A 72,089-nucleotide genomic window follows, 5' to 3' on the forward strand; every position below is an offset into this window, starting at 1 on the left:
CTCGTCTTAGTTTAGGGAATAACATAGTTTAATATGAAAAAACGGTGGAGTATCCCTTTAAGGCCACATCATTAAAAGGTCACTTGTACCTTAGTCCACAGAACTCCTCTAGGGAGTGATCGCCTTGACGGAGGCGAAGGAGACAGACTTCTGGGTTCATGGCTGGTCATATATTCTGTAACGCTGCCTGGAAAAGGAGCAGATGAGGACGATGGCGTAGAAGCCCAAGTGTAGTTTATTTACATTTTATATGATCCAAAAATGTGAAACATAAACCATGAACTAAACCCAAAACATAAATCAAATTATAAACATGACGTTGTACTATACACTTGACTATAAATGACTTTCCACATGGAACAGCTAAACATACTTCAATACATGGCCAACCAAAGTGGCAAACACAAGGGCTTAAATACAGGACAATAGGACAAACACATGACAAAATCAACCGATGACAACACAGAACTACTAATCAAGATAACAGGACCAGGAATCTTTAGGCTGTGTTCGACTTGATGCAGTGCTGTCTAGATGGATCTGCGTATGCCATCAGAGTATGCGAAAGTGATTCAAGAGATGACGGCTGGCTCATTCTGAGCAGCTTCTCTCTGATGACGACACAGCTGTTCCACGATTGGCCGAATCCACCGCATGACAGCGATCACTTATGTTGTGCTTATGTTGAACAGTATTCTTGTACATACAGGCGCTGTATTAGCAGTGCATAAAGTATCGAATGAAAGTGTTTCTGTTGCTTCATGAAAACTTCTGTGAATTTGCCACATATTGCATTTAATCGACTTCATCAGTAATAAAGTACGCAAACACCGCATGAGCGTCACAATGGGTTTCAACTCTCCGACTGCAATTAGCAAATCTCACCCATCGATAACATCCTGGCAAAGTCGAACACACCTAATGAGAACATGACACAAAGATCACATGAGGGTGACAGGGAATCACATGACATGAACCAAACACCAAAAGAAAAGACATTAAAACACATGAAACAAAACCTAAAACAGATGTGACATTACTCAACTTGTTCATCTTTGGACTATAGATTTACTGCGGATGAACTGTAATGTACTGCATTTGTACTGTGTTTATACTGTATTTCCTTATATTCTACAGTTCTTAATTTTACTTCAGTTATCCTTCAGAATATGATAATGTTTTACCCATAATTGATTAATATTAACATTTGGGAAATTAATTAACAATCACACATTTACCAAACATCACATACTTAAGCTATTCAGTAGTTACACAATGACATGAACACTGAGTGACTGATAAATGATAGTGAAACATCTGAGTTCTCTTGGGAGGGGGATCACGCCCCTCTGTCTTAAGTGTACCATCTTCAGGCCCATTTGTCTTGGGTTGACTGCGTTGGAGGAGGCCTGATTGATACAATCACCAATGGAAGATGACTAGTTAGCTCAGTCTTACTGGTGCCACATGGACAGAGTCTCTGGTTTTAATGGTCCTAGAGTGCTGATTCCACTTGAATTCTGCTTCTTTCTCTGTTCTGTACAGTTTTGATGTCATCTCCGCCTGTTTTGCTCTAATGTCCTACATTTGTTTTCAAAATACATTATTTTCAATAAAATAAGCATTTCCACTGATACATCTAAAAAAGCTGTCATAAGTGCATATTAGACAATGAATAAACATTGTACGTAGAAAGCGCTTTCTTTATATATTAAGTGTTCTTTTAAATTGTTAAATAATGAATACCAGACCACATCCAATAACCACTTACTGGGGGTTCAGATATCATAATTATGAAATGCATTTTGAAAAAATGTAATATCCCAAGTATATGTTTCTACCTGCAAATATATTCCCATAATTCTTGAAATGTATTTTAATCTAAGTCATGCACAAGATCTACAGAGCAGAATATTTGTCTTAATACTGGAATGTAGTACATAGGAATCTCTAATTATTATTAATACTATTTTGAAGAAAAGCTTTCTTCTCTTTTCTTTTCTTTTTGAAATCTGCTTCTGCTTCTTCATTTTCATTCGCTCTACCCAAGTTTGTCTGAACCATTACAGCATTGCAGTTCACTCTCCTCCACAGGCGGGGAGCTTCGGAGAACATGCCGGTCTCGCTGATTTATAGACATGTTTGTAGAAGCCCTGCGGAAGGTGGAGAGGCGGTTACGAAAGTTCTCTCCAGAGAAGAAGTAGAGCATTGGGTCAAAGCATGAGTTGGCAGCAGCCAGGCAGAGGGTGATGACCACAGACTTCTGCATATAGTTAACCTCCTCGCAGGTAGCGTCTTTGCGGGATTTAAAGTGGAGATGCAGCGTGCGTTGTATATGATAGGGCATAAAACTGACCAGGAAAGCCAGCATCACCACAACGATCATCCGAATGGCCTTGTTCCGCGTGTAACGCTGCTTGTTCACACCGTTACTGTTTCTAAGTAGAGTGCGCAAGATGCCTGCATAACACATCAAGATAACCAGGAAAGGTATAATAAAACCCACCACCAGGGAAAAGTAATTCAGCATGACTAGTTTATCTAGGCTGCCTGACGTTTCTGGTGGTTCGAAACACTTGGTTTTGTTTGTCCTTGGATCAGTATGCTGACCAGAGAGCAGGAAGGGTGAACTGGTGGTGCAAATGAAGATCCAAATGCCCACGCAAACTATCCATGCCTTCTTCTCAGTGGCTAGCCTGAGGTTCTGCACCGGGAACACGATTGCTAGGAAGCGGGTAAAACTCATAGCCATCATGAAGAAGACACTGCAGTAGAGGTTCACGTACAGCGCATAGGAGCTCAGCCGGCAGAGAAAGTCCCCCAGGTTCCACTGGCCTTTGTTGATGTAGTAGAGCACCCGCAGGGGCAGAGTGCTGACACACAGCAGGTCTGACGCGGCCAGGTTCAGCATGTAGATGTGGAAGGCGGAGGTCTGCCGGTAGGTGCGCAGGAGCACATAAAGTGCAAAGCCATTGCCCATCAGCCCAAAGACAGTAATGACAGAGTATACTGTAGAATAGATTTGGTTACGGAAGTCATCAATTGATGGACATTCTGAATTATTAAATGTAGGAGATGTTATGTTCTGGGTAGCCATTCTTGTACTGGTGTCTGAAATAAGAAAGAGAGAAAGAAAGAAAGAAAGATTTTTCAAAATATAAATATTCAATTCATATAACATTGATAAGTGGTCAACGCTTTTTTCTCAATGCCAACCAGGGCCAGTGGTTCAAATTTTCACTGGCCAATCAGAGCAGAGTAGACCAATCACAACAGACTGGGCCATTTGACCAATCAGGGCAGTGTAGACCAATCACAACAGACTGGGCCATTTGACCAATATGAGCAGAGTAGACCAATTACAACACACTGGCCCATCTGACCAATCAGAGCAGAGCAAGTTGTTTGAGAATGAGAAAATGGTGAAAATGAAACAGTGTTTTGAACTTTGATGCATGTAAACCTGTAGTAGGAGACTCCACAACAAATTAGGGGCCTTTAAAATATCATAAAGGGGCATTTTAAACAAATACATTCTATATTAAAGTAAAATGATGTATATGTGTGTGTTCGTGTATATGATTGTGACACTTTACAATAAAGTTGTATTTGTTAGGATAGGTTACTGCATACACTAACATGAACAAACAATGAACAATATAGTTTTTCAGCATTTATTAATCTTTGTCAATTCCGATACAGTTGTTCCTTTCACTCATGTTACTTCACTGTACACTAACTAACAGCAGAGGTTGCGTTAACCAAAAATGTTCCATCATTGACAGAATTTTTTTAGCAGTGACGTAAATATCTGAAAGCCGTCCCTCATTTTGCCAGATTACTCTGAGAGTGATGTACTGTAACCTGTAACTGCAGTTCTCACTCCTGTCCTCTTGGTGGCGAGTGCAATCTCTTGCTGAAGTTAATGGTCAACGAATGGCTTTTCTGTTAACAAGTGGGGTTTTTTACATCTTGAAACATGGATTGAGTGATTACGTGAGAGACATGACACGGATTTTGGTCAATTGTTCTGTATCTTTCAACATATCTTCTGATGTTCATTCATGTTAATTTCCTTCTGTAACGTAGTAAAGAGTTTTCTCCACTTGAACTCAGGCGCTACAGGGATCTTTCACGTCACATTAAAGAGCGCCAAAACGGTATTTATTGTTTGAATTTTGTGATAAAATTGACCGAATTTCAAACCTGAGACTTTGTTTCATATCTAAACTAACAAAGCTTATTGCGATTTATTGGACAAACATTCATGATGAAACCTGGAAAGGGACCCACAATCTCTGTTCAACTTTCTCTTCTTATATTAATAAATGCATAATCTAGCCTATCTGCTTGTGCTGTAAATTCATGAATAAAAATGAAAATGTGAGCAAACACAGAGCCTATTAAATGGCGTATTATCATTAAAACAGGAAAATTATTATGACAGTAAATAATAGATTTTTTTTACGAGAATAGATCATTTTTACGACCCGGTCCGTAAAAATGACGGACAATGCGGAAGTCTAGAGTCTAGTGACCTCTGGCTAACAGTTACAGATTTTGATTTTAAACATGTATTATTAAATACTGAAGTTAATATTGAGATTAATTTATTATTATATAAAAATATTTGCATATATGCAACTCCAACTCCAAAATTTCTTGTCAGCAGATAAAGACAACATAAAAAAAATATCATTCAAAGTGGTGAGTTTTTACCACAACCTTTTATTGTCTGTGAAGAGAATGCTGGAGAGGATCTCAAGGGCTGGTAATACAGGAATGAGGTAAGAGGATAATCACAGGAGGCAGTTAATCACAGGAGGCAGTTAATCACAGGAGGCAGTTAATCACAGGAGGCAGTTAATCACAGGAGGCAGTTAATCACAGGAGGCAGTTAATCACAGGAGGCAGTTAATCACAGTCCAAGCGCATGGGAAGATACCTGAAGTCCAAGTTGAGACTAGACAGTGAGTGCAACTGAAGTGTGTGCTTTTACACTGAGTGATTGACGAGGTAATGAGCTGCAGGTGCGGGTGATTAGTACTCTGGTGATTGGGATCGTAGTTAGGGAGTAACGTTGGAGCCTGGCAAATCCATGACAGTATCCCCCTCTCCATGGCCCACTCCGAGGACCGGGAACCCTGATGTCGAGGTGGTTGACCTCTGCTGTGTGGTGCTGGGCGATCAGGATGTTTCTCGTGGAAGGAGGGGAGTAACATTGGATCAAGTATGTCGTCTCTTGGTACCCAGGAACTTTCTTCGGGTCCATACTCCTCCCAGTCCACGAGGTACTCCAAGGGTCTCATTTATAAACGTTACGTACACACAAAACTGGCCTGGAAACGTGCGTACACCACTTCCCACGCAAAGATTGTGATCTATTAAAAACAAACTTGACGGGAGAATGTGCGCACCTGTAAGTAAACTCTGAGCCATGCATACGCACATTTTGAACCCACTTTAAATCGTCATTATGAGTCCTAATAAAAAATACAGTGCATGTTCACAATAAAAGTTTAAATAAATAAAAAATTATTTAAACTATGTTTTTCATCTGATATACACATTTAGATTAAATATGTCTCTCATTAATGGAGTTAAGTTCTTAATTTACATGAAATCATTACCAAGAAAGAAAAATTATATTCTAATAAATAGAAATATTTGTAGTGGATGAGATGCTTTTGAACACTTTTCCTGTGGCATTCTGTGTTTTAATGTTTTAACTACAGCGAGGATTGCTTAGCACATGATAATAGCAGAACTCATGGTCTGAGTAATATGCATATGCAAATTAAATGCAGATGACGATATATACATAGTAAAACTAGGCGTTGTAAGCTCCATATATGGTTATTTCAGGGAGGAGACAGGGTGGAGACGCATGTACGCACAATCTTCCTCTGACTTGGTTTTATTGAGGGAATTTTGCGCAGATTCTTGCATACGCACGGTTTTATAAGTCTCAATTTCTTTTGGCGAACGCCATTTTTGGCTTTCGGGGCGCACATACACTTTGGACTAAGGATCCTTAAAATGAGACCCCAGGTGAATCCAGGATCTCACATACAGAATAAATGGCTCCATCCTCCATGACTAGAGGCAGGGGAGATCCTCCACAGGACCAGGATCTGTGGGAGAAGAAGAGAATGGGGAATGGTGAGGTTTCAGATGAGATACATGGAATGTGGGATGTGTGGGTAAATGATGGTGTGCAGAATCCCAAACCCTCTCACTCTCTCGGAACCTGTGATCCACTGCTGGGACGTTGGATGGTTCCCCGGATCACGGGAACAACAGTGGCTGGTAACCGAGCACACACTGGAAAGGGGTGAGATGACAGGCTTACGTTCACACCTAGGAGAGAGAAGAATGCCTTCCATATTCTAGAAAAAAAATTCTAGAATTTTTTTTTAATAGGGACTAGTCGGCAAGCCTTGGAGAAGCAATCCTATGACTAGGACACAGGTAAAACCATCTGAAGGGGTTAAGTCTGTGATTTGTCCACTCCTTGGTGTGACCAGGGACATCTTGGAATAGGCGGAGGAAGAAGTTTGCCAGATGGTAGGTGGCGTGAAGTTTTTGTGATGGCACAATTGGAGCATCCCTGCACAAACTGTCTGCCAAACCTTGAGGTCATTAGAGGGGTACACTGAGTGTGTGGAATATACTGGCGACCTGGTGGACACCCCGGCGCAGGATTCTCAGAGACATTGGCTTGTCTCAGTTGTTCCTCTATGGACCATTAAATTGGTCTTCCAATGGAAAAAATTTCTTGGTCAGGATATTAATTTGTATTATCATGAGCATGGATACGAGATAGGAAACATGAATATCGAAGTGGGTGAAAATCAAAGCCCATTTGGCTTGACAGGAGTTGAGTGTCCTGGCCTCACGCAGATATTCAAGATGCTTGTGATCAGTCAAAAGAGTAAATAGATGATGGGCGCCTTCAAACCAATGCCTCCATTCTTCAAGAGCCAATTTTATGGCAAGTAACTCTCTACTGCCAATGTCGTAGTTCCTCTCCACCGGGGTAAGCTTTCGGGAGAAGGCACATGGATGGAGTTTAGGAGATGTCTCCTGCTGCTGAGAAAGCCCTGCTCCTATGCCTGTAGTAGAGGCGTCTGCCATCACGATGAAGGGCTTGTTGAGGTCTGGATGGAAAGCTTGCGTGACAGATGGATTCCTGCACTGGTTAACCCTCTGAGGTCGGCAAACGCGCCGGTGCGTTTTGCTGGATTTCTTTCACATAGCAGCAACATAGACTTACAATACTCCATCATTTATGGTCATATAAATAAAATCAATACATGATTATAAACTATAGAGGGACTTCTTTTATTTGTGTACACTCACATTAACATCAAAACCTAGTGTTTTTGTAAAATAATTAAAATAAACAGGGTGCGCTTTCAGATCACTGTCTCCGCAAAAATCTTTCAGAAACAAGTCTGGAAAATGAACTGAAACTCAGCTAATACTTATCACACAAACATGAAACATATGTCTAAAGAGAGCTTTAAATGTCTACTTTTAAATAAAACAATTCACATTTAAAACAAATATTCTTCTGCAATGTAATCTGTATGAAACTAAAGAGAAGTACAGTTTCTCCTGTCTCAGCTAATTATCTTTAATGTGTTCACACCCACTCGCAGAGCGCGCTATTCATAAGATAATGTGCTGAGAACATCTATGCAAAATAGATAAACGCCCCCAGCCAAATGCCTTAAAACCAGCAAGTTTCACAAGTTGACAAGCTATTTTATATAAACATGTACATATTTTACTGGTTGGACTATTTCCAGACTTGCCATCCAGTATTCACAGTATTGAAATTTTAAATCTGCCTATTAAGATACAATTTTAGTTACATTTATATGGTCTATACAGGCTATATGCTGTATGATATGTAAAATGATATTTAAAAAAAATGATGTATGTATAGATTATATTTTGACTATAGTGTGTAAGGCTGCCTCATTATCATCAACGAAGGATGTGCTCGCAAATGTCTGTTGTAAAAGTGTGTAAATGTGCTGAACTGTGTAAATATGGTTGATGAAGTGTGCAAATATCTTGATGTTTGCGGTGTGCTAGCTCCGGTAATGGCCCACTGACACACATATACAGCACGCGTCTACCGATATTCACATCAGTTATTCATATAGGCTAATGGTACTATACTTTGAAATATTTATGTAATAATAGTTTTCAACTTTTATTTAAAGGAATGTAGCTGCATCACCTTCACCTGCAACTCGGGGGGCGCGCCGCAACACAGTCGGAAATCAGAAAGAGTAAGTACATATTTACCCACTATTTTACAGATGTTAGTTCAATTTTGTTTATATACTTAGTGATGATACAATATATATATATGTGCCTGTGTAGCTTTGCAAAAATTGTGTTGTTGTTGTTATGCATGCCCAATATTACAATTAGTGATTGGTAATGTTAAACCAATAATGTTAATATAAAAGAGCTTATTTTTTGTTGTTTTATCAACATGCTGATTGCCCATCAGTTATGCATGTGCTGGCATAGTACTTTGTTCAATCTTTATTAATATTATTATTTTAGCACCACTCTCACCTTCACCTCGCACTGGGAGGTGCGACTCCCAAAACTGAACGTGTCGTTCAGTTTTTGAGAACAATTGAACATGATACTAAGTACACTTATTCCCTTTCTTTCAGATATTAGTATAATTCTGTTTACATATTCCAGTTTTACATAGTCCATACAAACATTATGTGTCTGTATGGCTTTTCAAAAATATTGTAATTTTGTCAGTGTCTGGGCAATATTACATTTAGTGATGTAATTCTAGGCCTAGTTGTTTGTTTGTTTTACAGCTATAAAGATGATGGTGATCATCAGACACCTGTTGCAAAGAGGGCCAAGACAAACATTCAGACAAGCAACAGGGACTGACATGGATATGGTTCCACAGACTCTGAGCTTCCTGCCTGCACAGGAACCTGGGCCACAGCTGAGTCCTGCTGACACACACACTCCCCAGAGTCTCTTCAAAATGTTTTTTTTCTGAGAATGCAGTTTCAACTCTGCAAATGCAATTGCAAAGGGACCGTAAATATAAATGGACTGATGTCAGCATCAGTGAGATGTACCGCTACATTGGGCTGCTGTTTACATGGCCATGGTGAAGGTCAGCTCCATCAAGGACTACTGGTGGCAAGACAGTTTATCTTTGCCTTTTCCTGCCACAATCATGTCCCGGGACAGATACCGCACCATTTAATGGAATGTGCACATGAGTCACCCAGATGCAAATAAGGAGAATGACAGAAAGAGGGGCACACCTGAACATGGCTGGGGAACATCTTTTCAGGGTCAAACCTCTCATGGACACTATCCGTTATGCTTGTAAATCAATCTATTATCCAAAAAGAAACTTAGCTGTGGATGAAAGAATGGTGGCATGCAAAGCACACACAGATATGACACAGTTCATGAAAGCTAAGCCAATAAGGTGGGGTTTCAAGTTGTTTGTTCTTGCAGACTCATCAAATGGATACACTTTGGACTTTTCTGTGTACACAGGAAAGAACAACTTTCCCACAGGCCATGGACTGTCATATGATGCTGTAACATAAAGTTTTAGGCTCTGGGTACCATGTGTACATGGACAGTTTCTACACAAGCCCAAAGCTCCTAAAAGACTTGTTTGCAATGAAGTTTGGTGCATGTGGGACTTACAGGAACAACAGGAAGGACTGCCCTCGTGATGCAACTAATTCACTCTCTAAAAAATCTGCCAGGGGATCCATCAGGTGGATTCGGGATGGACCTCTTGTATTGGTGAAGTGGATGGACACACGAGAGGTATCTGTCTGTTCTACCATCCATCCTGCTTATACAGGAGACACTGCGCAGAGGAGGGTGAAAACACAAGATACATGGACAAAGACATTTCCATGTCCTGCACCTGTGACTGCCTACAACAACACATGGGGGGGGTGGACCTGTCCGATCAGCTGATACTGGACTACACTGCACAACACAAAACAATGAAGTGGTACAGAAAGATCTTTCTACACTTCTTGGACATTGCTGCCACCAATGCTTTCCTTATCCACAAAGAGCTATGTGGTAACATGACCCATAAAGAGTTCATGGAACGGCTTATTGCGGAGCTCTGTGGTGTGTCACAGAAAGTAGCACCAAAACAAACCAGCAGTGACCATTTACCCGTTCCAGGAGCTGAGCTGACCTCTGAAGCAAAGAATATTTCCACAGCTGGTCGCAAGAGCTGTGTGCAAAGTACAGCTTGGTAAAAGGCAGGACACACCTTGGAAATGGCAGGCATGTAATGTTCACTTTTGTCTTCAGTTGAACAGGAACTGTTTTCAAAAATGGCACAAAGACATGTAACCGTATTCTCAAAACTGTGTGCTGCAGTGAACTGTTCTCTTCAAAGTTTACAAAGCTTATGTGCAATACTATGTGAGCAAGTAGGCTATACGCATAGGTGGATGAGTAGGCTCATAAAAAACATCCATCTTCAGAAAGACTCTCATCTCTCTCTGTGTGCATTGAACACTTTAATTATTTTTATTTCATCTTGCACTGTCTCTGTTTGCACTTTTGGCCCGAATGTTTCTTTTGAACTGTCTTTTGTAAATAAATGCAGCCTTGGTGTGCAGAAGAGACTTCTTCTTTTTTTAATTTTTATGTACAGACCTAAAACTTTTGAACGGTAGTGTAGGTCTAAAGTCTTTAAGTAAAGTTTTTATGTAAAGAAAATGTATTACTACTTTTAACTTAAACTTGATTTTGTGAATAAACTACAAACAATATATTAAATCATCAAGTCTCCTCACATTCATTCTCTATAGTTCCCTCTGTCACGTTCCTCATGATATTCCCAGGGGGGAGGGTCTTTGTCTCTTCAGGTGTGAATCACAGCATTATTCATGATGATTCAAACCCCAATAAGTGTCTTACAAAAGTTAAAAGACTATATTGTTTTGTACGAGTGAGTGCTCAGGATAATTTTCACATAATTTTGAAGAAAAAACAAGATGCAGTTCTGAAAAGTCTTGTGAACAAATGTTTACTATGTGTTATATGGTGTTATTTCAGTGACTTAACATTTAGTTTTTTTTTTCAAAAAACACGCATAAACATTATTTTCTCATAAATACAAACATGTGCATACATACTGCTCATATATTATTGTAGCCCTGTTTGTGCTGAATAAAATGTAATCAGACATTAGCCATGAATATGTTTTAAAGCAACTGAAAAAAGCAGAAATGTCAAGGCATGTCAGAACTTCTCCAGGGCCCCAAAACACCCTCAGACCCCAGAGGGTTAACCCAGAAAGAGGTCGACTGCACAGTCCCATGGCCTGCGAGGTGGTAAATTGGGTGGCTCGTCTTGGGCAAAAAACATCATTGAAGGGGGCATAGCAGTCAGGATTTTCCACTGATTGGAATTTGATCAGGCTTTCATTGAAGGTGGAATTCACTTGAAGAGGTTGAAAAGAAATGGGAGACCCTGCTGAACTTTTCCTACGACAACTTTGAGTAGTGTTGGGGAGTCAGAGTGAACTAAAGAGACATGATGAGTTTAGTGCGTTTGGCTTTGAGAGGCTGGAATGGGAAGAGACATTTTCCTTCCACCTTTCCTGGGGTTTGAATTGGTTTACTCTAGCCCAGTAATCTCTTTTTGAATCAAAGTACCGTTCAACCATGGATTCTACCTTTACCAGCTGTACGAAGGTATACCCCGCCCCTTGAAGAGGTTAACCCTGCCAGAGAGGGGTTTGCTATTGTTTAAAATTCTCATTACTTCCTTACTTCCTTCCACCGGGCCGATTCCGATTTCAATATTTGTCACTTGCTCACTCATTTAAACTTTTGTCATTAAAATAGATTACTGTTTTGATCACGTTTTAAATGTGCAACGTTTAAAAATACATGCATTAAGGTATATGTAACGCAGGGTGTTTCAGGGAATAGGCAGATCAAATGCAGTGAAAGACATTTGTTAAAACAAACAAGACAAAAAGTAATCCAGGTACAATGACGACATGACAGCGTCCTTGTTGTACATCATTACTACTGGTATTTATGACCAACAGCAGAACTGTTCATGGAGCAGACATCCTGTCGAGGCAGGGACTGAAGCCCGGGGAGTGGAGACTCCACTCTGAGGTGGTGGAGCTCATCTGGAGGGAGCTATTTTACGTCTCAAGAAACGGCACACTGTCCGCTGTAGCTCTCCCTCCTGCATCCAGCTGGAGTTGGATGCCATGGTACAGACATGACTCTTCACGTCATGCCTGCTGAGCCAGCTCCGGATGATGCAATGCTGATCATCATGGCCACGACTATTTTGTGTGTGTGTCCACATAAATACCAGATTGATACCAAATTGGTATCAAGGTGCCCACTGGGAGGTCTGGCTTACACACACACACAGGAGCATTTGAAAGCAGGTGTCTATCAGCGGATCCGTCTATCAATGGATATATTAGGGATCTGCTGATAGACGCCTGTGTTCAAATGCTCCCGTGTGTATCTGTGTAAATGATCGGTGACATGTTTTTGAAGCGTTGATCGTTGTAGCCAATCACAGACAAAACATGTTGAACGCGATTCAGAGGTGTTTCAGAATCTGTTCAACAGCACTCAAAATACTAGAGAGAAATGCTGGTATCGTTATATTTGTACAATTTCAGTACCGACTTGGTACGGAAATCGGTACTTTTGACAACACACTCCACAGTGGAAGTTGTTTAAACATTAGTGTACATTAGTGCAAAAGGGCCGGAGCCAATGCTCACAGTTAGAAAGAGAGTTGTGTGTTAAAGTAACACATATGTGTTAAAACGATGATCCAGCCTCTCTTGTATCACAACTAATAGTTGAATGTGAATCTATGTATGCATTACAGTCTAAATGTTCAGTGTCCATGTTGTAAATTACATGGTTGTAATTACTGTGATTTTTATTGTATTGTCATTCTATTGTAATTATTTTTCACCCTAATATTTTGATCTCTTATTTGCAATTTCCAGAGAGGAGTGTCCAAAACGGAACCTGAATTTTTCGGGCCACAGAAGTGTGCAAGAAGATAATTAGCACATTTTTTTTTACAGCTGGAGAAAACAGAAGGCCCTGATGAGAGGACAGATTGACAGAGGCCTGTGCCTCTTTCACACAAGCTCATCACAGAATCCCCAATAAGGTGGGGATGTCGTTTGCAGATTATTGAAAGAGTCCTGGAGCAGGAGAAAGCAATCACACAAGTCCTAGCAGCAGACAAAAAGACACGGCACGTGGCAAGACATCATGGTCTTGGTGTCAGTCACAGCAGCACTGAAGCCACTCCAGGATTTTACAGATGCCCTGTCAGGAAAAGCATACGTGAGCTTGTCCTATTTGAAGCCTGTAATCTGTTAAATACAGAGGTTCTGAATCCAAAAGAGGGAACTGACCCAGAATATCAGAGACTAAGGTTCTCAATTATTTGAACGACAAGTATACTGACCCTGCAACAGATAAGCTACTCACCATGGCTACCTTTTTGGACCCAAGATTCAAGACCATGTACATGTCCACTGAGAAGCTGGAGGACATTAAGGTGAGAGCTGCCTCTGAGACTGAAGCCCTCCTGGTGGAGAACACTGCCCAGGCAGAGAATCAACCTGAAAGGAGAGAGAAGTAGCCACTGCTCCACTACCATCAGCCAAGAAGAGCCTTGGAAGCTTCTTTAAGAAGACCAGGAGTGCCTCTCTGCCTCTGCATCATGTTCACATAAGCAGATCATTGAGCAAGAGCTAAACAGCTACATACTGGCAATGGCACCAGACAGTGAGAATGATCCTTTGGAGTGGTGGCAATTTCATGGATCTAATTTCCCACGTGTGAGTTGTCCCTCTGAGAGGGCATTCAGCTCTGGGGGCAATGTCGTCACATGTGGCAGGGCGGCGCTGAAGCCAGAAATGGTCAACAGGCTGGTGTTCCTGGCACAGAACTTGTGAAGAAGTTGATGCAATGTGAAGTTCAGGCTTGAAAAGTTTACTTTGAAAAGCTTACAGTGTTTAACTAACTTACTTTAAGTTTGTATTAATTACCTTATTTTCCATGTAGTAATCTTCCTTATCTCCTATGTACTTGAAATACAGTATTTTATTTAATTTTATATATTTAATTTAGGCCTACCTTATGTTGCAGGTTTGCACTGTTTGGAAAAAAAAAATTGCACAATTTAAAAAAAGAGAGAAGAAAGTTGATGTGAGAATCCAGAGAGCCAAAATAGGAATGTCTAAGAATTTACCTTAAAAAGTACATATTTCTCCCAACTGGATATGAATATAAAAAAGTTAGATCAGATGTTTTAACAGGATATTTTTATTTATATATTTTATTTGACTTTTAGACACCTACATGTATGGCACATAGAAGGCCTTGGTACCGAGAGACACATTAGAGACACACTGGAGGTGCAGGTTTACCTCTTAAGAAAACTGGAACATTTTGATATTTTACTCAAAGCAATAAACTACTAAAAACAAACAATGCACATAATCTAATAATCAAAACTCTCATCATGAGGACAAAATAAAGTAAACTAGTAATTTAATACACTTTAATGATTTTTATGTGCTGATTAATAATGCTAAATGTATGAAAAAAGGTCTAAAGACAACACAATAACTTGTCTCAAACCTGGTTTAGTTAAACGGCCAGAGTCATCTGTATGACAGATAAAAATAATTGTATTAGCTGCACTCTCGTTTTCTGCAGTGTTTTAGAGAAAGTATTATTTTGCTGCTCGCCGTGGTACTGCTACTGTTGTTAAAGGGGTCATGGACTGGATTATTTTATTATTTTATGTTTCCTGGGGTGCCCTTATAATGTTAGTATGATTTTAACATCAACACTTTGAACGCTCTGTTTTAAGGGGCGTGTCTGTGTGAGACTTCAGTGTAAACACCCACTGCTGTGATAGGCTGTGAGACTTCAGTGTAAATGCCCACTGTGTGTCTGACACTTTCTTCCTGTATTTCATAAAATAAATAAAGGTAGTTGTTAGGGGTGTGACGAGACGCTTACTCCACGAGACGAGACGAGACACGAGATTGGGTTCACGAGAACGAGACAAGACGAGATTTTTACACAATTTTTAAAAAATCCTCAATGATGAAATATATGAATGGAAAATAGTCTTTTATTCAACTGAAAATCACAAAATGCAAAACAATTTAGGTGCATTTTGAAATCAACTTGTAATGAATGTTATTTTACTTCTATTTTAATTAATTCTATGCAGTAAAGGACATGCAAACACTGCTAAATGTTTTGCTATAAACTCTACCGTCTGGCTTCTCCCCTGTACGATTTCACATGAGAAATCTAACTAAAATAACACTTTAAATGCAAACAGTAAGTGTGTATCCATAATCAAAGTACTGCTCTCTCAAAACTACAAGTTCAAACAGAAACAAATTTTTTCTTCAAGCATGAATAAGAGATAAATTAACTACACAGAACAGCCTAAGATTATGGTCATGGTCTTTTTCAAGAATATAAGCATGTCGATGATTTCTGGCAGCAGTTGAGACCTTTGGGCAGGGCTGCACGATATGAGGAAAAGCTGCGATGTGCGATTACATTGTTTAATATTGCGATGTCGATATGACTTGTGATATGTGAATGTTAGCTATAATGTTCCCATGTCTTAGTGCTTTAATAGGTTCTTTGCCCGATAGGTCAAATGTTTAGTACCTGCCTGGTTCAGATTACACTATTTTAGCACGATTTTGGCACGATCCGTTTCGTGGAGATTCGGACAACGGGCGTCGGGACACAAGATTCGATCGTTTCATTTCGTATAGTGTGTCATAGTGGGCGATAACCTACGCGTCTGCGATGCTTCAGGACATCACTACAGAAAGACAAGCATGTTTAATTTTAACGGTCCTCCACGACGGGTTGAGTGCGAGCGAGAGTGTGTGTGCGCGAGTGAGTGCGCGCGCGTGTGTGTGTGTGTGTGTGCGTGAGTGAGTGAGCGAGGGACAGTAGCCGTTTCTCAATGTCAAGGAAGGATCCTCTGAAGCCAGAATTTCGAGGATGCTACGTCATTGACATCCGTCGAAGGACTGTTCCAATGTCGAGGATCCTCGGAATTTCAACCAAGGACTGAGTCCTTCGTTCGAAAAATACCCATATACAGGAAAGGATGCATATGTGTAGCCTTCGCGCTCTCAAATCACCCACAATCCTATGCGCGGAGCTTTGATATCTTTTTCAAAAAAATTCTAAATGTCGGACGTTAACGGAGTCGGAGCGTTAACGGCGCAATATGCTTTCAAATGTAAGTATATTTACGTTACCAAACATTTGTTTAAAAAAAAAAATACATCCATTATGTTATGGGTCAAATTGATCCGCACTGTTTAAACACACTTGACAGTCAAAGAATCAATATGATTAAAAAGGAGTTTATTGATTTAAAAACGATTATATTGCCTGAGTGAACAGAACTGCGTCCATAGCAACGCTCTGTTTTTCATTTTCACTGATGTAATGACGCAATGACGTGCACTTGCTAGCCTGTTCCAGAGCCGTTGAAAAACGTGTTCTCTCCGAATGCTAAAGAGGAGCCTCGCCTAGCCTCTGAAGGAAGTGACTTGGAAGGACCAGTCCTGCCAAGGAAGTATCCTTGACATTGAGAAACACCTAGTGTGTGTGTGTGCGCGGAGTGTGTGTGTGATTGGCCCGGCACACAAATGATTTAAAAGTGGCAGGGGCATCTTCAATACTAATTTCACCCTCACGCTCCATCACTGACATCACAACAACTCACGAGACAAAAGGCTTGTTTGAGATGAGCAAAATCTGCGCAGAATCGATCAGCGGTGATCAGCGCGAGATGCATGCCGGTTAGAAATGTGTCCGAGTGCGGTCCGCCTTGCTCTGATGTCATGCTGACGTATGTCAAAAATCTCTCGCGAGCGCAGTTGCTCTCCACCGACTGCGCTGATCAAAAGCACGATGGGAAACGACTTGCTGACGACACAGCTTAATGTTCATTGGTTTAAACAACTGTGATGTATTGTTCTCTTTTAAAATGTTTGATTTTAAAACTCTGATATCATGTTTTGTGTGTATACGTTATGTGTGAATATTCCCAAACTATCTAACAGTGCGGTCTCTATGGGTTATGCAATGTATTTTTTATAAAAAAGAAAAGAAAAGAAAAGAAAAAGAAAAAAACAACATGTCTGTATTAAAGAAAAAAAGATTGATAAACATGTATTTGGAATGGAATTAAATAAGTAGGCTACTTTGGGTGTCTTGTTCATTATATTTATTTTCATATAAAAGCAACAGAACTTAAATTCCATCCAGTTTATTAGCAACACTGTACAGGAGCGTGAATCCGGTGAATCCCGCGATATCCATCTTTAATCTCGCAGGTGTCAGATCCACTACGAGAAGAGAGAACTGTCCGTCTTGCCTGCGTTTTTTTCACTCCTCTCACTGCAGCCGCCTACTCTCGCATACATTTCAGGCGAGGCAAGGCGCATCTCAAACAAGCCTAAAGTTTCACCTCGACGAGAAATCTCGTCACGTTTTAATCTCGCGAGATCTCGTAACACGAGATCTCGTCACACCCTTAGTAGTTGTGGTATAAATTAAAACTATATTACAAATTAATTAGCTACACACACACACACACACACACACACACACACACACTCTCTCTCTCTCTCCCTCTCTCTGCCGGTCATCGGAGTTTTTTTGTTTTGTTTTTTAAACCGTCTGCTGGCTCTAACCATTTTTTTGACTTCACGCACTGAGTGACACTTTCTTGCTGTATTTCATAAAAAAAATAAAGGTAGTTGTGGTATAAATAATATTACAAATTAAGCTACACACACACTCTCTCTCCCCCCCTCTCTCTCTCTCCCTCTCTCTCTCATGATCAGTGATACAGAATAATGAGTGATACAGAGAGTACTTCAGCTGACACTGCACCACCAGTCAGAGTTTGCTTAACCTTGCAGGACAGTGAGGGTCAAATCAGTGACAATGAAAACAGTGGCAGTAGCACCCACCTTTCCCCCACTGAGACCAATATTGCATCTGGGGATAGAGGTCCTCCTCCACTAAAGATCAAGAGGACTTCTATCGCCCTACAATCCATCGCGCTCTTTAAGATCAGTAAATTCAAGGCTTCTGGTCATTCCTAGGATATCTAAGACCACTAAAGGAGGGAGGGCATTTTCACATTTAGCTCCTAAACTCTGGAATGGCCTTCCGGATATTGTTCGAGGCTCAGATTCGCTGTCCCAGTTTAAAACTAGATTAAAGACGCATCTCTTTAGCCAAGCATTCACATAATACTTACCTTTTATACTACAGTTGAATCAGATTGAATGCATTAATATTATGAACAGCAGCTACGCTAATTATTTCCCATCTGCTTTTCTGTTGTTATCTCGGGACGCTAGTCCTGAGGTAAATAGAGTACGTCAGCTCCAGTTTGTATCCAGCCTCTCATGGAAACTTCAGATGCCCCAACACCCATGCAGAGACGACTCGAAGCCCGTGAGGAGACGACTCGACGCCGGCGATATGTTATGCCCTAAATTAATGCATGATTAACTAACTGTATTTTTCTATGTACATTTTTTTTGAAATGCACTTTCTGTAAAGCTGCTTTGAGACAATATGTATTGTGAAAAGCGCTATACAAATAAATTTGAATTGAATTGAATTGAACTTCTGCAGTATGGAACTCTTTCACTGTTTCTGAAAATGATCCCTCCAGAGCCATTTGCAAGCTTTGCAAGTCCAAGCTAAGCAGAGGTAGAGATGCAAAACATTATAACACAACATCTCTACATAACCATCTGCTATATGTTCATCACATGAGAAAGCCCACTGTATCAGCCACCTCCTCCTCCTCTCCTCTTCCTTCTTGGGTCACTGGTGTTCAGCTGGGTGCTGCTAAGGGCTCACATTCATCTTCCTCTTCACCAATACTCACTGCATTTGCAGCAAAGCAGTCATTCTCAGCAAACCATCCCCGGTCAAAACAAATTACAGAGATGATTGGTAAAATGATCTGCACTGATCTTGAACCTTTCTCTGTGGTGGAGAGGAGAGGCTTCAAGACACTTGTTGGCTTTTTAGAGCCCAAGTATAAGATACCTTCGAGGCACTATTTCAGTCGAACTGTAGTGCCTGAGCTGTATGAGGCAATGAGAGGGGAGTTGGTCCAGTCACTTAAGGCAGCTGAAGGAGGTGTCATCAACCTCACTACAGATCTCTGGACCAGCAATCACAACGCACATGCATATCTCTGTCTTACTGGGCACTGGTGTGAACGTGTAGGGGAAGCTTCAGTACAGAGGAAAGCAGGGCTGCTAAATATTGGTGTGCTGGACATTGAGCACACATCAAACAACATTCTGTGCTGCCTTAAGGAAAAGATGAGAGAGTGGGAAGAGTCTGCTGGTCAGTCTGTCACAATACGGTTTGTTGTTTCAGATAATGCAGCGAACATGGTGAAAGCTTTGACTCAATATGGGCACATCCGTTGCGTGTCCCATACGCTTCACTTGGTGGTGATCAAAGCACTGGAGAAGGACAGGGTTGTGACATCCCTTCTCTCCATGTTCATCGCTCAAGCAAAGCCAGCAACAGACTACATGAGTTGCAAACACAGTTGAACCTCCCCCAGCACACGCTCATAACAGATGTAAAAACAAGGTGGAACTGTACGTTCTACATGCTCCAGCGGCTGGTGGAGCAGCGCAGGGCTGTGCAGATTATGACACAGGAGTCTAACATGGGTAAAGCTCCAACAATCATCTATCCAAATGAGTGGGGGTTAGCATCAGACATGCTCACTGTTCTTAGTTCTTTTGATGAGGTCACACGGGCGCTCTCAAAACACAGCGCCTCCATCTCTGAGGTCATCCCCCTCCTACATGGCCTGTGCTCCATCATCAGGTCACTGCATGCTCAGGGGCGGACTTTACCATTAGGCAAAGGTCGGCAATTGCCTTGGGCCCCGAGCTACCTAGGGGCCCCCAAAATGCCCTATTAACTTATGTTTTTTTTTAAATTTATTTTAAATTTATATATTCCTAAAACTCCATTTACGAAAAATGGCATCAAATCATTAGTGTTGCAGACAGGAGGGGGCCCCCCGCCTCACTACATTGGACTATTCCATTATCTCACTTACTGCGCATCTGCGAAAGTGATCTGCTGTGCCAAAAAACTGACGGAGAAAAATACGTGATTGACAGACAGAGTGTACAGAGTGACAGACAGAGTGTACAGAGTAGTAGACAGAGTAAAAATGAAGCGAAGCTAGCTACCCAAGCGGTGCTGAAAAAAGGAAGAAGTGGGAGGAAAGCAAAAAAGTCTGTAAAGGTGCGCGGCGCGAAAGATAGACAACACGCAGTAACAGGAGGACTGGGAAATACACAAACCGAGCAAGACGAGTCTAAACGCGAAAATTTTAAGTTTCGAAGTTACCCAAGCGGCTCAAATAAAAGAAAAAAGTGAAAAGACTCTGATAAGTATTTGGGAACGCTGCCAAAGATGACACACTTTTTTACGGCTACTGTTGGGGATAACTTACAGATCAGGAACAACAACGTCCAACGCACAGAAAAATCGTGAAGCAAAGAGGACACGCAGATCGACAGACAAAACTGAGAAGTTTACTTATGAATCATGATATTTAAAAAAATCTCAGCTCTCAGATTCTGTCAATTCTATTACGAAATTCAAACAATAAATACCGTTTTGCCGTTTTAATGTGACGTGACAGATTCCTATAGCGGCACGTGAACTGATCATCTCTTGCTAATAGTAAATAAACACGAAATAACAATGTTGAAAGATACAGTATAACTTACCGAAATGTATATTCCTCATTCATAATATTGATTAATAAGTGTTTTTCAACCGCGGAAAGAGGTAAAACAGCTGGAGAACAATCGTCACATAACATTTACCTCAGGAAAGCCATTTAATTGGCTAGAAAAAAAGCTATAGAGAGTATTTGGCTAAATATGTGTACTATATTACTTATTTTAACCTTAAATTATACCAGCCAATAGGGCTTTTTTTTTTTTCTTGAGAAAAAGTAACGCCTATCTTGTGAAACATTACCTAATATTTACCCAAATGAGTCAATATTGAATCAAATCACAAGAATTGAATTGAAATGGTGAAATTTGTCAAGCAAAAAAAAAAAAAAAAAAAAAAAAAAAACCATAGCTCACCAGAAATTGTACCATGTAAACATTGTAACATGTTTCTGTTTAGGAGTAAAGAAGTGTATGCAGGGTTTAAAGGTAGGGTAGGTAATCCTGTTCAGAAACACTTTTTTTTATACTGGGTGAAATGGTCCTTCCATCCTGATAGTAGTCAATACATTATGTGTTTAGAAAAAGGAATGAAAAAAATCAGACCTCTGTAGCAGCTGCAGGACAGTAAAAACTCTGACCAATCACTGCCATTCGGTGCGAATGTAAAGAACCAATCAGATGCCTTCATGTCTCGTGCCCGCCCCGAGCCCCACTGTGCGCGCTGCCCTGCGTGCACTCATCACATGTCACCGTTCCCGGAAATATTCAGCTCAAAGCACCTGCATATGCAGTCAGCGAAGGCAAACAAGGCAAAAACTACTTCCTCTGACCCTGCCCGCGCTCTTGAACGACCTCCTCTGCTTCGCCCTCAACCCCGGACCTGTCCTCGAGCCGACGATGCGGTACTTGTCTCCGGACTCGGAGTGTACGTTAGTCTTCATTAGAGTCAACAATGTTTTCATCATGGAAACTCTTACATGCAAAACACCGTATATGTTATGAATCTTACACGAAATTCATCTTCATCACAGTGTAACTGATGGTAATGGAAAAACGTGTATCAATGCAACCTGTTTTTAGTTTTGCCTTATAAATATAGCTCGTTACCGAATGAAACTTTACCATTATCGATATGCTAGCTTGATAGTGAGTACTAAAAGAAATCTTATTTGTTTATATTCATAGTGATAAAGTTAGGTATTTTATTACATGTGATTCTGACATGATGTCACTGTATGTACTGCGCTCCTTCCTCTCCACTCGTCTCAGGTAATAAATGCGTCTTGTTCCAGCCTGAGCGTTTGGCGTCGCGCGATCATGTGTTTTGGGGGCGTGGCTTTGGAAGGAGCTCAGAAGGGAGGGGGTGGAGTGAATGGAAATAATGAGCTGTGTTTATTGCAGATTAAAAGGTCTACAGTCACTCGATTTTTATATTTTCTTTTTCAGAGTACTTACATTTTAATTATGTATTGGTATATAAAGACAGTTTAAACAAATTTGGAATGTTTTTTTTTTTAGAAAAATGATTACCTACCCTACCTTTAAAGGAAACGTTTTTTTCTCCTCTCTAACTTTTACTTCCCCATTAGCTTTACCTGCCTATCCACCATTCAGTCGGTACATATTTCTTTTGTTCTCTTTTAAAGATTGGATGGGGGATTGCTAAATCCGCCACTGTGCATGCTGGTGAGGAATCTGAGGATGAATCTGATCAGTTCATGGCTGGTGATGATGATCAGGATGCCACAGTGGGGCTGGGCGAAGATGTTGCGGCTGAGTCCAGGGAAAGGTTAGGCACAGCAGCAAGGAAACTGGCAGCCAATCTGAGCAAAGAACTAAAATGGCGTTTCGAACCAATTTTTGCAAACTCCACATTTCTGCTTGCCACTCTCCTTGACCCCAGATATAAGGCCAGGTGTTTTCCAAACAATGTTGATGTGGAGGCACTGAAGAGGACATTACTCCTCAGGATGGAGCTCTGTGACCCTGTGGCTACACCTGCAAGAAACACAGAAGAGACACCTGCCACCAGCAGCACTTCAGTCTTGTCTTTCCTGCAGAAAAAGAAATCGGCTATTCCAATGAGGACACATTATTTACCATCAGGTGATGTGGAGGCCTACCTGGCAGATGGGGGACATCAGCCTTACCGATGACCCAGTGAAATACTGGTCAGGCAAGCTTCAGTGCTGGCCCAACCTTACACGCTTTGCACTGCAGCATCTCAGTTGTCCACCTACAAGTGTCCAGTCTGAGCGTGTTTTTAGCACAGCTGGAAATGTGGTCAGTCCACAGCGTGCAAACTTAGACCCTAGCCATGTGGAACAACTGGTCTTCATTAAAGTCAATGCAGATCTGAAAAACAGCGTCGGACTATTTGATCAGTAGAACACAGTCCCCCCTGCCCCCCTCTCTCTCTTTCTCTCTCTCTCTCTGTCTCTCTCTTACTCACTCATTCACTCACACACACTCACACACACACATACCTGGTGTAAAAAAAAAGAAAAGAAAAGAAAAAAAAAGAAAAGAAAAAAATCACACTGATCATAAAAAAAGAAAGTCATGTTGAGATGAAAACTCTTGTTCATTACATTTAACTTCATAATTGCAACCGCATGTGTTGTATTCATTGTTGCAAAACTTGTTCTGTATATAGTTCGTTTGTTATCGTGATCAAAACCATTGATCTGAAGCTCATTGCTGATGCTGTCATGTAAATAGTTTTCTAATCAGCAATAAATATAACAATTTCTGATCAACCCCTATCAATTGCATGCTTAAAATAACATACCGGTTAAAGCCCCGCCCATTTTAAGTCAATCCGACCCACTTCCGGGTTAAATCCCGCCCACTTCCGGGTTAGGCCCCGCCCAGTCCGAGTACAGATACAGATAATTCATATGGTTAACAGATACAGATAATGCTGTACTCGCTCATCCCTAGTAAACACCCACTGCTGTGATTGGCTGACATGTTTGCATATGAAATAGCTAGTATTACATGTGGAACTCTCTCTAAAACTTTTACTATGTTTTTACTATTACAGCTCTCGAGATTAAGGAACCGTGAAAAGTATTGATCATTAACTATTCCCATCACATGAAAGGTTGCAGTGATGAGCCTTGAGCAGAGGACGGACAGTCTGTTGATCGTAGGGATGCACCGATTGGGAAATTCTGGGCCGATACCGATACCGATGTTTAACATAACAACTTGGCCGATGGCCGATGCCGATGTTTTTTCTTTTTGTTATTTATTCCTTCTTTTGTGCCACGGAAACATACAAGTCTTTCGGCTCTTGATCACACTATCCTAGAATGAGCACAAATTCAATCAGACCAATTTATGAAACAAAAAAAATCTTTAATGTCACTTTCTGGTTGACAGTTATAACCTTATTTATAAGTTCTTTTTCAGTTGTTATGAAGAGCAATATGAGAGAGAAATTTGGTAATCATTGTCTGACCCAACAAAAAAAACATTATAATATTCATTTTATTTTTCGTGTTCGCATTTATGAGGGAAAAAACACGGGTGAATGTTCATACCAAAATATTAAATTTTAAGCGCGCACGCGCTCTTCTGCGAGAGAGAGAGAGAGAGAGAGAGAGCCCCGACCGCGCGCGCGCTCTCACTCACTATTCAGAGCGGTCAAGCTTCCCCGTACTTTTTGACAAGAGTCCTTGACAGGAGGGAGGCCAGAGTTTCTTTGCAGCTCAAGTCGGCGGCGGTGTGTACAGTTAACGCTCTATCTGTTGACGGCGCTGAGGGAAAAGCTCCCGCCACTGGAAGAAGCAGTCGCCGCCCATTTGTGTCCTCCTGCGCACCCATCAAAGCCGTGCAGAACGTCTTCAGCACTCGCGGATCGTGCATACTCCGCCGCTTCTTCTGCTACACACCATGGTCGTTCTTTTCTCGAGAAAAGGAGTTTTCTCATAGAAAATAAATAAATAAATGCGTCATTGTACCCAGCACTTCTGAAAATGCACTTCCGAATGCGTCTCTGTCCCCAGCATATCAAACCAAACTGACGCCCATGTGACATCGGCGAATGTCATTTTTATTTCCCGATGGCCGATGGCAGTTAACGAGGCAAATATCGGCCGTTACCGATGTTCAGCCGATGCATCGGTGCATCCCTAGTTGATCGAGTATGAAAAGATCTTATCATTGCAACGCAATTTCGGCACTCTCACGAATGCTTTCACCAGCGGTGTAAAGTGCAGGGGTCAGAAAGTAAAAGTCCTGCCATATATTTATTCCACCCATGAACTCATCCAGCTGATTCCTCTCATTAGTTCTCTCTCCTGGCTGAGAAACGGTGCTAATTAACAAATCCAGGCGATTGGAACAAAATACTGAGGAGGACTTTTACTTTCTGAACCTGGACTTTACACCTCTGGCTTTCACTGAATAACAATGCAAACACGATGTAAATACAGTAAGAGCTTGGTTGTACTGTACATTGTAACAGCGTCATGATTTTGTGATGATTGATTTCAACGAGTTTTGGCAAGTGTCCAGATAAACTCGTGCTGTTTGATTGACAGCTTGGGCGATTGGAAAGGGAACGTTCTTTGATCGCTTTCTTTATATAATTTAATCACAGTTTAAATATGATTATTTTCATCCTACTAAGAGAAACGACGTGAAGTTGATTGTTTAGTCACTGGCTTGATTTACTGATGCATAAACAGTATTGAACGATATTTTGAGAGATAATCTGTCTGAACTTGAATAATTACATCAGAAATCACTGATCACAGATTACATGTTTGTGGCGTTGCTGGCAGATCCATCTCGTAAAAGTCTGTTTGCAAAGCCTGCGCCGAAATTTACCAAATAATCCACAGTGAAATACACTGAATACAAACAAATAATGCACTGCCGAAACATTCACATTGTTGGGAAAAATAACCCACTATCCTGGCATTACGTTCATTTGGAAGGTACTGGTATTGATCCTGTATCGATCTTTTCTCGTTGTCATGTCACTGTTCACTAACGCTCCAGTGGGCGGAGCCAAAGCTGCCCTGTGATGTCACTGTTCACTAACGCTCCAGTGGGCGGAGCCAAAGCTGCCCTGTGATGTCACTGTTCACTAACGCTCCAGTGGGCGGAGCCAAAGCTGCCCTGTGATGTCACTGTTCACTAACGCTCCAGTGGGCGGAGCCAAAGCTGCCATGTGATGTCACTGTTCACTAACGCTCCAGTGGGCGGGGCCAAAGCTGAAGTGTGACGTCACAAGTCTCCACTTTTTAGATCCTGTCGTTTGCTGGCCTTGGTTTTAATAAAAGCAGTTTTTGGAATAACAAGAAAGTTTTGAAACTTACAGGGTATTTTTATAGTATAATGAACTGAAAAATAATTACCACAAACAACCCTGAGTGCTTGTGGTGTGAACCACTCTGTTGTTTTGATGCACTGCTCACTTTAATCTGTAGAAATGGTAAAATGGCACAATTATGTCTTGCGGTCTGGATGGAACCAAGCCGTTGTCTGGATCCGGACCGCGGTCCGCCATTTTTATAACACTGAATTACACCAATTAGTTACTCTTTCTTTAGGGTTGTTCAGGGCACAGGCTATCTTTCAGTGTCTCATGGACAGGATCGCATGTGCCACTGCCTATCTGGATGATATAATCCTTTACAGTAATGATTGGCTGCGGTATGTGAAACATCTGCTAGCTCTCCTGAGATTACTGAGAGTGGCCGGGCTGACGGCGGACCCGTGGAAGTGTGCGGTTGGGTGTGTGGAGGTGAGATAACTGGGCTTAGGAGAACAAGACAGGAGATGAGCAGTGAGTAAGTGGTCCAGTGTAACATGACTAACACCTGTTTCTGATGGCAGTAATTGGCATGGAGGAACAGCATAAAAGCACGCTGACTATCTGGTAAGGTGAGAGAGACTACGACAAATATTTTATTTTGTGTAAATAAAGAGTTTTGAGAGTTCACCCAGCCGACCCTGTCTTCTGCTTCCTTCATACGAACCTCTTCACAATGGATATAATAATGTTAATATGTTTGGTGGGACAGATCTGCTACTCTGCTGATAGTGTTGCTGCTGTAGAGCGAGTGCATGACTTGCTACTGCCAATACATTGACGATACTGTGCTGTGAGCAAGACATGCTGCTGGACAATGCACTCATGAATTACCCCCCAACAGAGCAGGTGACAATGAATATTGAACAATAGGGCTGAATGCATTTTATTTTATTTTTTTACCAATATTGCAATTGCGATTTAATATGTGATTATTAAAATCTTTTTTATTTAATTTCACATGTAATTCTAAGTACTTTTATAAGTAAAAAAATTGCATGTTAAGTTTAAATATTTAAACTAATATAGCTTCAAAACGTAAAAGCTAGTAGGCCTAAATAATAAATAAGATAAAAACATTACAAGCAATAAACAGAGTGCTTTCAGTATTTTAGAGTAGGCTATCTAAACGTTTCCCATTCAAGAGCTGTCAGTGATCTTCACTGCTGTTTGACAGCGGGAGATCCGATGAGCTGCATTCACACTAATGCACAGATCTGAAATATAAAATATGGTTTGTCCTGCTGTTTAATTCCTTAAGACATAACTGACTGTTTACTTTCATTTCATAAAACCATTTTGAGATGCAAGAGCAATCCGGCAGCCGATAGAGATGAGAAACGAAACACATGAGCACATGGTATTAATAATAATCATTAATAATAATCATTTGTTACATTTATTTAGCACTAAGTTATTTAGTGTTATTTGATAATTGTCCTTGTCAAAACCTCTTATTTGTTTACACCTTATCTTCACACAGAAGCGAGCTGGTTTCCGTGAGTGCGGATGCTTCATTTGCTGCTAACAGTATATAACAGGAAGAATAGCACAATTGTAACGTAACTGCTCTGAAACTCAAAGGTTGAGGGTCTAAACACAGTTTAATGGGTTAATCCACAGACATACACAAAGGAAAGGAAAAGGTCGAAACACAGATAGTCCAAACAAAGATAATGTCCAGGGCTAAGGCCAAACCAAGGATATCCAGGGAACAGAAATAACAAAGATCCGGGGAACAAGGCTCAGAAACACAGACTCACAAGCCCTAGTGAAGAGTGACTGAACTAACCAGGTTTATAAAGACAGAAACTGTGACTGTAACAAAAATGCTGTAAATGGTAAAATCATTTGCATTACAAACCAGTGTGTTTATGATTATGATAATAAACTAAAGTATAATATGATAATACAGTTTTTCTCAATTGCTAAAACACTAAAACCCATTGGCTGAACAAAGTTCTCAGTTGCCTGAACTCATTGAGCTAATTGTGCAGTCTGTTGTCAATACCTTAAACCATTTCACATGATAAAACACATTTCACAGATCTCACTTAGACTTTTCAGCAAAACTCTAAACACATTCTCATTCTCAAAACACATTCTGCACTGTAATGCACACGTCATCCATACTGGAGAACACAAGAGGCAACAATCAAATACAGATAGAGAACATGTCATTGATTGAACACAACCACTCAAAACTGATTTAACCTGTTTCAGATGATGCCCAAAGACAAGAAGAAGCACACTGATCACGTTTACTCCTTTGATATGTGTCCCTTTCAGTATTGTATACTGTAGTGCAGTGCATTGTGGGCTGTATACTGTATAATGAACCCTGTCCCTGAACATTGTGCTTTCCATTTGTTACAGTTTTTGCCCGTTGCTTGAACACTATAGACCCATGCTTAGACTAAAGTAACACAACTTGAAGCTTTTGTTACCATACCTCAAACACATGTACCCATACCTTAAACAAAAGCACTGCTTTGCACTCTAGTTGCAATTCTGCAACACACTTCCTCCTTTATACAACACACTTGGTCCTGCATACTACACTCTATTTCATACATAAGACACTTCGTTCAAAAATGAAATCTCAGGGTGCCATTTGGAAAACACATGTATCCAAAATACAAAACACAACGGGTTATTGCAACCACTCAAATACACACCTGAAGGCACTTACTTGCAAAACTGAACACCAATCAGCCAGCTACAAAAAGTTAGTTTTTTTTTGTTACAGAGAATCTTGGCCATGGATGGAGCTGCACAGCCTCATGAATTCAATTTCATTGATGAAGCTGGATTCGACCTGAGCAAAACAAGACGACGGGGTCATAATGTAATTGGCCAAAGGGCAATTGTGCACGTCCCGGGGCAGCGCGGGGGAAATATCACATTGTGTGCCGCCATAAGCCTTCGAGGGCTTCTGCATCATCATGCAAAACTAGGTCCATACAATAGCCAACATATACTCACATTTCTAGATGCTCTCCATAATATAGTTGTACAGACCAGATCAGCCCAGGTTTGTGGTGGTATGGGATAATGTCAGTTTCCATCGGGCTGCTCTGGTCCAGGCCTGGTTCACCAACCACAATCAATTTGAAGTGGTATACTTGCCCCCTTACTCACCATTTTTAAACCCTATAGAGGAATTATTTTCAGCTTGGAGATGGCGCGTATATGACCGCCAACCACATGCCCGTATGCCTCTTCTGCAGGCAAGGGAACAGGCCTGCGGCGACATTCAGGTGACAGCAATCCATGGATGGTTTCGACATGCAAGGGGATATTTTCCCCGGTGCCTAGCGGGAGAAGACATTGCTTGCGATGTCGATGAGGTCGTGTGGCCAGACCCCAATAGACGGCGGGATCCATGAGCCCACGTATGCACAATTGCCATGATTTTCTGTGTTTACAGTATTGTGTTTTTTCGATAATTTTTTATTAATTTTTTTGCTTTATCTGAATTCATGTTACTGCAATGTACAATATTGAGTATAGGCCTATTTGCTTTTTTGGTTGTTTGAAAATGTGCCTCCTGAAAATATGCCTTCTGAATAAACAGTGAAAATCAAAGACTGCAGTGTTTTATATAAAGTAGACTAGTGTGTTCCCTCTGATCTGAAAGTGTATGTATATGATGCAAGTATGTGTCATTTTGTCATCAGAGTTACATTTTGACAAAGGAATGTTAGGTTTTGATAGCAGAGTTTAGGTTTTGATAGTAGAGTTTCAATTTGACACAGATGTGAATGGTGTATTTCCCAGTGTTGTGTCATGTTTACTTGTGTGTAGAGTTTTGTCACAGTGAGCGAAGTTTTGCAAAATGTGTTCAAGCAACGGGCAAAAACTGTAAGTTACTTTTTCATTCTATTTTTTTCAATTACTATTTAATGGCAGAAACAAGCTTCCACATCTGAGTGACAAGAAACTGGTTTACTGTGAGCGAGTGGTTGAATTAAAGACGGGAATAAAAGGCTAGATCTATTCGCAAGCAGTTCTTTAATGAAAACAAAACCATGGCAACAGATGAATTACAGAAAACTGAACTGGAAACTCAAAGTCCAGCACAAACACAGATCAACCGTGACGGTTACACACAAATGTTTAAAGCCTGACGGATTTATGTTAGTGTAACTAAAGGAAAATACTGCTTTTTCAGTTATATTTGCACATTTCATTAATATGTATTTTAAAAATGACAGTTGATTAAAATATAATTTGATAGTGCAGCTGAATATGGAATCCATAGAATTGTAATGTAATTTTCTATATGCAACTTCTCAACTTAACTGAACATAGGGCAAAGATAATTGTGCTTCATTATTGGTTAATTTGCACATTGAACAATGTTTCGGTCCAGGACAGTTTGACTGTGACCAAAAAATAAAGAATACTGAACTTAAATCAAGAGATGCATGAAATATATTCTATTTCATTATACATTGTTCTATTTCATTGTGATTGTCATTGCTATTTAGAGTCTGCATTCTTCATTCACACAATACAATTTTATATATATATATACCATAGGTTGTTATTATTAAGTATTTGCATCCATTGCAAATATTTAACTTTAAATAATGGTTTTAATATTTTCAAAATGCATTCATTCAGATTCCTTAGAATCAGCATAAATCTGTTATGAAAAAATAAGCATCTAAAAAGTGTGAATATTGTTAAAATATGGCTAACTGCTATATTTATAGCTAACAATCTATATATAATGTAGCCTATATATAATCATTTTGATCTAGTGATGATAAATAGATAAACCTGGTTATTGTGTATTTAGATCAATTAGTTTAGTACTACATAATGTGTTTCATTGTTTGACTGACTGACAAATATGCGTCACAACTGAGTTCAGATGGATGGCAATATTGTATTTAATTAAAATACATAAATCTTTAATATTACAGTATTACAGTGCTTTTTAAGATGTTGCCTGTAATTAGTTTGGCCGAATGAGGAAATAAATTAGGTTAAACTACTAAATGCCTGGCCATAACCATTAATAAATAAACAAATACAATAACCAACACACAATTATTGATCCACAATGTTGCCACCATGGCCAATTATGAATTAAAAACATAATAAAGTTGCAAATGCACAGTCGTTAGATTAACGATTGGCTTTATATTACAGAATGTGTTTCAGCAGAGAAGATTCTCCTCATGTCGATCAGTTTTTACATCATCCAAAACTTTGCAGATCAAATTAAATTAACTTACCATTTTATATATTTCATTATTACCTTTAAAGATGTTAGTGTAACGTTTAAAATGTAAATTCTGTCATGCATTTCTTTCTTTTGCAGAGCACAAAATGTATATTTCAGATATTCTGAAAAAGATTGGGAGCCCATTGACTTCCACTGTGCACAAACATATTTAGGCTTAGATATAAATGTTCAACAGGATGAAGTCACACAGTTTTAAAACAACATAAATGATAACAAAATATTCATGGGTGGAGATTAAACTGTACAAATAAAGGCTAGAGTTACAAATGAACACTGCATTTCAATACTGATAATGTTTTATGCTTTTCCTTGATGGATGTCAACTGTCATTTCATTACATTTGCAAGTTTATAACATTTAAACAATTAGTTCAGAATCTGTTCTGAGCAGTAAGAACTGAAATCTAAAATGTGCCAATGATATAAAGTTGTTATTTACTTGGATATCTCTTGAGGAGATCAGCGATACTCAGCCACGCAAAGCCTCTTCAACAGGATGTGTTTCACAAACATCAAATGCTTTCTTACATCTGATAACACACACTTTAATTCAGACGTCTTTAAAAGTACATTAGACTCTGTGATTATTCTAAAACCAGCTTTCATACAAACTTTAAATTCGCGCATTCATATAATAATAATGCATGCTGAAGAGAATAAGCGAGTATAAAGAAAGTCGATGTCTGACCGTTATGTGTGTCTGTCTCCGGTCGCTGTCCGTCACGGTCAGATGAAAGTGTCCTTCCTTCCACATAAACCCTGACTGGATCTGGATCTGGATCTGGAGCTGGAGCTGGAGCGATGAGGAGCGCAGTTTGACGAGGGTCGAGTAAGCACTGCCTTCCTTCTGTCGCACTCAGAGCCTCAGGGCACGTTAGTTTCCGGGTAATGTTTAACTGAACAACTGAACACACGGAGAGCCACACAAACCCTCAATGTTCAGTGTATTTCTCTTAACCACGAACAGTTAGAGATGGTCTATCCAGCTGCAGAGCCAGCTGTTCCACACGGGGACTCTCCTTCTTTAGATATGAGATATTTTCACACGGACATCTACAATAAAATATTTAAAGTCACTTTGTAATACAATGAGCAATATTTTAAAACCTGTCCTATTGTCCATGTGTAAAGCTAATGGAGACAAACACAATATAGTTCATTGTTAGTTCAGTGATGTATAACTAGCCTACACAACTTTCTGTTTTATTTGAAAAATATTAATAAAAATCTAAATGTGTTGTAAAGTGTTATACCTCCATGTTCATGTCCTTACAAATAATACCTAAAGTAACAAAGTATGATGCATTTAATGTCAAATATTACTGTACTTAATCATATGAAAGTAAAAAAAAACTAAAAAAAAACATTTGACACAAAGCCTTGAACAAGTTAAACTTGCATTTCTCTATATGAAAACTAATAAGATATCTTAAAGAAACATAGCTAATAATACAAAATAATACGTATAAACAGCTCATAATTAAAAAAAAATCACATTATGGCATTTCTGACGACCTCAGTCATTTCTGAAAATGAAATAAATACGATTAATATTAATAATATCTCTATTTGACAGATGCAAAGTGAAAAAATGGCCGCTCATTACTTTAATTCATGAATTTAATAGTTACTTTATAATGACTTTTGATTCACTGATAATAAATACTAAGCATACAGTAACTCAATTGCAATGCCAATTTACAACACCCAATCTGAAAACTGACACAGGCTAATTATTCTCTACAACAAATAGACAGAAGGAAATATTAGCCTAATGCATACATACTACAGTCAAATGAGATACATTTTACAATATGGTTACTCAATAATAATATTTTCCAAATTAAAAAGTTAAAAGTGTTTGTTCTCATTAGTTTCATTCCTTATGCAGTATGAGCTATCAACAAAATATTGTTTGTATTACTCATTAATATGATTATTTAAAAAAAAAATATATTGGCCATTGTACATCATGATATTGTCAGCCAGGGTTGAGGACAGGAAGATGAAGATGAAGATTGGATGATGAAGACGAGGACTCCCACGGCATTGGACGGTGTTGCCGGCTCACACCCCTGGTCAGACTCTCTGAGATGCTTGGGCTCCGGGGCGATGGTGGGCGCTGTCCTCTCTTCATCAGGCTCTGGCTCACTCCTCACGGCAGGCGGAAGCTTCCAGTCCGGCGTAAGATCCGTGGATCGGGGTGGTGTCGGGATGGGTCGGGGTGTGGAGGATGTATGGATCAGGGGTAGACACTCTCCAGACACCTGATGATGGCCTCCTTCCAGCAAAGTCCTTGGGTGTCTTTGAGGTCTACGGGACATTGGTAGTTTGCCCCGATCCAATACAATGATTTCAGCGTCTCATCGTTGTAATGGGTACGAACAGTGAGACTCCACTGTAAAGTCCATGAGGTTGAGACTGCTTCAGGCCAACGCCGCAATTCTCACTGCAAAATAATTGTTTTGGTCCTTCTGTCAGCAAGAGTTGAAGACAGGAACACGAAGATGAAGATTAAGCTAAATATGCTTTAATAAGCCTCACATATACAGCCAATTACAGGTAACCAAAGAAACACAAGTGCTAACGTAAACCTAAACGTAGACCGGACAAATGACAACTGAAACAGACTGACATACTATACTGAAGGAACTGGGATGAACCGCTGAAATGACTGACAAATCATATTATAGTGCATGACAACAAATAAGGAGCCGGGAACTGAACAAATGAAGACAGGAACCAGTGAATAGTAACTAAACTAAGAACAAACATAACCAAATATCCCTGACAGATATCTTATCCATGTATGAACAGAAAAGTGCATTGTTGGAAAATATTATAGATTTTGATTCAATCAAAGTCCATGTGAAAATAGCTCATATTTAATAAAAAAACTAAAAAACAATACGAGTATAGGCAGCGCAACTCTGTTAAGAGATTAGTTCACTTCAGAATAAAACATTACTGATAATTTAGGCTTCGTCTACATTAATCCGGATACCTTTGAAAACAGCGTTTTCGTTTATAAACGTCTTCGGACGTTTCAGTGTGGATGAGAAACTTTAGAAAACCGACTGAAAATGCTAAACTCACCTTTACTGCGCATGCGTAACACCCCACAAAACATCACTGATATGATTCAGATGAAAAATAAATAATGAAGTTATCACGCAATTCTTCTGACAGGATCATTTTATTTAGTAAAATATCTCAGCATTCACTGATGCGGTCCAGGTCGCTCGCAGTCACCATATGTTTGGTCTAAAACTGCTCTCCTGTATCGCCGCAGGACAGCAGATGTAAGTGTATTCTGTCATCTTTGCAGAACTGTGATATGAAGAGTGTGCAATGCAGAATATGTTTAGCAACAGTGTGAAAGTGAACAGCACTAACAGGCACAATACTGCTATAAACATGAATATCTATTGGTACAATATGCGTCACATGACTAAACTTACATCATCTTGAGTGTGTTTTCAAAAAAGCTTCGTTTTCATTAATAAAAACGCCGTCTCAGTGTGGAAGGAAGGACAAAACAGAGAGAAAAATATAAGTTTTCAAATGAAACCGTATTAGTGTGGACATGGCCTTACTCGACCCCACGTCATCCAACATGTTCTTATACTGTATGTCTTTCTTTATTCAGTGGAAAAGCACCTGCCAGCATAGAGACAGTGACTGAAGTAATATCACATTTGGCTATGTAAATAAAATTGAAAAGTCTCATTACATTTGCAAACAACAAAAGTCCTGTTGAGGTGCAAGTTTATCATTTAGATCTAAATGAACCAACAGTAGTGTGGAGAGAGGTGGAAGACAGCAACTGTCTCTAAAACCTTCAAATGACACACAAGCTCATTTCTGTGACTCTGTGAATGACCAAAACCACACATGCAAACCCCAAACATGTAGGTTTGCATGCTTTCCCGCAACCCGTGTGGGTCCTGCAACATTTGTTCTCTTTTTCTTTGCTTTTCTGCATTTTAGGCAATTTGACATCAACCCTGAACAGGGCTCAAGAACCAAGAAAGGGAAAGTGACTTCCAAGACTGGCAACATTGTGCAAAAAAAAGCAGAACTGAAAAATATATTTTTGAAAAACTTGCACTAACTGTTTTGCACTAACATTTACTGTATTGTTCATTGATAACTGTTTACTGCACTTTAAATGTTTTTAAATATTGACATTTCAGCTTATGTGTTCCTCTGCCATAACAAATAACATTATAACATATTTATTGAATGACAAATTCATTATAAGTACAGTTTAGCAAGCAGTAATTACTGTATTTCCTGTATAAATGCAATGACTTGCTGTATTCAAAACAGTGCAATACATGTTATGGAAGATACTGTATTTTGGTAATAACAGTACTATACTGTAAATGTTTACTGTAGTAATCCTGTAAAAATACAGTAAGTGTCTGGCAACCCAGCTGCCAATATTTTACAGTACATTTAAAATGGAAAGTTTGACTGTTTCTACAGGCAGTTCCTTTGACCTCATGCTTTAGCCTTTACACTGTTTTTCAGTGTAATTTGTCACAGGAGGACTTCAAGTATAGAATTTCTGAAAGATAAACCAGAGAAATGAACTAGAACTCAAGTGTCATGCAAATGAAGGGGTCTGAGTATTTTCTGAATGCACTTCTGTAGAGCTTTGTAGGTTTTAAATCTTTCAAACCTGAAGGACCTGTTCTGCATCATGTTTGCTTCCCTGTAGGAGAGGGATCTGATGTGAGTCACGCACTTAATACACACACATTTTAAGACTCATTATATCATGTTTTAATATCATAAACCGAAGCTGACTTGTATATATACACGTACAAATGTGTAAATAAAATTAAAAAAGTTAATTAAGTATACACTATTCATCTTGTTTAACGCATTATTTTATTATTTTTTTCATCATTTGCTATATAGAGCAAAGTATACCATCAGATTGAAGGGTGATACTCCCAAAACTGTACGTTTTGCAAGCTTTTTTTCCAAGGCAAATTTAGTGTCTTTCCACAAAAGAACACTTGAATGCATAATTTTCCTGTTGATCACTGTAAAGCTTCTTTGAAACCATCTGTATTCTAGAAAGTGCTATATAAATGAAGGTGGCTTGACTTGATTTGGAGACTCCAAAAAGAGATCAAAACACCAAATGAATATAAGGAATATATATATAATTTATAAATGTATGAATACCAAAACACCCATGAAATAAAACCATTACAGTTTTTTTTACAACCATTACTCCATTGCAATTACCAATTGCAATTCCCAACAGAACCAATGCCCAAAAAAGTCTAAAAACTAAAAAAACCTTCTTTGACCTGGCTGCATATACCTACTACAGTACTCAGAGCCATTCAGGATCACTAAACACAGCAACATACACATGAAAAATCTAAACATTATCCTGAATGTGTGCAGCCACTTTATCCAGTAGAGAAACATAGTTTAAATATCATCTGGTCATACAGCGTTAGGAAATGAGATGAAATGACAAGAATGACAAATGTCTGTATTATGTTCCATCTTTAGTCCGTCGTTTGTTTGCTTTTAAGTTTAAACTTTTAAATTGTATTAAAGGGTTTGAATAGAAATTTCCACTTGGATGCTCAGTGTGGAAATACTAACCAACTGCAGAACCGCAGAACCATATACGTCTGAGAACAACAGCACCACGCCGCGAGATCACTGGGACCCCATCAGCCACCAGCACTGTACATCACATGCCAGGCAGGGTTTGTGCACGGCCTGTTATTAAATAGAAATGCCCAATGTGCATTATCCTCATGAATTAAAAAAATATATAAGTAAACATATTGACCATAAACGTACAAATCTTCTTTGGTTTGATTTATTTATTTTCTTTTGATTTTGTATTTTTATTTAATTACTTTTATTTATTTATTTGGAGCAGATACAGTTATAGGGCCTTATTTTAACGATCTGAAACGCAAGCATCAAACGCGAAACGCAAGTAACTTTGTGGGCGGGTCTCGGGCGCTGTTGCTATTATACCGGCGGGATAAATGACTCTCCGACGCAAATCTAACATGTGTTGGTCTGAAGTAGCTTCATTACTCATAGGTGTGGTTTGGGCGTAACGTGAAATAAACCAATCAGAGCGACATTGAACATTTGTTAACAATCTACTTGCGTTAGAAAAAAAGGGAAAATAAAGTAAAATACTTTAAAAAACAACAAAAAAATCTTTACTTTGAGGTAGATGATTTCTCCAAAACAGGAAAGTAATTTCAAAAACCTAACAAAAAATCTTCACTTTGAAGTAGATTGTTTTGCAAAAACGGAACCATTTAGAACATGAAAAAAAAAGATGTGTGTGAATCACACATCTGACATCAGACGCTGGCGTTTTCTTTTACACGCACTGAACGTTCGGACAGCGACGGAATTCTCTTTGCAGCGCCTCATGTAGAGTTGGGGTACTCGAACTTGGACTCGAGTCCGGACTTGTCACGCACTCGGGTGAATTTGTACTCGGACTTGACACGGACTTGAACATTTTGGACTCGGAAAATATTCAGAGTACAGTCGAGTCTGCGTCATGTGTAACAATAAAACCAGCATAAAATTGAGATGAGAAATGAATGAATGTCTCCCCGTCTGTCATTTTACTGCACCACACCGGCAGGCAGCAGTAGCATCATCTTATGCTTGCAGACGAAACACACACATCACTCACTGGATATCAATGTGTGGCTAAGGCGATGTCTTCAAAGTCAGCAATAATTTGTTTTGCTTACGAAAATCATAAAGAATTTATTTGCAAGACATCCGGTAAAAAGAAGCACTCTGCGGATTGCAAATTTTGCAAAACAACTCTTACTGATGTTTCTGGCACGACTTCAAATTTCTACCGACATGTTCAGAGAAAACATAAAGAAAGGTAAGTTGCTTATTATAACTTTTAAACCAATTTAAATCCAAATAACATTGTTAGGGCTGGGCGATATGACGCTAAATATATATCGGGTCTGTGTGAGACTTAAATCATGCAGACAGAAATGAGGCCGCCTCAATGTGCATCATCAGTGATGAATTATCTAATGGTTTTACACTTGCACGGTCAAATAAATTCACACACATCATGTCAAAATGGAAGTTTGGCCGAGTATTCATGTAAACAGTCGGTTATGTACATTGGTAAGATGTCTTAAGTGAATGTAAAAAAACAGTTGGGGAAAAATCGTCAATATCAGTCAAATAAGTCTGTTGCCGTAATGTTAATCAAACAAAATCACTCACTCACTCTACTGATAACTAACTTTATAAAATGTAATGAGAATCAATGTGCATGTCATACAGTGAAGTTTGTTTTATTTTACATTTAATTGCTTTATTTAATTTCTGTAGTATTTATTCTTACTTGAATACTATTTGGACCTACTTGAGAAAACAATTATCGTGAAATAAGATTTTTAGTATCGGCCACCCCTAAACATTAGCATTTGGTGATTCCAGTCTTTAATTTTACAAAATGTTAAATGTAATTCTTAATGTGGGAAATAATATAAACCCTGCTGATTGAGATATCATATGTTTTTTACATTTTAGTAAGGAAATTAACATCACCACAGAAATTCAGGGACTGTAAATATAGTCCTTTTAAATTTAAAATGATTTGCTCTTAATGCAATGTAATTATTTTCTATCAATTACTTATTGTGATCTGAATTGCAATAACTAGTAAAATAGCTTAAACAAAACTTTGCAAAAAAAAATGTTTTAGGCACATTAGACAAATACCTTTGTTTTACATGTACCTTCTGTTTTTGAATTAGCAAGTATTCGGTTGTTAAGTCGTGCCGTAACCACTCTCCGATAATACTCTTTCCGGGTCCAAAGTCCAGGTCCTCTCTACCGCTTTCGCTAGTGTTTTGGTTATTATTGAGTGTTTTTACAATGCCGCAGTGCTGTGTCCCGTGTCCCGAGCTAACTCACTTCAACACTCGTAAATCTTCTTTTTCATTGATGCCTGGACTCTACCCTTAATTATGCCACCTGAGTGATGAGCTTCACTAACCACTCTGTTGGTGTTAAAGGAATTTAAACCCTTTTTGACCGCCAAGGGTGCCTCACTAAGAAGGACGTGATCGTAAATAAATGTACAGGTTCCACCATTGTTATTTCTGGACGAGAGGAGCGCTTGGACCCGGAAAAGGCTAAACGTCACGCGTGACGTCAGACTTAACCATCGGATTGCAAAAATTTTCTCTTTTTTTGTCCCAGAATAAGAGAGTACCAAAGACAGCAGCAGCAGCCAACAGATGATGCACAGCCCAGCATTGCAGGATTTGCAAAACCAGAATTGACCAAACAAGCAGTGCAATTTTATGATGCAAGTTCTCCAAGACAACAAGAAATTCATAATGCCATCATTAAGGATCTCCTCATTGGCTGCACTTTACCTCTGTCAATTGTTGAAAATCAGCATTTCAGGCATTTCTTGAAAGTAATGGACAGCAAATACACTCCCATTGCAAGAAAAACAATCACTGAAAAACACATTCCTTTGTTGGTTGATCAGGTGAAAGATTCAATTAAAAGGAAGCTCCAGACCCAATCATCTGTGTCCATAGTCCTTTCTTTTAGACTGTAGGAGGTTTGGTGGCAGACACAGTGGAGACAACATAGCAGAGGTGGGACAAAGTCATTGTTATGCAAGTCACAAGTAAGTCTCAAGTCTTTGCCCTCGAGTCCCGAGTCAAGTCGAGTCAAAGATGAGGCAAGTCCCGAGTCGAGTCAAAAGTCAAAGCCAACAAGTCTCAAGTCGAGTCCAAAGTCCTACCATTTTAGTTTCGAGTCATTTCAAGTCCTCTTACCACAGAAATAAAATTTATACAAATCATGTACGTCTGTAAGATTTGTATTTATTTAAACCTCTTTTTATACAATGACATTAATCAAATACAGTAAAAAACAGAAAATTTTATTTTCACAAAAAATGCTTGTATTTCAACAGCATATTGCACTAGAACAATGCACAGCATGCAGCTTCAGTCCTGTATTGTATTAACCTCATATTGCAAAACAGTTTAACTTTCAAATAGACATGGGTCGTTTTAGCCTAAACCTTTTTAAACATGTCATCAATAAAATCCTCACTCCTCAAAATTATCACTTCTGAAAAACTGGACCAACCTGATAATATAATTGGAATGCGTGTTGCAGTGTGTATGCGGTGCAAGACCAGCACGCGCAATAGTGCTTTCACATATGCTGCGTTTGCAGTGCGTGATCCGCGGCTGTACCACAAATACATACTCACTATTTGTAGTTCAAATCCAGAAGTTATTAGCATCTTTTATTTAAAAAAAAAAATTGTCAGCATTGCGATTCTCTTTGTACACACGTATACACTCTTTAATAGACGTATTCACGTTTAAATACAATTTAAACAACGTATTATTTAATGCATTACTCTTATATAATTATATATTAAGTTGCTCAAGCAAGTGGTAAAATATTTAACCATGTACTTATATTAAAATCGCATAGCCTACATTTTAAATTAAAACTTAAAATTGACAAAAACAGCAGACTCATACTCTTTCTTTTGCATAATTTAAATCTTTATACAATAAATCTCGCATGTCACAAAGAACTTGTTTTTCCACCTCCACGAATGAGACGAGTGTTATGTTGCCTTGTTGAAATATGTATTTTCCCTTGATTTAGGCTACCCCGGTCTTAACGTCTCAGCATTGCGATTCTCTTTGTACACATACACTCTTTAATAGACGTATGCACGTTTAAACACAATTTAAACAACGTAGGCCTATTATTCAATGCATTACTTCTACTTATATTAAGTTCCTAAAGCAAGTGGTCAAATATTTAACCATGTAGGCTACTTGTATAAAAAAACAGCCGACTCTCATGTCTTTTATTTTATATTTAAATTAATACAATAAATCTCGCATGTCACAAGGAACATGTTTTTCCACCTCCACGAATGCGACGAGTGTCGTTCATTATGTCGCCTTGTTGAGGTAAATTGTAGTTTTCCTTGCTTTACCCTGGTCTTAAAGTGAAAATAGTATTTAATTAAATACATTTATGGTGCGATTACTACATTTTATTTAATTAATCGCGTTTATGGTGAAATTACAAAATTTTTAGGTCAATCTGTGTTCATTTTGACCACGAAACATGCGCTGTCACTTTAATTCAGCGCGTGCAGCACATGTGCAGCACAGCAGAAATAGACTCGGTGCGGAAACGATCGCGGCACTGCTGTATACGCACCGCACCTGGAACGGATCGACGGACTGCAACCGCGTGCAGTGTGAGCGCTCTAACCTGTTAACATGGGTACGGAAAAAAATACGCACCGCTGGCGCATACGCACTGCAAACGGAGTTTGTGTGAAACGGGCGTTATATGCTGTCGAATCAAAACAACGTGGGACTACAGTGATTGGATGTCGTGCAGGCAGCGCGCGCGCTCGCTGCATGCATACAGCTGGTGCACATTTTTTTCACAGATGCAAATAAACTGAGAGCGGCGCGGCCGTGTGGACATTTTTTTCCCCAGTTTTCATGGGAAGTAGCAAGTCTTCTCGAGTCAAAAGGCGCAAGTCCAAGTGAAGTCACGAGTCATTGATGTTAAAGTCCAAGTCGAGTTGCAAGTCTTTGTACATTTTGTCGAGTCGAGTCTGAAGTCATCAAATTCATGACTCGAGTCTGACTCGAGTCCAAGTCACATGACTCGAGTCCACACCTCTGCAACATAGCCATGGCATTTGACGAGATCATTGATGAATATAACATAGCAAGTAAAGTCAGGTACATTATTACTGATAATGCAGCCAATATGAAGTGTGCATTCAAAGTCAAGCTACCACAGGAAGAGCAGCACAGTGATGGCAGTGATGCAGAAGAGAAAAACTTAGATGATGAGAGTCTTTGGGAGGATGTGACCTGGGAAGACGAGACTATCATGGTGAGAACAAGACAAAGGCTGTCATGTTTTTCACATTCTCTGCAATTAGTTGTACATGATGGAATGAAAGAAGCCAAGGCCTTTTCTTCAGCACTTGCCAAAATGTCAAAATGAACCTCATTACTTCACACAAGTACTACATTTAAAGAGCGATTTGAGGCTACATTTGGGACAGATAGATCAATTCCTGCAGCTACATCCACACGCTTGGAACAGAACATTCAAGCAGCTACAGGCCCTTACAGCACTTGACCATAGGGATCTCACACAAATTTGCAGTTCAGACTTTCAACATGTTCTTTTTTCAGTTCGTGAATGGAATCAACTGAAGGATTTAGGTTCTGTTCTCTTTCCTTTTGCGGAAGCAACAGACCTTACAGAGGGTGAGAAAATGGTCACTATTAGTATGGTGGTCCCCACTGTACTTGATTTAAACACTCATCTGCTCCAAATATCAGAGTCACGAAGTCATTGCCGGCCACTAGCCACAGCCCTTCGGCAATCACTTTTAAAGAGATTCTCTGGGATCTTTGTGAGAACCAAAATGGTTGAGCAAAATGGGAAAGAGGACCAGTTCAACAATAATGTCTATTTCTTGGCAACAATGCTTGATCCTCAGTTTGGCCTGAACTGGGTTGATCTAGATGTAACCAACAATGAGAGTCCAGATTCGGTGAAGAAATTCAGAGAGGATCTGAAAAGAACACTTATAGGTAATGCATTTTATTTGCTTTAACCCCCTGAGGTCGGCTATCGCGCCGGCGCGATAGGCTCGTTTTTTTCCTTATCAGTGCAAAAAAAAATAAAAATAAAAATATTAATTTTTATCTTATATGCTTGTGTCATACATCAATCGATCCTGTTAAGTGTGTATTTTTTTTTGTGTATACTCATAATAAAAACAAAGTGTTGTGCTTTTCGCCGAATAAAGAAAAATAAACATGATGTGAGTTCTGCTTTCTCTCTGTCAGTGAAGTCAATTCTGAAACGCGTCCGAAAATGAACTGTAACTCAGCGAATACTCAGTCAAACAGGCATACAGACACACGGGCATGAAGCTTGAATTCTCTTCTTTTAAATGAAGTAATTTTTATAAAAAACAAATATTCTCAGTTTATGTAATTTGTATGAAAAGAGAGAGATGTCAGTCGTTCTCATCTCAGCTCATTATTTTTAATGTGACTCCGCCCACGGAGAGCGCGCGATATTGAAACGCAAATGACTGAGGCGATCCCATACAAACTGTGAACGCCCACATATCAGCTCGAGAAAACACATCAAGTTTATTCAGATCATTGTACTTGTTTACACCGTCTCGCGGCGCTGTGAGGAATAATGGAAAATGTACCTCAGAAGTGCTGGTATTTCGAGGAGCAACGAATGGAATACTGTAGTAAGTTTTTTTCATTCTCAAGTGAATCGCGTTTCTGTGTGTGTGTGAATGAAAGGCAGAGATGCGCGCTCGCAAAAAGACTGTTTAAATTTGAATCGCGTTTCTGTGTGTGAATGAATGATCCGCTTTTAGCAAACAATACTGAGATGAGTAAAAATCGACTGAAATATGTTGAAATAAAATGTATTTGTATAAGCAACGTATTAAACTGCAAATTAACATTTATATTTCTTATATAAACGAAAGACCTATGTTACAGACATATGAAAGACAACATTTCGTTGACTAGTTTTGGATAGATTATACATTTTTACTGTAAAATATTTGCCACCTCAAATAAGCTTTTGTTTGCCAATTTTTGATGTTAAATATAGTATGTTTTGTCAAAAATAAAGTAATCAAATAATATGTTACTATGTGTTTGTTCCAATGTAGCCTAGGCTATATTCAAAGTAATGAATCCTTAACTTTGAAATATGTATGATAAAATGTATACTTTAGTTTTTACAAAGAAAGATTGCACTTGAATTGTTGTTGTAATTGTAACCTTTTTAATAAAAAAAAATATATTTACAAGGTAGCTGTAAACTTTTCTTTAAATAATTTTTATTGTGTTTTATTAGTGACAAATTTGTGGAGAGGATACATATTCCAAATCTGAAAATACAGTATGAGAATTAACTGCACAATTACTAGACATGGAAAAATAAAATGAGATGCTTCCAACTGTGAACCAATTTGGTAGAATATATATATATATACATATTGCTCTTGCATTCTTTCTTGTGGCTCAGTGACACACCTGAATGAATGGCTCATTAAGTCTGCGGGCCCCATTGTCTCCTCAGGTGTGAACCACTAAATATGGATGATCGTTGACGCTCACTCGCATATGGCCTTTCCAAACAGAAAGTGTCTTGCACAATTTAAATCAATGTATTGTTTTATGTGAATAATTAGGCAGGATGATTTTCAGATCATTTTGAAGAAAAAACTCTAGGCGACAAAATGCATTATTCAGAAGTCTTATTGACACATATTTAGTATGTGTTTTGTGGCCTTATTTCAGAAACTTTAGTTTTTAGTTTTTTCAATAACCATGCATAAACATTATTCTCTCAAAAATACAAACATGTACATACATGTTGCTCACATATTATGGTAGCCCTGTTTGTGCTAAATAGAGTGTAATTATACCTTTGCCATTAATATGTTTATAAGCAACTGAAAAAAGCACAAATGTCAGGGCATGTCAGAACATCTCAAGGACCCCAAAAACACCTGAGACCCCAGAGGGTTAAAGGACAATTCCGGTGAAAAATTAACCTAGGGGTAATTAACACATGGTTACCGAGTCGATCTTTCTCTGGGATGCGTTTTCATGAAAATCTAATGTAAAGAGTTTTATCTCTAAAAACAAATTAGCTTATAATGCTAGTATATGGGGCACAGAGTAAGTAAAAGTAAATCGCTAGTTAATACCACTAACAAGGCTCAAAATAGCCTTACACTAACACGGTAGCATAATGAGGGTCCCTACATGCAAACCGAAGCATTGAGAACTTTGTAAGTGTACAGACAGTTTAATAAGAAGATACTTTATAAAGACAGTACATTACGCGTATACAGGCAGGAGCCATATTTTCATATTTTTCAGATACTTTGACTGCAGAAGTTGAGGCCACAGCAGATGGAGACATGCTGCATTCTGGAGGTGATGCTGATGAAACCACAGATTCTCCTCCTGGCAAATGCCCACGACTTCTAGCTCGCTATCGAGCCCACAAGCACCTGAGCCACTCAGCTAAGGATGCATGCATTTCAGCTCAGATACACAAGTACTTTGATGCCATTCAAGACACAGACACAAATACAGCACTTGAATTTTGATCGACAAACAGGGAGAGATTCCCACTGCTTTACTCTCTGGTTGTAAAAGTGCTGTCTATTCCAGCATCCTCTGCACCAGTAGAGCGTGTCTTTAGCAAAGGTGGTCTCATCGTGAGACCACATCGTGCACGCTTAACTCATAAAATGGTCACAGCGCTTGTATTTTTGAAAAGCAATATGGCCCTGGTTTAGTGCTTGACTGTGCACTATAGTACATCATGTTCAGTGTTCATTACAACTCATGTTACAAGACCAGAGAGCTGTGTTCAGAAAGGAGTTTGTTGTTGATTAAGCACCGTAATAAAGCTTTAAGTTTGTTGTTAGCTGATAGATTTAAACTCTAGTCTGCTGGAGGACAATATAGTGTGATACAATAATAAAACAGGTTCATTTGTATTTTCATGCACTTGTAATACAATAAAGGTTCTACATATGTGACCAGACACGGAAAGTAGGGACACAAGTCGGTTCTGGGGCATTTTGAGTTATTCACATATTCTGAAAGTGTAGTATTCAAGCTTTCCAACGATGTGTAACACATGGAAATCTGATAATATTTGGAGGAGTTGTGGCCATTTGAAGGTAGGCACTCAAAAAAACTGAAATGGTAGAAATCTGCTTCTAAAGATTGGCAAGTTCTCACCTCTCTCTCCTGCTGGGAGTGACAATAGGGCTCATTTACATCTCATTAAGATAAGTCATACCCCCTGTAAAGCTCCCCCGTCTCCCCCTCCCCCCTGAATGTACCAATTCTACAAATTCTCTAAATAAAACATCTCCAGTTAACTGGCAGAGCATTCATTTCGTTCATTTTTTAAATAAGATACTAGCGCTGAAATGTGTTTTTTTAAATCAAGTGATCAAAGTGCTCGTTGCCGCGGCGATCGCAGATACAGTGAACGGGGCTGTGTGGCTCACGCGCACACTGCATTGTCTTCACTCGACGCGCGCTTCAATCCGATGCGTTGCTTGCGGATACTCTCTATTCGTTCTGTTGAAATAACAAAATAATTCAAACGTTTGCGTGTCCCTGCTTGATATACAACCACTGATGAACATAATCGTTTTAATGAGAGAAAAAAACTACGAGAAAAAAAAAAACCTATACAAGGGCGGATTCAAACTCTCTACCTCTGACACGGCTGGCGAACGCTCTACCAAAGACAAAGTCCTTGAAGTTCCAGCGCGCCTTCTTGTTCCGGTTCTCATCCCAATACAACATTTTTGGGAAGAACTTCAGCTTTGACAACCCGAACTCTAAACAACGGACTGGATCTAAGCTAAAGGACGTCACCATTTCCACGGCCCTGCCAAACATGTGTGGATAGCCAAACCCTTTACTTTCGCAGACCTCCCTTGACAACTCACCAACCGTCCGGCAGTCGCTCAAACGGCCGATTGGACGGTCAGGCCCTTTTCCAAGAGTCCATCGGAATCCGGTCATTCCTCTCATATAGGTCTGAGAGAAGGATCCTCACCAACTCTTCACCCACCACTTGTGGGCCGGCCAGAAGGCAATCTGACAGCTCTTAGCCTCTGGAGTTCCTCCTTAATCCATGTCTCCAGGGGAGGAGGACCTTCACCCACACTTGCTGATCCGATCGGACTGAGGCCTAGAAATCCCCTCATGCGTGACAAGCTGTTGGAATTAGTGGAACAGACACCAAGGGGTGAGGCATACTGCCTCGATGTTGCACACATGGGCCGTCCAAAAAAAAAATACTCAAGGGCCAGTTCCAGCTGGAAGGCCTTCCACGAACTTTCAAATCCACCGAGCCCCTTCTGGTTGTGGAGAAGATCGAAGAGTGTGCTACTCAGGTAGGTAGCAGTTGGCTTTACAATATGCCTTAAACCTAAGCCATCCTCGTTGTCCTTAAAAGGAATGAGCATCGGCACCGTCTCAAATAAATTGTCCAACATCATTTGGTCAAAAAAACTGATGGCATCCACAACCTCAGGAAAGCCAGGGCGAACAAGGAAAACACCCTCCAGCCTCACAAAGGTCCTTGCATTGGTTTTGAGTGCCAGATCATCCATGTGGTCCACATACGTTTTGGCATCCTTGAGAAGCATCCGCCGATGCTTCTCGATATGAAGATCACATGTCGTTATCACCCTACTGACAGGGTGCTTAGCGGGGGTGGCCTGGTGACAGTGTGGAGTCACTGCATACAATTGCAAGAAATTTACCTTGCAGTTGTCATGACGCACAACCTGGTCAAGAATTTCACTGACATCAAGTGGCATCTGGTCAAGGTTAGATTGAAAATTGGCACTTTCAGCCATGGAGTAGACAGGGAACAGAGTTCCACGTTGTCCAACCACCTCCTGGAGACCACACCTAGACCACAAGAGGTCAACACTTGCGTCCTGTGAATGTATGTTGCAGGCAAGGTGATATGACACATTGACAATGCCATGTTGATGAACCAGCTTGCTCAGATCGAAGCATCCTTTTGACCAAATTTGCTTATGGTCAGAATTATCACCATATCGATGTCTTCATTGACAGCCAGTAGAGATTGATGGAAGAGCCGGAGGATGAATTTCTAGTCCCCATGCAAAATGTTTATCCTGCCCAAGTTTGTGAGATTATTCTTTTGTATAGTAGGTCGCTCCAGATCTTGTGGCGGCAGACTTCTGAGTCTTAATGAGAAGTTGTTGAAGAGTGCATTAATCAGGCCAATGGCATGGACCTTGACAACCATCTCACTCCTGAACATAGGGTGAGCACTGTTCGGGTTAGCTGGGACACAGGTGAGATTTAGGAAATATCCCCCATCCACAAAGGCCAGGACAATTCCCACACTTTTTCTCAGAGCACTGACCCCGTCAGCACTGTAATGTTGAAGGTCCAGATACTTCTTTATCAGGTGCCAGTGGTTGCATACTTTGGACCCATCGACTTTACCAACAAACAAGTAATGAAGTCCAGCAGTGATGTAGCTCACATCAGCTAGCTGAACCACAATGCCATCAAAATCATATCTGTAGTACAGTGACTCAGAAGCATCATCTACTATAGAGGCAAAAAGTGGAACCTGGACTGAATCATCCCTGAGAAATTCTTCAGTGTGTCTGAAGCTAAAGTATGATGTCATCAATTCTTTCGTGTTTTCTCTGGAAGCCACATAAAAAGGCTCATTTTCGTCACTAAAGTACAAATTAAACATGAATTAACAACAAGTGTTGTTACACTACACTATTACACATCCAAAATGCAACAAAAAAACCCCACTAAACATTTAATTTTTAATGTTAATCACCCTTTGAAAGGTCGCTGATATGTTTACTTTTACTTTCGTTTTCAATTTGGGGTTAAATCAACACAAGCCACAGAAAAACAGCTCATTTTCATACATAAAACACAAATTAAACACAAATTAACAACTAGATTTGTCACACTACACTAATGTTATTCACCCTTTGAAAGATCGCTGATATGTAATTTCGTTTTCAATGAGTTGGTCACAATACACTATTACACATGTTATTGCACTATAATTAAGCCTAAACAGGCACTTACCTTTCCATCCACTGAGCCCACATGGTGATAAAATTATACCCCATCATTTAATTTTATCATGACAAAATTCCTGCACGCTTTGTGTCTTGTGTATATGGCTTGGGAGTTACAACATGTTGGCACACTTTGACATACAGTATTGTGTTTACAATAGTTACAATCTAACTAAAATTAACACAAACGGTTTAGACAGATCTGGATAAATGTTGTGTCCCTCAGAGAACCCAGAGTTCATTTCAGGGTTAACATACTCAGAGTTTTCCCTTAGCCTCCTTTCTGAAACGCACCTGATCCAGCTAATCAAGTCATTCAGGCTTATTTGGAAACTACAGGTATGTGTGTTGGAGCAGGGTTGGAACAAAACTCTGCAGAAGACAAATGCTCTGTGTACCTAAGAACAATCTTTGAAGATCTGCTGACTGAACTTTGGCTGGCCTTTGTACATGGGAACAATTAAGATGCTTGAAGGACATGCCAAAGTTGTGCTTTTGAGTCTGCTGCAGTTCTAAAGAACTTTGAGGCAAAACTGTCAGCAAGATGTGATGGAAACTTCATTCCTATTTTTATGAGAGGACTACCCAGAGAGCTTGTGGAAAAAAGAGCCTTTTCTCGAAACATTTAAATCATTCTTCACAACTGCAGTAATCTAGATAAAAGCAAGGGGCAAGCATACAGACAATCTCAAAGACCTGCAATGTCTCCTTTAGAAAAAGCAAATTCAACATGAAGAAATTCAGAAAGCAGCAGCCACACTTCAGGAGAAATGCCCTAATGTGACCATTAATGAGGATGCACTGTTTGATGAGGTCACTAGCCTGCAAGAGTTCTTAAAGTGGGGTCACTTGAAAAATGTAAGAAACAAAAAAGAAACAACACTGCCAGAGATGGAGCACAGTGTTCATCTACTTTCAAGACAATGCCATCCAGCATACTAACCTGTCTAAATTATCATCAGTTGCCATGTGTTTGCCTGGAAGTAATGCACCAGTTATGAGGGTGTTCTCTCAGATGAATGATACACGGACAGCATCAAGAAATAGATTCACTGTTTCTACTATCAAAGCCATGCTTATTGTGAGGACAAATTTTAACCTCCCCTGCCGGGTGTTCACGGAGAAACTGGCCAAAGACAGAGCAATTCTGAGGAAAATACATTCATCTGAGAAATATGCAGACTAGGTTTCCTTATCTTACAATTACTTCTTGTTTAGTAGGGCAAAGGTCAACTAGTGAAGCATAGTGAGCATTTTATTTTGTGCATTTTCAAACCTTTTATTGTAAATATGTTTACATGTTACATTATTCCTTCTATTCCATGTTTAAGATGCTATGAAAATAGCTGATATAGTTCCTTGTTCTGGATAGTGATGTCCGGTTCGTGAACGATTCGTTCTTTTGAACCACAGTTCTTTTTAGTGAACCGGTCGAACCAGTACACTAAATCGGACTGAATCGTTCGAAACAGTTCGCGTCTTGCGTCAGCGCTGATCCACAAGTTACTAACAGCATTCCCGCACAGAGAAGCTCTTTTGGTTTTCAACTGTGATAACTAATTTGCTCATTCACAGAATCAGACACTACTGCTTGTGACGATGAGATGCAGTTATGATATCGTCACCTGATCCGTATGTTAGAAGTACATGAGTGCAAGGTACAATATTTTTTTCAACAGTTATTATTTCTACATCTGGACAATAATCCAGTGTATATTTCAAGAGGTTTCATTGTTTTTGTCATTCGTTATGTTGTTTTGGTAATAGTGCATTACGGGTGAATGAAGACGTTGTAGTGTGTGTTTGCTGATAGGTGCACATGTAACGCTCAGCCCAGTCGGTCGAGTTACAAGAGTAAAATTGGGGTCAGATTATACTGTGTGAGGTTGAGACTGCTTTAAAAAGATGAGACAAACAACAGAAATAGAATCCAATAAATGAAGTGTATTAACAATATTCACAAGGAACTTAAAACAACACAATAAAACTAGAATAACTTAAAAGTGTGGAGTCCGTTTGCACCATACCATAAAACAGTCCATAAGAATCCTGGCGTGTTGCTAGTCCCAAAGTGAATGTGAGTAATGTCCACCGGTGTATATACAAAGTCCACGGAAGTGATGATCCAAATTGTGCTGGAAAGGAAAGTCCACAAAGGTAACTCCACAGTGCAGTTTGCTGGTGATCACCCTTTGGTCGTAGTGTGAGCAACGACCTCCATTGTTTGGCATGCTGCCTCCTTTATGCTGTCTATTTCCTGTTTCCGGTCATATTATTGCTCACATGACAAGCAGACCCATGATCATTAAAAGACAGAGACACATATAGAACAGATAAGAGGAATAAAGTGGACTAAAATGACTAAGACAATATATAAACCTAGTAAAAACTCTAATATACATAAAATTATCACAATATAGAGTGGTTAAAACACGTGTCATGTGTGACAGTGTCACACACACGCATCAACGAATATCACAACACGCTCCATTTACCAATTCGGTTTTCAGTTTTCATTAAATAAAGACATTACACATTTGTTTTTTTTTACTATACCGTTTATTTGAAAGTTTGATGAATGGAGACGATCCCCTTTGTCGGCTGCAGTGGAAGAAAGAGTTCTACAAAATTGTACTTAAGTAAAACTATTGCTACTTAGTTCACCCAAAAATGAAAATTCTGTCAGTAATTACTCAACTTCATGTTGTTCCAACCCCGTAATACTTTCGTTCATCTTCGGAACACAAATGAAGATATTTTTGATGAAATCTGAGAGCTGTCTCACTCCTTCAAAGGCTTCTAGGCAATTTCATTCTGCCGGTCCAGAAAAGTTAGTAAAAACATAGTTAAAATAGTCCAAGTGACTACAGTGGCTCAACCTTAAGTTTATCAAGCGACGAGAATACTTTTTGTGCGAAAAAAAATAAGACTTTATTCAACTATTCATTTTCTTCCGTATGGGCCTCTGACGTGAGTTCACGTGAGTTCAAAAATCTACTCAAGTACTGTAACGGAAGTATTTGTAATTAGTTACTTTCCACCTCTGGCCGGCTGCCATGGCTTGGATGTTAGCGTTTACTTCCGGGTTAGATTGTGGATTTACGGGTTAGATGGGCCCTTCTAGGGTCGCGTATTTAAATGGAAAGTACCTGGAGAGTACCAATTGTTTCTGTTGGGTTTTTATCATTTTTTTCAGGTGTTATTTTCCTTTTATAACTGTATTGTTCATGAAAACATTTCAAACGATTATTTAATAATTGCATATTCAGTATCTGTTATTTCTGTTACCATAGATGTCCAGTTCCCTTTTCGAGGGAACCCGAACTGCGTCAACACAACACTTTGGGGAACGCCCTTAGCGTAACGCATCTGAAGTATGATTGAAACTAATCCAATCCTGATTGGTGCTGCATCATGACGTAACATGTGACGGCATACACGGAAGCTACAAAGGGACGCCGACACACAACAGAGTTAGCTTTCTGCTCTTCAGCAAGCGTTTAATTCTACAAAATTAAAATGATGGAATATTATCTAACTATAGTTTAATTCAGCCATCCATTCAGACCTTGTTTCACTTATCCAGTGTTTATGGCTTGGCCATGCAGTGTTCCGTCCGCACATCGAAAATCGTTTTTGATTGTTCCCTGCTGGTCCTCCGCTTCAGGGTATCGAAAACGAGATGAAAATAGCAGGGCCCTCAGGAAACTGATGTTTGTATCCAGCATCAAGTGCGCTTCAGGACACATGGGTTTTCAGCGAATGCGCTGCAGTGTCCGCCCCAAGGGCTAGCGGCCAGGCAGTGTTCGCGTCCACTCATTCGGAAACTGTTTCTGATTATTCCCTTCCGGTCCTCTGCTTCAGGGTGCGGAGAACGAAACAGAAAGAGCCTCCCCTCTGGGGAACTCTCAGGATATCGATGTCTGTATCCCGCCGTCAAGTGCGCTTTGTATATGTGACACTCCTGTGCCTAGCCCCTTATTATATAATATTCCTGTTTTTAAACTAATGTCAGTCTTTATACCATGTAGTAATTCACCCATTTAACCAATGCTGAAGTCATCAAGATCACATCTGAGTAGATTTCCAGTATATTACATCACATGTTTTTATATCATGTTGGTGGTGAAACGTGAATGGGATTAATATGAATAAAAGACAGAAAGCTCTTTATTGCAAAAGGTAAATCTGTTATTTTGACTGTAATTTAACAGGTGTCATGTGTGAAAGTGGCTTGTACTGTAAATCAACGGAAGAGTTGGTATGACACTGCTATATCAACATGGGTGGTGTGCATTGTCACAAGTCTGGAGGCATTTAATTCCCGTTTGGCACTCTGAAACGTTGTCTGTGTCAACTCTCTATGAAAGGAAGCAAGCAAAACGTGTTAAAACACAAATAGAACTAGAATATTTGCTACAGTACATGTAACGTTTACAGGATGTTGTGGACATTTCGAAGGCTGCTATAGCTCATATGATAAACATGCCTATGGCCACAACTGTGACTAGACAACACAGACTTGAGGATCTTCAGTATATACATACCTTGACACAGATCTCGATTGGATCCAGGAGAAATTTCCACCTGTTTTTATGAAGAGTACGAAAACAATTTATTATGCAGTGTTGCCAAGGGCTGCAATAGTTTTATATAGATACTGATTACCAAATGGTTTATTGAAAAGTGCAGTCTTCATTGCCCAGAATAAACTAGTACTATAAACTAGTAGACACTGCTTTCGGTGGGGAGGGCTCTGTATTACTCTGTGGCAAACTTTGTCCACCTTCAAAGTCAGAGCTGACTGATGACGACATTGACGAACACTGAGACTTCAGGGCCATTTTCACGTCATTTATCATATTTGGTAGCTCTAGCAAAAAAAAAAAAAAAAAAAAGATATGATAAAGAAATAGCTTATACCGATTTACCCACTCAACTAACTCCTATGTGTACATATGCTCATGCATGTTACAGAGGTTGAATGTTTCAGGTTTCTTGTCATATACTTGATAGTAATGCAATTACCAATAATTATGAACTATTACCAATTATTATTATTTTTGTCTCAATTTTACATAACAAGTTAAATAATAATATTGAAACAGAATGGCAGTTCAACAATAATTTAAAGTCTTAAGTGCATGGACAGTAAAAAATAAAACAAGTTAATATTCAACACTATTATTGATCTGCCTGTACTGACGCTGTGAGCTGCTTCTTTTTTTGCAAAACTGCTTTATAGATGAAATTAACTAATTAAATAATTGATGAAAGGATCTGAATCAACACTGAACTGACTTTAGCTGAACAATAGTCTAAACGCATCATTTTCCTGTTTATCACTGCAATGATAATTGCTCAACGCTCAATCAGTCCTTCAGCTGCAGCCAGTCAGCCGCGATATCTAGCTGGAGTGAGATATGCTTGGTGTCGGTTCGTCACTCTTGTTTTATTATCTCACCCAGTTCCTGTGTCTGAGTTCTGAAGTCTTTCCTGCATCTCGTCTGTGCTTCCAAGCAGCTCGGAGGACGTTCTAGAGTTTTCTTCAACCAGCTGTCCGGTCTGAGTTACCACGCTGTGTTTGATTCCTGTCTCTAGGGAATCGTTGAGTCTGCCAGCCTGATGACTGTTCTTTTCTCAGTATTTTTCGCTGTCACAATAAACTGCTTACTTGCAATCGGATCTACGACTCTCATTCTGACAATTGTTTCCTACATTCTGTTTGGTTATATTGCCACTGGTCAAAGCACACACTTTATCGACTCCAGAACTGTAGCATTATTGAACACTATTGTTCAATAAGTACGTCTCTAAGTGGACTGAGAGCTTCAGACCGAGTGAATTAATATTAATGATTTAGGGCAAAAAAGAGAGATGTTAGAAGGAAATTCTGTTGTGAAGAGATAAACAAGTATAAATGTAGCTGTGTCACAGACCGGCAATGTCAAGATGAACATTAAATAAAGTGTATGACTGATGGAAATTCCCTAAATGAATGATAGTGACTGAATTCATATTTTGTGTCTGTGTTGCTTGTGGGCTTTCTCAGAAAGTCTCAATCTGATTTTTAAAAAGCGTGAGTGGTTCTTGCCCTTGCGAAACTCGCGGTTACTAAGGTCGTCTGAGTGTAGGAAAACTCACACTTATTTAAAAATAAAAAAGATTAAATGACCATTGTAAACACTAGGTATCTGCAGAGGACGCTTGCTGGATATTTGCAGTCCCTAATATCCATTTTTTTCCCACTCGTTTTGCTTTTTAATTAATTTGAATACATTATGAATGATAATAATTAAAGTTAGTTAGCTCAGTGCTTTATTATCATCCATTCTAATAATAATAATAAATATTTATTATTGCTACCCTTTTTAAAATTTTTTTTTACAATTACTCTCCCTCATGTTGTTCTAAGCCCTTAAGACAAATTAAGATATTTTTGATGAAATCTGAGAGCTGGATCAATCCTCCATAGGCTGCTAGGTAATTGCATCTGCCGGCCCAGAAAAGTTAGTAAAGACATTGTTAAAATAGTCCGAGTGACTACAGTGGCTCAACCTTAAGTTTATCAAGCGACGAGAATACTTTTTGTGCGCAAAAAAAAAGCAAAATAACGACTTTATTCAACTCTTAATGTTCTTCTGTGTGGGCCTGATGTGAGTTCACGAGAGCCACGTCACATGCGCGAGTGTCTGTAAATGAATTAAACATGGATGTTTTTGGTAACTGCTTTAATTTTAGATTTGCTAAACATGTCCTCTGAGTACCAAAGGAAGAGGAGACGATGAAGGGCAAAGGTTGATGCCTAAGTGGAACATGATAGCAGCTCTGAAGCCGAGGTCAGTGGAGCCAGCCTTTGTGGGGAGGGCAATCCCCTCTCGGAGGGATCAACACATGACGAATTACATCCTATGGAGGATATCATCCATTAGCACAGCAGCTGTGTCCATTACAAGTGATCCTGAAGAAGAATACAATTATGACAGTGATTCCACTGAAACAGGACTGGGCTAGCTGGGCCACAAGGCACTAAATGAGCTTCTTCATGTACTCAGACGTCATGGCCATAGACTCCCGAAACACGCTAGAAGCCTTCTTGATACCAGTTAAAAATAAATGCAATGGACAGTATATTTATTACAGTATTGAGCGTTACCTTCTAGAACACCTTTCAAAAGAGACACTGCCAGGACAAGTTGAACTGTGCTTTAATGTGGATGGCGTGCCACTGTTTAAATCGAGTAAAACATGCTTCTGGCCCATTCTTGGTCAAATCCCTAACTGTCAGCCATTTATTGTAGTACTGTACTATGGGTCCAGCAAGCCTGACAATGTTGAGGAGTTTTTACAAGATTTCTTGGAGGAGTTGCAACAACTCCAGAATTTGGTTCACACAGTTACAGTGAAGGCCATCATCTGTGATGCACAAGCCAGGTCATTTCTAAAATGTATTAAAAGTCACAATCGTCTGCATGGATGTGAGCGATGTGTTGCAGTGGCACAAATGATCGAGGGAAGGGACAAAGGGTCTGACTGAAGAAAGAAGAGATGAGGTATTCAACCGAGCTGGATACCCTGACCATCAAAAATAGATATCACCTCTTGTTAGAGCTGGTATTTTGAGTGTGAAACACTTCCCCCTTGACTACATGCAGCGAGGGGATGGGTAGGTTTAAGGTTGAGGGTAGGGTTAGCTGCCTCTAAGGAGCCATTGGGGGCTTAAAACACCATCGAGCTGAAAAGACTGCTGACATACTTGTGGCGTGGGCCAGCTATCTGTCGACTGAGTAAGGCTGAGAGAGAGCAAGTAGAAACTAACACGAGTCAGTTGAAGGGAGCTTTGCCCGCAGAGTTCTCAAGGCAGCCAAGAAGCATGGAAGACTTGGACAGGTGGAAAGCCACTGAGTTACGTCAGTTCATGCTCTACACAGTGAGCTAGTGTTGTCAAAAATATCGATATTTCGATAAATATCGATACTGAAATATCTGAACGGTACCAATACTAATTTCCCGAAGTATCGATACACCGCTACTAGCCGAGCTGTCACTTTCACTTCTCTCCAAAGGCGCGTTGACAAACACCACACGCGCACTCGTCTCATTCGCTCTGGTTAAATAGCAAAAGTGAATGTGGCCGATCACACCTGACGCCTTTTTTGCAGTGAGAGACGCCTATTTTCAATTGGTTTCCTATGGCAGCGAGCGTTCTGCGCGCTGTTTATGCGCCCCAGGCGCCTCGCGTTTTTGAAGTTGAAAAAAAAGCAACTCCGAGCGGAAAAAGCGCCCGACGTCATCGCGTTTTTTTCCACTGTCCAATCGATTGAATGGAGAGGCGGGTCTTCCGCTGTAGTGATGAAAGCTACAGTTGCTTGAACACCCGGAGAGTGTGATGATGGAGGATAAACTTGTGGTGCTCTCGCGGGTTACCAGGAGCTTAACGACTTCACGAACCGTAACTACCACAATGTTAACAGAAAGTAAATAAAGTTAATAAAAGGCTGATTTGACGTTTGACTGACAGGACAGCTGTTTCAGTGGTTGCCTAGCAAAATAAAAAACTGTGTTGTGTAATGGTAAAATTAACTTGTGCTTATTTAACTTTATTCAAAAAATTATTATTTAATTCTGCAATTTGCCTTCATTAGCGATTATCATTAATTTGATTACACAGATACTAATTAAACTAAACTGAGCTAGACAATGACATCTCTGAATTCAATAATGAAATGCCTTTAACTGAAAATTGAATGTTTAACCCTCTGAGGTCGAGAAACGCGCCCCCGCGTTTTGCTGGATTTTTTTCACATAGCAGCAACATAAACTTAAATTACTCCATCATTTATGGTTATACAGAAAAAAGAAATATAAAAAAATTATCTGTGATATTTCTATTTTTGTATGTGTCCACTTACAATCAAATCAAAACATTGTGCTTTTGTAAAATAAAGAAAATAAACAGGGTGTGTGTTCTGCCTCTCCGTCGCGGTGAACTTTTTTTTCTTGAGCACGTCTATAAACTGAAACAAAACTCAACGAATACTTGTCACACATTTATGAGCCATTTACCTTTATACACATTTAAGTGTGTACTTTTAAATGATCGGATTCAAACTGAAAACAAATATTCTCTGTTTAAGTAATTTGTATAAAACCAACAGGATGTCCAGTATCTCAAACGCTTGCTAATTACTTTTTAATTCGACCACGCCCACTCGCGCAAAAGTGATTCACATGCAAATCGTCCACATGGGACGCGAACGCCCTCGTTACCTCAAACACAAAACACCAAAACACTTCACAAGTCTCTGCTTTTCGTCGAGTTTGGAAGACACGTCTGAGCTTACATTGGATTTACCTCAGAAGAAGAAGAACGCGATTTGAAGACAAGAAAGATGTAAGGTAAGAAATTCTTACTTATTAGTTTATGGTATTGTTGCATAAACTTCACATTGCAGTTGAACTGTTGCTAGATATATGGTGAATATTATACTATTTAGACCCGTGTTTCCTGATAAATACTGTTTGTGGATATCTGCTCAAACATATGTATAACCATAATGTTTAATATTTTGGAGCGCGATGGCGTTTGAATGTATCATATTTTGGAGCGCGCTGTGGGTTTGAGTATCATATTTTGGAGCGCGCTGTGGGTTTGAATGTATCATATTTTGGAGCGCGCTGTGGGTTTGAGTATCATATTTTGGAGCGCGCTGTGGGTTTGAGTATCATATTTTGGAGCGCGCTGTGGGTTTGAATGTATCATATTTTGGAGCGCGCTGTGGGTTTGAATGTATCATATTTTGGAGCGCGCTGTGGGTTTGAGTATCATATTTTGGAGCGCGCTGTGGGTTTGAATGTATCATATTTTGGAGCGCGATTGCGTTTGAAAGGAAAAATGCACCAAACATTAGGCTTTATGTTTTTACTATTATCTCATTTCATATCATCATAACGAATGGAAACATTTGAAGTAACATATGATAATCAATATATTTTTCTCTAGCGTAGTTGTTCTTGAAATCTTTTGGAAGATTTAATTTATGTGCTTCCTGATAACCAGTACCATCCCTTTCTTTGTCTGAGTGTTGGTATGAACATTTGGGTGAAGCAGATGGGAAGAGAGAGTTTTATCTAGGATCTAGGATAACATTCAAACACTTGTCAGATGATGCTGTGAACTTCCACAGCTCTTTGAACCACATATCATGTTTTCCATTTGAGAACCACTTACAGGTTATCAAAAAATTGGTGAGAAGCGGCAAACAACCACTGGTGCAAGTCACAAAAGACTTGCTGAAAGACAATGTACTGAAACGCATATCAGACGATCCTAAAATACAACCCGAATTACAGCAATGCTGTCAGACAACTGTGTGCTGACGGATAATGCAGTGGGATTTATTCGAGAGAAAAGAAGTAATGGAACATTAAGGATAGATGTGGTCGGGAAACTGACTGTGACGGTGTCTTTGAAAAGCCATGCAACTCAAAGCTCTTCAACATCATGTTTGTTAGCAGTGACTTGACAATAGAAAAGTGAATGCTGACAAACAGAGGAGGTGTCTACAAAAAGCTGTTTCTCTCCCTTACAAACAGGGTTCTGCTATTTTCCCTGCTGCACAAATCAGAGTAACTAGATTTGGTAATGATGATTGATTATTCAATTTTTTATATTTTTTTCACTGGTGCTTCAGTTTGGTTTAGAAAGAGAACAACATTAAATACACCAGGCGGGTTTAGTCTTGTGGTCTGCATGATCTGACATGGGTGTAATTCATACTAACACCATTCATATAACAATTAGCATTATTTTGTATATACAAGTACTAGTATGATGCAAAACAATGTCCAATTGCTTATTCGCTCTTAGAATCACTGGACAGAATGTAGTGTCCTGAACGTTAAACTTTGTCCTGTTGTTTTAGTTTTAGGTGCCAACATTCACACCTTCACCAGTAGCAAGTATGTGAAATCTAAAGTCAGTTGCACTATAACACCACAACAGTACAAAATAATCACGTCTTGAATTTAATGAACAGCTAGGCTGTCACACTTCCAGGAGGAAAGAACAGGTATGCCACATTACATTACTGTGATGTAGAAGTATTCTCAGTTGATCTGTATTCATGAATGGGTTATGGAAATAATGTCACCTTCCATGGCAAATTTAAAAGTACTTTAAACGCTTCATTCACAAGTTTTGGATGCAAGATATTGTTTGTTAGCTTTGATTTCAGATAATAGTTTCCTCCCTCCATTATGTGAGTTCATAAGACACACACATTTTACAGTGAAATGCTCCAAAACTAACACGTCCATTGTAATATTTCCATGAAGGACATTTCACTCGGAGCCCTCTGGATCTCCATATAAGACAGAGGCAAAGGCCCACATCTCATGAAGCAATGACGGCTACCCTCCAGAAGGATGTCCCTGAGTTTTTATTTTATTTTCAAAGTGTCCTAATGTATAACATTTAATGGAAGTGTATAACACTTTATGTGAACTATAAAGTTCTTTATAGACATCTTCGAAATTCCATAGATAAAATGGTCTTTTAATTCCATCACTTGTTTTACTTTTTCCAGTAGTGGATGCACAACAGAACATCTTTGGAGGTCAACAAAATATTTCACAAGAACTCCATGTTCCCCTAAAATACCAGCTCCAGCATCTAGAAATGCGTGAAGAATATGCTATTATTATATTATAACCCTGCGTCCCTGAGTGCATTCTCAAACTATAAAAACAACTTTGCTTGTCTCCAAAATGCATACAGTTTTGACTTGTATTACTAAGATGTCATTTACTGTTGGAGCTAAAGCTATATTTCATGAGTCAGGAGGTGTTTTGCATAAATGTCAACATAATATCCCCAAACTTTTCTGTGATTTACTGTGTTTATATCTTACACTACTATAAAATGAACTATTTGTGCAGGTGAGGCACATAGGCAAGATTCAGGAAGGATTCCTCACCTATGGCCTCAGCTTAGTAAAGTAATGCTTTGTGTGTATATGTGTGTGTGTGTGTGTGTGTGTATGTATATGTGTGTGTGTATATATATATATATATAGACAGACACACACACACAGAGAGAGAGAGAGAGAGAGAGAGATAATGAATGGTGCTCTTTTTAAGATGTTACATTATCTTGTTTGTTGTGTCACATTTAGTTTCAGCAACTGTCCAGAGTTGGAGGATCTTCAGTTAGAGACTGTGTCCTGTACAGTTACAGGTCTGTATTTACCTTTAATTGTTTGTGTGTATTGCTGCATAATATTTATGAAAAAAAAAAAAAAAAAAAAAAAAATATATATATATATATATATATATATATATATATATACTGTATATAAAATTGCCACAATAATAAACACAGCCTTTGATATTAATTGAATTCAGGATTTAATGTCTCACACCATTATATCTCCTTATATACAGTATATCTGCCAGTTTAAGATGTCCATACTAACTCAGACAGTCACACTGAAAACAAGAAATCAAACGTGGGAGTGTATTTGCTGTGTGTTGTTGGGGAAGATGTGTGTATATTCGTGGTGTAGTTTTCCCTGGTGTAATGACGAGTGTCCTGATCGGTGACGGGAGTGACTGGCGCTGTTCTTGAGTGTACTATGGACCTACAGCTCCCCGCTCTCATGGCTTCCTGGACGGACAGACGGACGGACAGACAGACAGACAGACTGACGGAGAGATGTACAGACGGACGGACGGACAGATGGATGTGTTCAGTGTTTATGCAGTACGGTGTACACAGTGATTGTTAAAGGACTGGTACACGAGACCTTTGATGTAAACCACTACCTTTTGCTAAGTTGTGATTTGTTACATTAATCCTCATCCTTCATCCTAACCCGTATTAGGCCGGAGCGTGGAAGGGAGGAGGAGTGCCTCTCTCATTAGCTTTCTCTTGTCTATGAGTAGGGAGGGATGCTTTTGTATATTTTGTTTGTTTTCTGATTTCTAGGTTAGTAGCTTTTGTTTTGTTATTTGTTTTGGCTTTTTCCCTCCTGAAGGTTATGTTGCTCCTTATTTACTGATGTTTAATAAATTCCCTTTTTGCACTTTAAAGAGTGTTGGGAGTGAGAGCGGGGACTCCAGGGATCTTGTTGATTAGATCCCTGTTAATTGTTATGGATGGCTCTGTTCTCTTAGAGTAGAGTTTACTTTATTCGTCACACATGAATGACAGTCATAACTTGTCACAACGGCTGTGGTTATGGATACAGACATACTTCATAACTCTTATTACATGATAGATGAGTGGTTGTGAAAGTGTATGTTTCAACATTGGATGCGATTGCCACGCTGCACATTATTGTTACCTGTAATATTGACCTTTAAGTGGAGTTTTGCTTTGAGGTGAAGTAATCCTGAGTAATTTCTTTCACAGAATCATGTCAAATGCCTTAATGGTGAATCAATATGAGGAGTGGTGGCCAACATGAAAAGAAACCATTCAAAGCCACAGCTGTGTACCATGTAATTCAAGGTAATTCTGGCCTTATGACATTCAAAAAAATCTCTTGTTCCTTGTCTAATATTCATGTAACTTAACTTTTTATCTTTAAAATCTTTAAAAGACCACCAGTCTTTATCAGAAATGTTCTTTTCACTTTTACACAGTTACACACCAAGTTAAGGGTCTTTCTTAAGAGCACCACAGTATTGAAGAGGGCAAAAAAAAATGTTTTCACTATTCGAACACATTTAATGCAGAATCTTTTATTGGCATAAGATTATTATGCTGTAAAATAACATGGTTATTTTCTGACATTTTCAAAAAAAGTACATGTCATTTACCTCAAAATTAGCCTTTTTTTTTTAAGCCATATTCTCGTCCGTCAGATGCTGTGAAGGTGGAGCCCTAATGCTTCAGACTCAGACACTGATGCAGCAGTGGAGGAACACCTGAAGCACGCTCCAGGAACAGCTGGGTATAAAAACATCAGCCATAAACAAAACGAAAACCATAAAGCCATAAACAAATGTCATAGACTTTGCCTGTTTAACAGTACTGTGAGCCTGTTAGTCACTGAGAGCTAGTACTGCCACAGCTCTGACTTCTGTTCATCAGTGATGCAATATTAAAGAAAGAATGTTGACTGTTCCTGTACTTTTTATATATTCTAGTTTGATCAATGGCTGTTTAACCGTAATGTAAAACTGTTAGAGATAATGCCATTACCACAGAATTTACCACATTGTACTACTGTTATTATCTTTTCTGAATAGTAGCTGTTTAACAACTGGAAGGCATTTCAAATGTAATATTCACAATAAATGTTGTTCAAAATTTTACATCTTTTTTGCTTTAGTCCACAAATAATGTGTTGATGTACACGTTATTAAACGGTCCAGGTCTGACCGGACCGATTTTGGACCTTCTTAGAACCTTTGTCAAGTTCAGATGTGTAAAAATAGCCTTCACGATGTTATACAATATGGTGTGATTATTTTATATGCAGGCTTATATATACACTTAGATTTGGCAGCAGCACATCTTATAAACATCCAGAAGAACTAAAAAAATAAACCCAGGGACGTGGAGAAAAGAAAATTTTGGAACTATTTTTCAACCATGACGGGACGTGTCGGAGGGACGTCTTTTCATCGGTCATTAAACGTCAAAATGTTTGCTGGGAAGTATGAGCAATGGTAATAGTGATGCTTGCCCTCATGCCATCTCCAATTATCTGAAGGATCATACTCTGCACAACGTCTGCCAGAACAGAAGCTGCCAATGGAACAACAGCCGAGCCGGAAAGCAAGAAGTGTGCTGACTTGATTCTGAGGAATCTTCAGACAGTGTTTGGCAAGAACTGAGATCATCAGAGCCATATTTTGTGCTTGAATGGCAAACTCTTGTTTCTGGCTGACATTCAGCCATCTTCATTTCTGCATCACAGGAGAGCACTGCACTTTCTGCTTCAAGCATGTGCTTGCCTTGAGCTATTTATTTATAACTGGCAAGGATTAAGCAAATGTTTACTTTTTCGTGCATATTTGATGTCAAATTCATACATGTATGGACATGTAACTTTTGACAAACACAGCATCACAAATACTCTTCGTCTTCATTTGTCTATATCCACAGTTTTGCTAATTCATTTCAAAGTTAACAAACGTATTTATTGTGAAATGTTTTGAGTTTTCTAGTGCTGAATTTTTCTCAAATCAATGACACTTGTTTTGTGTTTGCTCTGATGACAATCAGTCCTGCACACATTTTGAAGTGGGCCTAAGTGCACTTCTAGTGAAAAACAAATCAATACAGCGAGATGTAGGCCGAGATATCTGCTGTGTTATCTCATTATCTTTCAAAGAAGGAAGTGATTCTAGTGAACAGCAATGCTCTGACATTTCATCTGAATCAAAACTTCTTTGTGGTCAAGATTTACATAAGACTTGCGTGTGCGAACCACGCTTTCAGGTCAGGAAACAAGGTTTTAGTCAACACTGCTGATGAGTTAGACTGATAGCTTTTAAATTTAGACAGCAGCTCAGCTCTGTCAGAGTGTTTCTCCCCAAAATATCTGTTCATAATGCTGAGTCTTAGTCGCCTTAAACCTGGTGCAGAAATGTACAAGATGTTGTGCTCACCACTACAGTCCACAGCATAGATGAGTACACACCTCCGAAACATGACACAGTTCTCCACAGCATAGATATATTTGAGGTTCTTGAAGATATAATGTCCCAGCAAGTCTGGTTGATCAATTACCAAAGAAGCATGTACATGTTAATTAGGGAAATAAGATTTTATTATCAAACTGGAGTACATTCGTCAGAAAGTTAGAAAATAAAACTAAACTAAACGTTTCTGGGGCAAGTTAAAGTTGGATTTTTACTAACCGGTGAGTATGTTTAACAAAAACAATTGATTAGAAGTCATTTTTAAACATTAAAAGTGGTGAAGAGTCCACTGAATCCTTCACAGATGTGATGCTGACACCAGCGGAACCACTTGGGAGAGAAATGTCAGGAGACGGTGTATTCTGTCCAGCTTCACTGAAATGATCAGGCCTTCACTTTAAGCTTTCATTTTGTGATGAGAGGGTTTTTTTTTGCTAATAAAAGGCAGGAAGGAAGTGTCTCAGATCTATGACAAGAGGGACTGTTTCATCTCGCACAGTAAGATACAACATGAGCAGAGAAAGACATGGTTGTTGTCTTCACAGGAAGTATCTACTGTAACCAAAGCACAAGACATGCATGTAGCCTTTTCCTAGGCACATATTAACACAATTAAGCCTTCTGGGAAAAATCACTAATTTTGCATTCAGCATCCAAAGTGTATGGTGTCACAAGGAGCAGCAGTGGTGCAAGCAAACATGATATTGTTTCCCTTGCATATATTTATTAATATTAGGACATATGGAGACAGCTGGACTTTATAAATTCCCACTGCCCACTGGCAAAAAACAAACAAAAAAACACCATTAGCAAAGCTTTTGAATAATTAATTTGGCCAGAAAAAAAAAAAAAAACATTAACCACAACAGTCATGATGTCGCTAATAGCATATGCCTTTGGATAAACAATGAAGAAATCTCTTTTGTCCAGGAATAAAAGATGAAGAGAAAGTTCTTTCAGGGGAAAACAATATTTTGAAACAGCTATGTAACATCATTATATCACATCTTGAAATGTATTACATTTTGAAAAGGATTACATGTGAAACTTGTTAAAATTGATCATTTGTCATAGGCCGGGAGCCAGGTCCACTCCTCAGGATGTTTTTTGCTACCTTTTTTTCCACTATTATTTCCTATTATCTTATACCTTGGGCCATCACAAGTTGATAACGACCACCCCCAACTCGGCCCCGTTTGGTCTCAGGGGCCAAAAAACACCCTTTTTGGGAAATGTTTTTGGCGGAATGATGTAATTGTGAATATTAAGGTACTGCAGCTACATAAATGGTCATATAACCCTAATATTTTGCATGGTGTATCCTGACACATAGAGGAAACTAGCAGAAAAAGATTATGGGGATTGTTGCCTTTTTGCTGTCAAATATCGCCCTCAACATACCCCAAAAGACAAAAAAATGTTTGTCCGCCTGACAAATTGTCATCAAAAGTGATAATTTTCAAGCATTTTATTATACATATCACTGCCTCAGATGTACATGAAAAACTTCCCAAGTTTATAACCTTCAATTTAAGTCCAAGATGACCTTTCTATCTAGAGGATTACAGCTGGTATAACCAAAGAGTAAATGTTAGTAACCTTCTGTACAGGTAAAAAAAAAAAAAAGTAAATACAGCTCAAACATAAAATAGAAAACATTTCTTTGGTTCTTAGATCTTTTTGCTGCTTATCCATGCTGTACTTCGACGACTGGTCATGATAGTGTATTGTATTAGTGTAGAATATAAACTCTCAATCATCATTTTCCTCCTCTTCCTCATCTTCACCTATATTCGTATGGATTTCATCAGTCAGGTCATCTTCATCTGTTTCATTTTCTGCTAAGACATGAACAAGGGCTTTGGGGATGACGTGGCCCTCAAACCATAGTGGTTCTAGCTTGCCTGTCTCTGTGTTTATGTGAAATCCATGGTCGAGAGGACTTGGGATTTCCGGGTAGTGCTCATGAGCCCTCTTCCAGATGCATACTTGAAAGTTTACTCTTTTCATGTGCTGTAAGAGGACCCTCTTGGAAGGTGGGAAGGTTGAGAGGTGAACAGAGAGACCCTGTCGAAGCTCAAGGCTTGAGCCACACATCTCCTTGACTTTAATCTCTCTTGCCTCATCAACTTTCTTGATTCGATGATTGAAACCAAAGAGGCGACAAAGAGGCGATAAACTTTGAATTCTGATTAAGAATCTTCATCGGACGGACCTTCCCTTTGCCTTTGAATGCTGAAGTGCAGTCAGCACCAGTGAACACATGCAAGGCCAGAAGAGCTGAAATGTGTTCCTGTGAATAATCTTCAGCCAGCTGGTTGGTGTTGATTAGTCTGATGTTGACAGTTGATGCCTTGGCATAATACAGGAGGATGAAGAAAATGTCAGAGTCTTTTCCTCTGATTCTTACTGTTCTGATGTGAGGCATTTTGGTTTGGATAATACTGCATGTAAATACTGCATGTAAATGATCACCCTCACATCTGTTTCTTTATGTTTTGAACAGATCTCTGGTAGAAGTTCTTTTGACATAACTCCATCATTGCATTCTATCTTGAAAGCTTGACCAGCCTCTATGAAAATGACAGGCCTTCGGATGATGTCCTCCATCATATCATGAGAGCTCCAGTGATCCAGAAGTAAATGAATGAGTGCCTTCTTGTTTTCATCATTTGTGAGAAAACCATTCCAATCAGCGGGTCGATGAACATTCAGCCCATTAACTATAAAACGTTCACCACAACCTCTGCGATCTCTCTCAGCTGATTTAGGTGAATAAAGATGGTCAATGTAAGTGTCTGTGCTAAATACTATTTCAGCTGCAGCAGGTAGTCTTTTGAAGGTGCGCTCTGATATAGTCTTCATTGTCCGTGGTACATTGCGCATGTGGAATGAGGAGTTTCCATCTTGAATGAGAGCACATTGGCTTGGAGAAGGAAGTTGTTCATTCTCAGCATCTTTGATCATGTGATTCATTCCTTTTGCTTTGTTGTTTTTTGCGAAAAAGCCATTGATTGTTGAGATGGAGTATGGCGTCAGAGTCGAGGGATAGGTCATTAGGTCAGAGATGCTTATTTGTGACTTAAGTTCTTGTGATTGGATGATCTGAAACATAAACCCACTTGTGGCCTTGTACTGGATCACTTTCTGGTTTGATGCCACAAGCTTCCTTTTAGGTGTGGTAGACGACATTGTCTTGAATCTGTTCCTCGTGTGATCGTGATGATGGCGGCGCGCTCGGACGCAGCGGCTTGCAGATCTTCAATCCTAGTGTTATTTCTGTGTATGTTGTGCTCTTTTGCACACTGCTACAGTCGACAGGAGTTACTGGACATTGGACTCAACTCACAGCTGAAAATTACGAGTCTCACCGCTCTTATAACACCCCAACGGAGATAGAGAGGCCAGTGGGTGCTCCGTGTTTTTTTTTTCGGTGTCGGCAGGCGGCGAAGACGGCAGAAGGAGAGGAAGCAAAAGCGGGGATGCCGGTCCGATCTCCTAGTGAGATTGAGGAAAGATCCCCACAAGCCTCCTCTTCCGAGTATGTTCCTCACCAACGCAAGATCCCTGGCCAACAAAATGGACAAGTTGAATCTACTCACCGAAGGAAATCACTACGTCCGTGACTGCTGCGTTTCAATAATATCAGAGACCTGGCTTCACCCGCGGATTCCTGACGCAACCGTGCAGCTAGCTGGGCACATTATGTTCCGCCATGACCGAAACAAAGTCTCCGATAAGAACAGAGGTGGTGGTCTGTGTATTTATTTGCATGACAAATTGGTCTAGAGATAACTTAGTCATACATGAACACTGTTCACCGCACCTTGAGTCTTTTTCTGTTAAATGGCATCCATTTTTTTTGCCCAGAGAGCTAACAGTAGTGTTAATTATGGCTGTGTACATACCACCTGATGCTAACGTTAGCACAGCTTCATTGACTATAGCTCAGCCTTCAACACAATCATTCCCGACATCCTGGTCAGCAAACTGTCTGATCTGGGACTCCACCCACTCACCTGCTCCTGGATCAAAGACTTTCTCACTAACAGACCCCAGTCAGTAAAACTTGGACCTAATCACTCCTCCATTCGAACATTGAGCACAGGCTCCCCACAAGGGTGTGCTGAGCCCACTGCTCTACATCCTCTACACCGCCGACTGCAGACTCATCCACACCAGCAACACCTTACTGAAGTTTGCTGACGACACAACGGTGGTGGGACTGATCTCCGAGGGAGATGAGTCAGCATATAGATAAGAGGTTTTGGAACTGTCCAAGTGGTGCGTGGCTAATAACCTGGCTCTGAACACAGCAAAGACCAAGGAGATCATTCTGGCCTTCAGAAAGCACAGGGCAGATCTGAGCCCCCTCTACATCAACGGAGACTACGTGGAGAGGGTTCACACCTTCACCTTCCTGGGCACGATAATCTCTGCCGACCTCTCTTGGACAGCAAACACCACAGCTGTCATCAAAAAGGCACAGCAACTCCTGCACTTCCTGAGAGTGCTCAGGAAGAACAACATGAGGAAGGAGCTGCTAGTGACCTTCTACTGCTCCACAGTTGAGAGCATCCTGACGTACTGCATTACGTTGTGGTTCTCCCACTGCACTGAGGCAGAACGGAAGAAGCTCCGGAGAGTGGTCAACACTGCACAGAGGATCATCGGCGCACCCTTCCCTCCCTGAAGGACATCTATTCATCCCGCTGCCTCAGCAGAGCTAAGGCAATCATCAAAAACTGCTCCCATCCTGAGCTTCCAACCCTGGGCATGAGCTTCAGTGCCCAGGGTTGGAATTCATTGAGCAAATTTTGCTCAAACGGGTGAAAAATATCCAACTGTGTCGGATACGGGTGCGGGTCGGGTCGGACACGGGGGAAACACGGGTTTAAAACAATCACATGCAAACGTAAAAATATAGCCTATGCATATTTTTAGGAACACATCTACATATGCCAGTTTTTCAAGTTGATAAAATAATTTTAAATCCACATCAGTTTATTTGTGCCCACGCACCACGCGCTCCTCCCGGGATCTATAACGTTACCTAGGCTACTTTCACTTTTAAAAATTCCTCATAACCGCGCGCGCGATCTGCAGTCGTCGAGATGGATGCTGAGGAGTTGAAGAAAATAATAGCTAGTGGAGAGTGTAAAGTTGTCGACAATAGTCATCAAAAATCAAGTCCAGTGTGTGGGAGAAATTTGGACTTATCTGAAGAAAATATTGTGAAAGGCTTTGCTGCATGCATTTTCGTGTTGGATAGCCGCAAATGTGGAACTTCATCGCTGAGGAAGCACGCAGATAACTGTGGTAACAAAGCAGTTCTATCGAACAGTATTTTTCAAATTTAACAAATGTGGAACTTCATCGCTGAGGAAGCACGCAGATAACTGTGGTAACAAAGCAGTTCTATCGAACAGTATTTTTCAAATTTAACACTGATAAGAATTGTCAGATGTAGGCTAGACGAAATTGCGAGGCAGATATAACGTTAGTGTTGTAGCCGCGTCTGTTCGATTGGTAAAATGTTATTAGGCTACTCAGTTTTGTGGTAACGTTAGCCATTTTCTTCATGTACCGGCCTTTTGACAGCTTCGACTGAAGTTGTCCTTGTGTTAATTGTCGTTATAACTTCTGTATGACCTGGCGATAAACATTTTTGTAAGTGTGTCTATAATGTGATGGTCTAAACTGATTTTATTTCGGGTGCGGGTCGGGTGTCGGTTCTATTTTAAGCGGGTCGGGTCGGGTGCGGATTTTAATTAGTGCTGCTGTCGGCAAACGGGTCGGATGCGGTTTTAAGCACTGCGGGTACGGGCGGGTGCGGATTTACAAAATCGGACCCGTGCAGGACTCTGCCTTACACCAGCAAGGCAAATAGGCCGCTAACAGTTAGGCTAACGTTAACGTTAGTGTCTGGCTGTCTGTATGCACATTTTCTGGAGGGAAAAATAATATTGGCAGTAGGCAGAGCAGAGGTAACTTATGATAGCGTTTTATGTGTTATAGGAGGAGACAGGGTTCAGCAGCCTAGCACAAACGCCGTTCCCCAAGAGGACCTGTCACAACCTCCGCTAGACCTGTCATCAATAGATGAGGCTGCAAGCCAGCCCAAACTCCGTACATTCCCAGCCACACACATATCGGGGAAAGATAGGAGTTTTTCTGACAGGTGGTACTCAAACTTCTCGTGGCTGGAATACATACTTGAGATGCTGTTTTTTGTAAGTCTTGTCGTCATTTCCCTGAAGCAGCTTATGAGGATAGATTCATTAATATGGGCTTCAAAGACAGGAAACATTTTTCTGAGGGGAAACTTCTACATTCAAACCTGCTGTCTAATGTATGTCTGTGCTGCCGAAGAAAGATTAAGTAAAGTGTTCAAACTGATTCCTGCCTCCTGTACTGCGTTCTGACCTGTGGTGATTTCTCTAAAATAGTAGCACTGTCTGATCTTTTCTGTATTTTCTTTGATATATTGATCTCTCCTGCCATTGAAGCTAGATCTGTGTCTGTCAAGAAGAGATGCTTAAATGAGAACACTAGTGTGCTATTTATGAAGGCCGTATCTTTAACACCAAGCATATCTGCTGACTCTGTTGATTCCCTCCTTGAGTCATTTAACTCAGAAGTACAGAGTGTAATTGATGATATTGCTCCTGTTAAAGTCAGGAAGAAGAGTGGCAGACAAAAAGCACCTTGGAGAAACTCAACAGCAGTGCAAAATATGAAAAGACAATGCAGAAAAGCAGAGCGCATGTGGCGGAAGACAAAACTTGTAGTCCATTATAACATCTACAAAGACAGCCTTCATGCTTTCAATATGGAACTAGGCAAAGCCAGACAGACGTTCTTTTCAAATATTATAAAAAGAAACATAAACAACACATGCACTAATATTAGTCTCTCTGTTTATTCCGAGCTTTACTGTAGTCAGCCGGATCCGGGCCGTATCCAGATCAGATGGAGGACCTGCGTCTAGACACGACCACAACACATGATGTAGTCAGCCGGATCCGGGCCGTATCCAGATCAGATGGTGGACCTGCGTCTAGACACGACCACAACGCATGATGTAGTCAGCTGGATCCGGGCAGTATCCAGATCAGATGGAGGACCTGCGTCTAGACACGACCACAACGCATGATGTTGTCAGCCGGATCCAGGCCGTATCCAGA

At 39.7% G+C, this 72,089-nt stretch overlaps 1 protein-coding gene and 1 long non-coding RNA gene across 2 annotated transcripts; one reads left to right on the forward strand and one right to left on the reverse strand.

Annotated features, from left to right (window-relative positions):
* Positions 1-217: 217 nt before the first annotated feature.
* cysltr1 (cysteinyl leukotriene receptor 1) lies at positions 218-32,355 on the reverse strand. Its single transcript, XM_082177667.1, has 2 exons — positions 32,161-32,355; positions 218-3,111 (listed from the first exon to the last, which is right to left on the reverse strand). The coding sequence occupies exon 2, from the start codon at positions 3,095-3,097 to the stop codon at positions 2,042-2,044; it is 1,056 nt and encodes a 351-aa protein (XP_082033793.1). The 5' UTR covers positions 3,098-3,111; positions 32,161-32,355; the 3' UTR covers positions 218-2,041.
* A 30,281-nt stretch (positions 32,356-62,636) lies between these two features.
* Positions 62,637-63,564, forward strand: LOC309504871. Its single transcript, XR_014208214.1, has 2 exons — positions 62,637-62,758; positions 63,115-63,564. It is a non-coding gene; the product is annotated as an uncharacterized lncRNA (long non-coding RNA).
* The last annotated feature ends 8,525 nt before the right edge of the window (positions 63,565-72,089 follow it).

Source organism: Leuciscus leuciscus (assembly GCF_965113295.1).
Source record: "Leuciscus leuciscus genome assembly, chromosome: 8".
NCBI lineage: Eukaryota > Metazoa > Chordata > Actinopteri > Cypriniformes > Leuciscidae > Leuciscus > Leuciscus leuciscus.

Excerpts from the sequence above, each read along its gene's own strand:
- cysltr1 (XM_082177667.1), bottom strand. The coding sequence starts at position 3,097 with ATGGCTACCCAGAACATAACATCTCCTACATTTAATAATTCAGAATGT.